Source organism: Xenopus tropicalis, chromosome 5 (assembly GCF_000004195.4).
Source record: "Xenopus tropicalis strain Nigerian chromosome 5, UCB_Xtro_10.0, whole genome shotgun sequence".
In the NCBI taxonomy this organism is placed as follows: Eukaryota; Metazoa; Chordata; class Amphibia; order Anura; family Pipidae; genus Xenopus; species Xenopus tropicalis.
Genome location: NC_030681.2, coordinates 125,029,404 through 125,101,492, shown reverse-complemented (window position 1 = coordinate 125,101,492; position 72,089 = coordinate 125,029,404). Strand labels below are relative to the sequence as shown.

Here is a 72,089-nt window from a genome sequence, read left to right as displayed (position 1 = left end):
ATTATATTTTCACCTTTTGGTCTCATTATTACCCATAATAACTGATTTTTGCTGTGTTTAATACTCATTAAACCCCCATATACTGTTTAACACTTTAGTGGTGGTTGTACTATATATAACATTTGTATTATGCAGTTCCATATACTTTATTACCCATGGGTTGCAGTGCTATCCTTAATAGCTGATTCATGCTTTCCTTGTACTGCATCACCACAGGATGTCTGGCATATGCAGTTCCATGTATTTTATCTCCTTAGGGTACTGGGATTACTCGTAACATCTGTCTGACATTATTGTTCCTTATACTACATCACCACAGGATGGCAGTATTACCCATAAGATCTGACTCGTGCTCCTCCACATGCTGTATTGCCTCTGTGGTTGTATCAGCCAAAGTATTTCAAATATTGTGTGATTTAAGGGGTGGATGTCTTACCAGTAACATTGTACTAATGCTATTTCATACACTGTACGAGCTCTGGGCGGCAGCATTATACAATACATAAAATGTGACTAGTACTATTATAATTCTTCTATAACTTATTTTGCTACACTTTACAGTGGTCCCCATCACATTCGTACACTATGGTTAGTTTTTGTAAAAGCCATTAAATGAGCCTTTATATTTTTGGGAACGTGGTAGTAAAATGGAGTAACCAGTGGAGAACATAGAACGTCTCTGGCTAGAATAATATACAGACCCCCTAGGCAGCAAAGTTAACCTCTGTGCCACTATATTCAGTTTACGGTTTCTCTTGTGACCCCACACTTTCTTCATTTAATGTATCATTGGTACAGTGCTGCAATGCAGGGCCACATTTAGGTATCAGCGGGCCCAAGGCAGGCCCCCAATGCCCCAAGAAATTTGTGATAGAATAACCCTCAGGCATGTGAAGTTCAATATATCAAGGCAGGCAAAGAAGAAATGGTTTGTGCTTACTGAAGCAGACATGATGCCAAAGTGTGCCACCCTACACCAACAGACCTGGGAGCAGAATGAAATGAAAAAATGGTGATGCCACAAGAAAAAAAGGCAACAAATGTTAAATAACCATGCTGCAGGGCTCCTTAATTTGATCCCGCCATCTCTACAGGATGCTTCTGCCAAAAGTTGTAGCAGATGAAATGTGTGCTAATGGGCACCTGGGAAATGACCATCTAGGAGAATAATTTCTCTTTATTATATATTAGGAGAGCTTAGATTTTTGTTTAGGGGCATCCTTAAAGGAATAGTGTCATAGGAAAACATGATTTTTTGAGTTTTTTTTTTCTCCAAAAAGCGTCAGTTAAAAAAGCTTCTCCAGCAGAAACCTGTATCGAAATTTGTTTTTCAAAATACAAACCGCTTTATTTATATTAAATTTTGAAATTTCACATGGGGATAGCTATGTGTTCTTCATTTCCCAGGGTGCCACAGCCATTTGACTTGTGCTCTGATAAACTTTAGTCGCACCTTACTGCTGCGCTGCAAGTTGGAGTGATATCCCCCCCCCTCTCTATCAGCCGATCAGCAGAACAATGGGAAGGGAGCAAGATAGCAGCTCCCAGTAGGTATCAGAATAGAACTCTGTAGTAAGAAATCCAAGTCCGGCTTGGGACTCCTCCAGTTACATGGGAGTAGGAGAAACAATAGGTTACCTGAAAGCAGTTCTAATGTGTAGTGCTGGCTCCTTCTGAAAGCTCAGACTCGGGTACAATGCACTGAGATGGCGCCTACAGACCAATATTACAACTATAAAAAATTAAATACATTTGTTTGTTTAAGAATAAAACTTTAACTAGTAAAGTGAATTATTTGCTATGTAAACAGTGCAACTTAGAAATAAAAAGTATACCATTAAAATAATGACATAATCCCTTTAATGTTTGAAGCGAGTTTTGCATAAGAATTAAGCCAGTAGCTAAGCACAGCCAGCCCTGGACTGGGATTCCAAATAGGCCCTGACTACACAGAGGCCCAAACAGCTCCCCACAAGCTCACTATATATAATGACTATGGCATCTTACAGCAGCCCTCCTGGCATTTGCCGGAATCCAAAGGTTGCCAGTCTGGCCAGAGCACATCCCATAGGTAGCAACTGCACCCAGCTGGGACTTTTTTCCCTAAAACAGCCTTGTGTGCCATTGAATGGCAGCATTGATAGATTGAAGGTTGAGGATAAAACTGTCTGTGTGCGGCCATCATTAAGAACGCTAGCCTTTGTAAATATGAGTGCAATATTATTAGCTAAACTACACCTACCCATTCATTAACTCATTTATTTAGCCATAATTAAAACTCATAACAAATAAGTAGCTTTTCATGTAAAGCAATTAAAAAGTCATCATAATTTATTATAATGTTCATGCAAATACTACAGAATTAACATGTGATCTAGTTATTATGTCTCGAGTGTTAATTAATCCTAGTTCTCCATCACCAAGCTGGTTCATTTAGAATAGTGCCACAAGTTCTCACTTGTCCTTTTCACAAAAAACAAGTTCCCCCAAATCGGAAAATGGCTGTTTCCCATTCCTGGACCTAAGAAAGTGTCAAGAAAGCTACACTTTTCTCTGTATCTAACTCGATATTTTGTTCATAAGGATAGTAATATTTGGTACCTTTTTTACTTACACAGTATACTTAAGGTGGCCATACATGAGCTGGTCATATATGTGCTCCAACTAATGGGCCCATATGGTATGTCTACCTTTCTATTGGTATTGAAATAGTGGAAAGTTTAGAGAATCTATGACTCCCTTTTACTTCCTCATCTGCCAGTGCCCCATGCACCAGCCAACATGGTATGTATTTATGTATGTATATTTTTATTTATATAGTGCTACTTATATATGCAGCAATGTACAGCAGAACAATAAAATAATAAACAAATGGGTCATTACAATAAATAAAAAGTACAAAAATGAATACAAATAAAAAATTACAGTTGCATTAAGCATTCCACAGAGCTAAGTGACAAATAGACAAGAGGATGGAGGTCCCTGCCCTGTAGAGCTTACAGTCTGAATGGGAGGGTAACTTACAGACACAAATATGAGGATAATAGTGCTGCGGGTGGATGACACTGCAATATAAGTGCCAGTTCAGGTGCTATGTGAGTGTTCCAAGAGGTAGTCATTGAGTTTATTTCTAAAGAGACTGAGGGTGGATTCTTTCCTGAGGAATTGTAATTGCATATATAAGGAGCAGCAAGGCAGAAGGGTTTAAGACTGGAAACGGCAGTAGTAGTGAGGGCTGCAAACAAGTGCTTGCTCTTAGAGGAGTGGAGGAGTCAGCCAGGAATGGGCTACATCTGTGGATGAAATTTTCAAACCTTACTGAACTGACCAATATCCATAGTACATGGATATTGGTCAGGAACAACAAGCTAGTTTGTTGTTCCTGACCAATATCCACATACTATGGATATTGGTCAGTTCAGTAAGATTTGAAAAATGGTGCAGAACTTTGTTTCATATGATATTATTGCATGTCTCTCTTCTTCAGTGGAAAATGCTTGACTTGCCAAATACTTGAGACTTTCTGTCCAAAGAACACCAGTTAAACAATTTTGGAGCTGAAAAGCACCATGCTATAGATATGGAACATGGAAGTATCATTTTATTTTAAAGGACAAGAAAAAAAAGATTGGCTCTGTTTACTAGCAGAGAACTTTATACTACAAACTGAATGGGGATCTGTTGAGTCTAAGTGACATGTAGCTGTATCTCTGCAAGTACTTTTCTGCCCCCCAGCATGACCAGAGGAGCCAAAGATTTTGAACAATATTGTTTGATCCAGTACATGTGGTAGGTTGGATAATGTGTGCAATTCTGGCGTAAATGCTGCCCTAGGTAAATACATACAGTATTTATGCCAAATAAAAATGTATGTATAATATATATTTATATACATATACAGTTGTGAGTATACATAGAGCAGTGTGTATGAGCACTATAATGCAGGCTAGTTAAGTGCAGAGTTGCTGCTAGAGCAGATAAAGGGAACTGAAATCTCCGCTGCCCGGACATTGAAGGAGCACACAAGATAGGGAATGTTTGATGCTTGACAATGTACAGATGGCGCATGGCTCTCTCGCGTCTGGTCCTAATTTCTTCCCTTGCATATAAAAGGACAGAGTCTGCAGCTCATTTTGCCTTGCACTTGATCTTGATTGTCTACCCTTTACGCCATTTTCCTATTATCTTCATCTTTCTCTTTATTGTGCTATCTGATCGCTCCTTTTGTTTCTCCTTGTCTCAGTTTGTCTGCTTCCCACTGGCGCAAGCGTTTATACTTTCCTTATATCGGCATGTCACTCGCTTGCCTCGGTTAACTCCTCTGTGTGGGTACAATGAATCTGTACAGTTCATAGACATTAGCCAGTAACCTTATATACATTGCACTATTAATACCAAAGTAAGCATTTAGCTTATACACTAGGCTATGAACGTGGATAGTCCTAATGAAAAAATGTATAGTATGTCTTATGCACGGCCGCTTACACATACCAGTAGGGTAAAGGAATGATCAATGAATATTATTACTAAATGGTTCCTTCACAGCAGGTATAATATTAGGTAGGCCCACCTCAGCTGCAGTTCTGTGAATATCTGGGGCAAAAATAGGTATTCACTGCAAATTTGACCATCATTAACCTTTACTGGTACACCTCCTGACCGATTGGCCTGCAAGCCAAAAGAAAGGACAACAGGCAGATGTCCATAGCAGGTATGGCCTCTCCTGCACTCTCTAATTGTTTGAGCTGTAGATAGAAAGTAAGGATGTGCAACTGCTCCTTTTTACTTCATCTGCCATTGAGCAATGAGCTGGCAAATCATGGATATTGTAAATCAGCAGATGAAATTGTCAAACCTGTCTGATCTCCAAACCAACAAATATCCATAGTACATGCATATTTATTGGGTTTGGTGGGCCTTCATACATGCACAGAAAACAAAACCTGTGTATCTGTATGGCCAGCTTTAGTAGGGGAGCAAATTATCAATCTACTTGTATTTTACCAGCATGAACTGACCTCCTATCTGCCCCCCCCCCCCAGTGCTTTAAGCTTCCCTAGGGGCACCCCCACATGTTAAGAACCTATGATTCTCCCCCCCCCCCCTCATATTTTCACTTTCCTAAAAACAAAATGATGCAAACAATAAGGTGCTTGGACAAACGGGAGATGCAGCCACATAGAATATAAAGAATAAAGGGAGGGAAAGGGACTGCTCACATCTTTGACTCCACTAATTAATTTTATTATGTGGCCCATTAAATAAAGAAATATAGCAGAACAGGGAGGTCCTATGGAAAAATGTACAGAGTGAGTAAATCCCATAGTAGTTTCTTGCCGTTTTCCACATCAGACCCATAATGGATTGCAAGGTGTACAGTGCAATGGATCAATCCATCTGAAAAGGATACGGGCATATGTAATACATTATTATATATAATGAAATATATATCACAGTTGCTTGACAGTGTATAATCAGAATGATGGCAAAATGATTAGTAAGCCATTAGTAACATTCATTCTTTGTTTCATTTAAGATGTGGGTGCCAGAAATTATCGACATCTGTGTGCAGTTTACTACAACAAGTACCCTGGATTTGAGGTGATACATGGCCTCCTGGACCGAACCATGCAACTGCTGGCACTGTGCCCGGGGGAGACAGGGTACCAGATCAAAGCAGCACAAGGTGAGCATCTCACTGACTGGGTAGGAAAACAGAGTTACCTTTCATTTTGGCCTTATTGGACCCTATATTCACTGCATTGTTCCAAACAAGAACTTTGCTTGTGTATGAATTAAATTAGTTTTTTTAATGTTCTGTGTCCCTGCAGATTTGTACATAGTGTAACATTTGTTTATTCCTTGGGGCTTGGGTACTGCCATAGCTTAACTTAGATTTCTGGATTGAGGCTAGGGAACAATTACTTTGGGGCTGTAGATAGGTGGCCCATAACTGGTATTGGGTATGTTACCATTGGCTTACAGTGAGGTTCACAGACAGGAAACGGGGCTTAAACATGGGTGTTTCCATTGCTTCAGCATGGGAGCCCCATTGTTTTGGAAAGAATCTATTTATTATGTTTAAAATATTGGGGTTTTCCTGAATGTAGAATTGTGTTAGCATTTCCTAAAAATCTACATTTTATGTCTAACTAATAATATTAAAGTTTTGAGATTATGATATGCATGTATTTTTCTGTTTAACAATACCTTTGCAAATAGGTTTATGAAACATCTTGCATCAATACACTTTATTTATCTGTATTTGTACTGGCTATGCACAGTATCCTTTTAGTTAGAAGAGCCTCCCAATACAGCCTTGAAATATCCCACTATAGACCTGTAAAAGCATATGTATAATCTGCAATTATTCATGCACCTTCTGTTCATAAAATACTTTAGGATTGTGCCCCCGACCTCTTTGCTGACCTGTCATGCCCTCTGGGGGAAGAAGCTGTGAAAAATTATCACGGTGAAATTGTGATGTTTTGGTACTTATAGGGGTAGTAATTGTACCCAATCTGTGAGTTACCTACAGTCTTGAAAATTCCATTTCATCTTTAATTTTGAGCTGGTGGGGGTGGTATGAACTGCCCTATAATCAGAGTATATCAATTAGCTTATATGCTAAGGCTGATGACCCACAGAGTGTATTCCCCTCTACCGTTCTACAGAGAAGCCCCCTAATCTGCCACCGCCCTTTCCTAAGCATTTGAATGGAAAGCATGTGGCAGAACTGACAACTGGTGTTTTTAAAACTGAAAACTGTCAGGTCCCAGTCTTCACATGCATTAAAGTCAATGGGAAGTGACTATGGCAGATTCGTGCTATATACTATGCTGCCATGGAGCTTTCATTCAAGTTTCAATAGGGCCCATATTTGCATAGCAAGCAGGAAACAAACTTAGAATAACAAAGGTGTTGTCAGTGGTCAGGGGGCTTTGGGTGAAATGCAATTCATGGCTCTCTACGCTACACTAGAAGGTTTATTGACTTCTAATAAGACTGACCATATTGTGTTGTAAGATATTATTGGGGCTTAAATTGTAAGCTCCACTGGGACAGGGATTGATGTAAACAATCAGTGTAAATGTTCCAGTATTCAGGTTCAGACTGGGATATCCGGTATATAGAGGCCTAAACAGCCCCTCGCAGGCCCAGTAAATAGTGACTGACTGTGGCATCTTACAGCACCCCTCTGGCATTTGCCAGAATACACAGATTGCCAGTTTGGGCCTGCCGTCTTTTGTATAAGTAAACATAAACCAGGGATGCTGCTATCAAGAAATCTGCAGGCTCTGGACAAATAGATATTGCATTTAAATGTAAATAGACCATTAATTCACTGTATGCTGTTTCTGGCCCCCTTTACCCATCAGGCCAGTGTCTCCATTGAAATTGCATTAGCATCTTGTACCTTATAACCAATTAGAAGTATCTATACCACATTCCCTCATGCCCTGCTCATGTTTAGTGTGTAGACAAGTGAACTAGTGAGCAAACACAATAGCTGCTGGATACTAGTTCAGTGGAAAAATCCCACAATATCTACTGTGTTAAAGACACAAGCAACCATTTAAGTACTTCTTCACAAGGGACTAAAGTCCTGATAAATGCCTGCCTCTTATTGAAGTGCTCCCCATGTAGAGCTGGTACTTGCTTCTGACTAGCTCTGTGCAGTGTGAGTTTTTTTTATTGTGCACACAACCTTCTGTTCCTTTCCCTCTCTGCGCCACAACTGTGGGAAAATGCATATTCACTGTAATATCACTTCAGGTCAGAGAAGAAGATATACAACTGGAATTGTAGATGCAGAGTTATGCAAGGTGTACTGTAGTTTTCTGGGTTGTTGCAATTTAACCTTAATACCAGTTTCCTGCCAGAGCTCACGTTTTATTGACCTGAGTGGAGAGCTGTAAACTTAGACCTGAGCTGCAACTATGGGTGATGACCAGGTCTGGAGTTGGATTCAAAACAGGCCATGGTGTTTTAAATACACAGAAGCCCAAACAACCGCCCCCCCCCCCCCCCCCCCCCCCCATCAGCCCACTAAATACTGGGGCTCATTTATAAACACTGGGCTAATTTGCCCCTGGCATCCAGAATCCACAAATTGCCAGTTCAGGCCTGGTAATAACCACCCAAAATAGTGTAACTCATTGTTTCCCACCAGTAGCACCGGAAAGTAAACTATGATGCAGTATCTCAAACCTAGCTGTTGGGCTAAAGTCTTATCTCTCACACTGTGGTTTCTCTACCGCCATACAAAATGCAGTGCCAGTGGGAATGCATGTGTATGTCACACCTGGCAGTTTCTATACCAGCTGGTGTAGAAATTTCCAAAACTTGTGGCCTGTCATTCAGCTGCCATAAGTGATACAGGCAGATTTTGAACCACAAATGCCAAAAATTCTCAGTACAGCAGGTAGGTAACAGGTGGTTTCCTTTTAAACTCAGTCAAAGGCAGTTTGAGGTGTTTCCATCTGGTGTGAAATTAGCCTTAAGCTGCCCATTGCATGGTGCATCAGCAGAAATGGAAGTGAAGAGGCGCCACATCTTCCCTTTCTGCTGTTCTGATTGTTTGTGCTCTTTGCACAAATGGTTGAAAAAAATAGAAAGGCAGCCACACCATATGCAGCCCCTTGTACACTGTTTATGCATTCAGCCTGTGGGCTGATCAGTCTGGTATGACCGCCTTTAGAAACTCAATGGAGATACAGTAAGAGGAAAAATAATTGAACAATGAACCCTGGCAACACATAATATGATATATGCCTTTAAATATTAACATTAACTATTGTCCAGTAGCGCTGTGCCAGCTGTTTGCCTTGTAGGGTGTGCCACTTACAGATAATGCTTTATTACTGCATTTATAAAGTAGTTATGATACTTACAGTACAAATTCCCACCACTTCTTGCTAACTGTCATTCCACCCCCAGCACCTCCAGTTCTGATTTTTTGCTACAAGTGAAATTATTTTGTTTGAAACGACTGAAATAGATTTACTGAATGAAGCATCTATTTCCTTAAAAGGATGAAAACCGCAGCTTGTGAATTTCCCTCTGTACGCAGGCATCACTAAGCTCAGTCATTGCATGGGCAGGTAAACCCCAGCCACCAGGTGCAGATATATGTATATTAACAAACCTAAACCCCACTTTTCCCTAGATACCCCTGTAGACCAATTAGTGGTGATGCATATTTGTAATTGTTGTTCATGGCCCAGCAGGAGTGACCTGGGCAGCAGCAAAGTGTACGATGAGGTGTAATAGCAGCATTATTCCCAGTAATCAGGTCTTTATGGCAGCCCGTGTAATCTGCAGCTTTGTTCCGCACTATATGGAAAGCCCACTTGAGTGTTATTTAACCTCCACCCATCCACCTGCTGTGACTTGGAAAAGTGTGAAAACTGCCAGACAATGCACCTGCCATTACTTTCCTTAGGTAATTCAGTAATTGTTAGTGTCCTCCTAATAAGATACATTTTTGGGGGAGTGATATTTTTTCCCCTCCTAAACGCCTCTGGTATGTAACATTCTCTGTTCCATAATCTGCATGACAAATAATCTTCTTAATTAACTTTGCCAGAATGAAAGCTACATAATGAGATTTTCTGCCTTAGGACTTTACAGCAAGCATGGGGGGCATTTTTATTCACATAATTGTATGCGTACAGGTGCTTTAATTTTAAAGCTCCCACCATGTCGGGTAATAGAGAGCACAGAGCCTTCTGTAGGCTGCCAGTCCACATAGGGGCTACCAAATAGCCAATTATAGCCCTTATTTGGCACCCCCAGGAAATGTTTTCATTCTTGTGTTGCTCCCTAACTCCTTTTACGTTTGAATGTGGTTCAGGGGTTAAAAAGGTTGGGGACCTCTACTATAACTGAACCAAGGTTTTCACAATCAGTAGGTTATTGGTATATAAGAGACTGCACGCTGCATATTTATTAAGATTTGGCTCGTTTCCAGACCATAATATGCCTTTTCTACCTGACTGGCCACTAGTAATGCCATATTTCCAGTGTGGCCCATGGTCGACCCGAACGCAATTAGAATTCTGTCTTTGACTTAAACACAAATGCTGTGAGCTGTTCCATGAGTGTTTCCTCCAACTTTGCACCTGTATATATTTCTCTGTAAGCAGACCCCTAAATAAAATTCCTTTCTCTTGCTTAAAGCTGATAGGAATTCTGTCTCTGTGGTTGCAATACTAAATTTAAGTAAATTGAAATTTCTACATCTCGAGTCTTTGCAGCCTATTGCTTCCTCGGTGACAGAAAAATTGACATCCCTATTGGCATGTTCTGCTTTCTGTAAGGATTGTATGGTTTAATCTGTTCATCCCTGGTAAGACCCTGGTTAGCAAAGGATGCTGGAATTTGCAGTTGAATAGCATATCAACCATAGGCCCCTCAGTAATTCTGGCACTGGCTGGTTTCCAGATATGCCATCAAAAGTTGTAAAAAATCGTTGGATCTTTATGTCCTGTTCATAACACAATTGTCCAAAGAATGCAGTTATTATGGTGGAGTTCAATATGTGGCTGGTAACATTCACACCTGGATATTTTATGATCAGTGTTTATCCTTGAGCAGTAGAGGTATCCTACTTCTTCTATTAGCTAAAGAGGTGCATTTCATCTATGGCAGGGATCCCCAACCTTTCTTACTCTGAGTCACAGTCAAATGTAAAAAGACTTGGAGAGCAACACAAGCACCATGAAAGTTCATGGAGGTGCCAAATAAGGGCTAAGATTGGCTATTAGGCAGCCTCTATGCACACTAAGGGGCTGATTTACTAACCCACAAATCCGACCCGAATTGGAAAAGTTCCGACTTGAAAACGAACATTTTGCGACTTTTTCGTATGTTTTGCGATTTTTTCGGATTCTGTACGAATTTTTCGTTACCAATACGATTTTTGCGTAAAAACGCGAGTTTTTCGTATCCATTACGAAAGTTGCGTAAAAAGTTGCGCGTTTTTCGTAGCGTTAAAACTTACGCGAAAAATGCGCAACTTTTCGCGTAAGTTTTAACGCTACGCAAAATGCGCAACTTTTTACGCAACTTTCGTAATGGATAGGAAAACTCGCGTTTTTACGCAAAAATCGTATTGGTAACGAAAAATTCGTAAAGAATCCGAAAAAATCGCAAAACATACGAAAAAATCGCAAAGTACCGATCATTACGAAAAAAACGCAATCGGACTCCATTCGACCCGTTCGTGGGTAAGTAAATCAGCCCCTATATCTTATTTTTATTTAACAAAAACTTGCCACCAAGTCAGGATTTCAAAAATAACTACCTCGTTTGGGGGCACTGAGAACAACATCAAGGTGGTTTGGGGATCACTGATCTATGGTGACCAGGCCTGGACTGGCGATCTGTGAGGTTTCTGGCAAATGCCAGAGGGGCTGCTATACAATGCTATTGATAGTCACTATTTATTGGGCCTGTTGAGACTGTTTGGGCCTCTGTGCACTTGAAATTCCAGGGCCAATTTTGAATCCCAGTCCAGACCTGATGGTTGCCACATATATCAGCATTGCTGACTATATTCCTTAAATTTGGACACTTTGGCCCATGCTTGTAACTCTACATGGTAGTGCTCTATGGTTAACTTGAAATTCACACTGCTTAGAATTTTCAGTCTTCATTTCAAGTTGATTTTTATGTTGCAGGTATAGAAGAATTTAGAATAAGACTAAACACATTGTTATGTACTTGAGATGTCCTTGTCATTGCTATTACAGTGGAACACTGCACAATTGAGGGGAGTAAGCTGCTGGTTAGTTTTGTAAATCTCCTTGTTATGTAACTTGTATAAGATGCTATAGAAACTCAGCAGCCAGGCTTAGGCAGTATTGGTCCAAAGGCCTAGGTGTGGGTACAGCAAAACTATCCTCTGCTAAGCCACTTAGAGTCACTTTTTCTTCCCTAATAAGATGAAGTGCCTAATTAGTGGTGTGAATTCCCATTACAAGGGCCACACAACTAAAGAAGTGCTATTAGCCTAAACCTATTAATTATGGAGGACTGTAAGCCCAATTCTAAATCCAGACTTTTGGATGCTGTAGACTGCAACATCTAGGGGACAGCAAGCTTGATTCATCAGTGACAGCAACACTTACATCCTTATTCTAGGGCAGAGGTCTCCAGACTTGTTTTTTGTCTTAGGACGCCCTTTTATAAACCAATATTTTGTTGGGTCTCAGCACGGCTGAGGCCTGTGGCTGTATAACGTACCTTGCCTGATCTCACAGGCTTCACGATGGATCATATATACCAATTCATCTTCATATGGATATAGGGAAACTGCACACCAATTGATTTCCATATGACCAGTTGGATCCAGTCCTGGATTGGGGTTCAAAATAGGCCCTGGCAGAGGCCCAAATAGCTCCCAGCAGCCCAATAAATAGTGACTGTCTATGGCATCTTACAGCAGCCCCTCTGGCATTTGAATCTACAGATTGCCAATCCAGGCCTGGTTAGATCTGATTCTGCACTGAAAATGTTCACATCCTATTGATTTACATAAAAATTGCACATAATATTACACATTCTTATTTAGTGCAGAGTAATTTGGGGTTTTGGCTCTATTCTGTCAGCAGAGAATAAGCATGTGTGCCTTCAGCCTTAATGCCAAGTTACTGTAAAGCTTTAGACTACTATTATGTGTGTGCAAATTAGGGTTTAGACCTGTTTCATACTTTGGTGGAGGATTTGGTATTTAAACAGAATCAGAGATTATGGATTTGGTGTTGTGCAAAAGAAATTCTGAGCAGTAAAGTTCCCAGTATCCTCTGCAAGCTTCAACCTCTAGAAGTTCACAGGTTTACATGAACGTTGGTGATTTAAATGACCCTTATGAGCCAAGTAATGTGCCCACAAGTTTGTGCAGCAGCAGCAGCAGCAGGTTTGTTTCTTGGGGTGGGCAGTCATCAAACACAAAGAGGTGCTTTTCAGATGTTGCCACTTGTGTTCAGCCGAAGATGAAAGGGGTTGGAGTCATCTGAAGAGAGGATTTGAACCTAGAAAGTGCTTCTCAGTTGCCACATGTAAGCTTTCACTTCCGAACATACTATCAAATTATCGCACTGCTAAGCCTATAATGTTACCTTAAATTTAATGTAGGGAGGTTTTTCACTTTAAAGCACAGAGAAAAAGAAACTTAAGTGGTTTAGAAGAAAGTTAGTTCTTTTTGATATTTAATTGCCCATAAAATGCGATAAAGATTAGTCAGTCCAAACAATTAACCCCACAGATGTTAACCTTTTTTTTTGTAGGGGGAGCCATGGCTTTGCAATATGTTGCCATCCCTCTGGCATTAAATAGGTTAAAAAAAAAAAAAAAAAAAGCTGTCTCGCCAATTAAATTTGTCTTGGGAGAGGCTAGAGAATCTGTAATTAAGTGGTTATTCACACCTCACTAGGCCTGGAAAGTAGGGGAACAAATATGGCTTTAGGGAGCAGTGTATATATTCATTTCAGTGAAAAGGCTGCAGAAAATAGGTGTGCATTAAACAACCTGTAGTCTGCATTTAGGCGCCAGAGGCCATTTATCTTGGGTCTGGCCTGCGATTATCAGTGTTTCCTTGTTTAGCCTTTTAAAGAAGTTTGAGTAAGTTTTTGTTTTTGAAATACTATGAGAGGGTTGCACTGTATGCAGCAATGCCCTAGTTCTTTTCCTGCCCACCAGTTCCTGTAGCAGTGGTTATTATATAACAGACCCAGACTGACAACCTGTTGGTTCTGGCAACTGCCAGAGGGGCTGCTGTAAGATGCCATAGACAGTCACTGTTTATTTTGAAACCCAGTCCATGGCCGTTATATACATTACCTTACTTAAATAAATGCTGTCATGGAAAAACATGTTTTTTGTTTTTTTTTTTTGCAAAATGCATCAGTTAATAGAGCTTCTCCAGCAGAATCCTGCATTGGAATCCATTTTTCAAAAGTGCAAATGGATTTAATATTGAAATTTCACATGGGGCTAGCCATATTCTTAATTTCCCAGGGTGCCACAACCATGTGACCTTTGCTCTGATAAACTTCAGTCACACTTAATTGCAAGTTGGAGTGATATCAACCCCCCCCCCCCCCCCCCCCAGAAGCTGATCAGCAGAACAATGGGAAGGGAGCAAGATAGCAGCTCCCAGTAGGTATCAGAATAGCACTCAATAGTAAGAAATCCAAGTCCGGCTTGGGACCCCTCCAGTTACATGGGTGTAGGATAAACTACAGGTTACCTGAAAGCAGTTCTAATGTGTGTGTAGGCAGCCATCACAGTGCACTGTGCCTGATTCTGAGCTTTCAGAAAGAGCCAGCGCTACACAAGATAGTGCCTACACACCAATATTACAACTAAAAAAAAAATACATTTGTTGGTGCAAGAGTAAAATTTTAAATGGTAGAATGAATTATTTGCTATGTAAACAGTGTCATTTTAAAAATAAAATGTACACCATAAAAATCATGACAGAATCCCTTTAAGAATTGGATTTAAGAAAAAGATTGTAGCTGGACCCTCTTTAAATCAGCAAGATCATGTAACTTTTGTTATCCAGTGGGCTCTATTTTGGATGAGTGCTAGTTGTATATTATGTGTATGCCACACACAATTCTCTGTTTGCCATTACCCTAAGGGATATCTCACTGCAGGAATTTTGACCACTGCACTGTAACTTATGCCGGTGAATCAAATGGTGTCACCCTTCTGAGACAATGTTTTACCTGTGGTACTTTCTAAATAAAATGCTGCATATCCCTGAAGCCCCAGTGGGCTGTGTGTGTTGAGTGTTTTACTCCTGGACCCAAAAATCAATGGCTCTACTTTTAAATAACTGCATGGTCAGCCATGATAAACCAAAGGCCCTCTCAATTACTCTGGTGCTGGCCAGATACACCAGCTAAAGCCGTAAAGGGGTAAGATCTATGAATTCTGTATATAACACAGTGTTTGTCCTTGGGCAGTAGAGGTATCCTACTTTTATGAGGTAAAGAGGTGTAATTGATCTGTTGTGTTCAGGCCTGGACTGGCGATCTGTGAATTCTGGCAAATGCCAGGGGACTGCTGTAAGATACCATAGGCCAGTGATCCCCAACCAGTGGCTCGTGAGCAACATGTTGCTCCCAGTGGCCTCAAAGTAGGTGCCAATTTTCAAATCTCTGGCTTGGAGACAAGTTTTAGAAGCCCAGAAACACAGTTTTACTCCAAGCAGAGCTCCTGCAGGCCAGCAGTCCTCATGGGGCTACCAAATAGCCAATCACAGTCATTATTTGGCATCCCCAAGTAACCTTTTCATGCTTGTGTTGAATCACAATCCAGACCTGATGGTGACCACATATATCAGCATCAGCAAGTTTGGACTGATTAAACCAGGGATACTTTTGGCTTTTGCTTAGAACTCTACATGGTAGGGCTCTCCGGTTAACTTGAAACTCATACTGCTCAGAATTTTTAGTCTTTATTTCAAGTTTATTTTGTAGGTATGGAAGAATTTAGAATAAGACTAAACACATTGTTATGTACTTCATATGTCCTTGCCATTGCTATTACAGTGGAACACTGCACATTTTGTGGGGAGTAAGAGGCCAGCTGATTAGTTTTGTGAATCTCCTTGTTATCTAACTTGTATAAGATGCTATAGAAACTCCGCAGCCAGGCTTAGGCAGTATTGGTCTAAAGGCCTAGGTGTGGGTACAGCAAAACTGGGACTGTCCTCTGCTAAGCCGCTTAGTGTCACTTTTTCTTCCCTAATAAGATGAAGTGCCTAATTAGTGGTGTGAATTCCCATTGCAAGGGCCCCTCAACTAAAGAAGCGCTATTAGCCTAAACCTGTTAATGAGAGAGGACTGTAAGCCCATTTCAAAGTCATTTCTATATCCGAACCTTTAGTGATGTAATTGCAGATTGAATCTGAGGATGATGTAAGTGAGATGGGATGGTCGCAATGATTGTGTTATCCATATGTATAATCCATATATGGTTTTTCTGTGGTTGTGTAGTCAGTTGGTATTGTTGTTACCCTAACATCAGTAAGGCTTTATGCACACTTGGATTTATTGCTGTCATACTTGGCACTAAGCAATCCCAGATTCTCAGGCTTTCTGCTTGTATTGCTTTCTAAAAAACCCCATTTCCAGTAGAACCTTAATTTTACATATAACTTTACACTTTTTATTTTTAGGTCTCACATACCCAAACCCTGTTTTACATTTCCCTATATTAGAAATTAACAGTGCTTAGCATTGTTCCCTGAGGAAGGCAATGTTCTTCAGTTTATCTGAGCAACTTTGAAACTGACAGTTTTGTAGGTGTCTTCACATTTGAACAGGGATGATGCTTTCTATCCCCTACTGCATAGCTATAGTTTTGGGCATGGTATTATAATCATGGCTGATCAACTCCAGTGAGACTAAATGTACAGATATTCTAGTTGAATACAAGATTTTGTGTGATTTCCAGGACAGTTATGTCAAACCAATGTGAACACATCCATTCTGTTCATATATAGTCACTCTGACAATAGTGAGAGAACAATAGTTGCAAAACATGATGGTCCTGACTATTCCCAACTGGCATCCTTACTTGCCTGGCCAGTCTATTGACCACCATTCTTATAGGCAGTTGTATGTTCATAATAGAATTATTCTAGTTTTGTTGGTTGTATACTATTTTGGCATGTACGGTCACCTTTTTAACTTATCGTACAGCTGAAATGATTACTTCAAGAGTTTTAATATCTGGTGATGCATTGCAGGGCAGAGACATTGTTAAAGATGGATAAAAATATCCCACCTGAACTGCTTTGTTTCTAGCTGTATAGATTTAATCCAACTATTCTCCAGGATGTAGTGTGCAGATACACCTTGCTTATTGGTAGGATTTTACTTACTATTTAATGTATGTTACACAGTTTACATAATGGGATGTCTGTCATTTTCCTTGCAGATCCAGCCTTTTTTCCTGGTCGCTGTGCCGAGATCTTGGTTAATGAGCAGATTATAGGCAAACTGGGTGTCCTGCATCCTGATGTCGTCACTAAATTCGACCTGACCTTACCGTGCTCTGCGCTTGAGATCAACGTGGAGCCTTTCCTGTGATGTCTCTTTTGTACTACCCTGCTTTATCTGCACAACCACTCCTCTGGCAAGATACTTTTTAAATAGAGCAGCCTCATGTAATTTATTAGGAGCAACATATTTCCAGGCATCATTCTAAATACTATTGACATGATGTGAGCTTACTGAGTTCTTGACAGTAATCTGTTTGGTTTAATAATGCCACTTTGGCCCTTGATTGACTGAAGTGTAAGAGCCAGTACATTTGCCTGTGATCAAACAGTAGTTACCTACTCAGCACCACATCACAGGCACAACTTTGGCTATAGCTTAGCTTGGTTATGATAAAATTGAGAACCGTTTATTGTAACTGAGCTTCTCTTTGTGACTTCAATGTGACTACTCACAGCAGTCAAATCATTGTCAAAAGGCTTTGATAAATATTCCAATTAGTTAAACTTTCCTGACTCCGTCTGGATTCCTCAGTTTAAAGTTCCAAACTATAATGCCCCTTATATATAAGTTATATCCTTTGTGGTCACTTCCACCAGAATAAGAAAGTCAACATGGGTCCCAGCTGTATTGTAGAATCAATATCCCTAGCTGCCCTGAGGCACTGCTGCTTATTGGCTGAGGGAACAATACTCTCTTTCACAGCTTTAGTTTAGTTCTCACCTAAATGCAGTCATATTAATCTTTAGAGAAGTCATTATAAGAGGTCCACCTGTGCTAATGATAAAAACAAGCACCCCTGGTGGTCCTTGAAGCCTGGGATTTGAGCCATTGATCTTTTGCTTTACAGAAGAAGCAGCTGAAAGTGGTGGTTATAGGTTGCTCAACTGTTCAGACAACTATAAACCCATTAATGGGAAAGTTAGAAGGCATTTATCTCAGTGGGAAACCGCAGATGAGGTGCTTTGTTATGGCACTGATTACCAGGAAGATTTTGCATGTAGGCTGTACCATCTGTACCTGTTTCAGAACAAGACTGCACATCAGACTATTATTTACAAGGATTTACAGACAGTCAAGGTTTTTGGTGACTGATTTATGATGGACTTGGCTGTTCTTAATGACAGTCAGAAACAATATCTGGCAAATGATGGCACTGGAGCTATGTGCTCTTGGCCTTATCCTGATTGCTGTAGCCATCAAGAGGCCTGGTCAGTCTATGCTGTTGCACATATTAATAAAAGACTATGGCCTGGGCCTTTTTTCTATTTAAAAATGTACCTTGTCTAAAACGCAAATGCTATACCAGTGAAATCACTTGAAAATGATGCTCTTCAGTCACATCATATTTTTTTTTTTAACTGCATAACCACAACATTTAGTGTGAATGAGGTCCAGGATGTTGCAAACCTGAAATCTTATACTTCTGTATTTATTCTTACATCATGAGGTGCAAAATAAACAAAGTTGTTTAATTGTGTTTTTTTTTTTGGGGGGGGGGGTGGGTTTGGGGAGAGATACTGGGTGTATATATAATATATTGTTTTGCGGTAGTAATGGCTGAATCTGTCCCATTGAAATCATTTTTACCTATGGGTATTTTTTGCGGTGAAACCTGGCAAAAAACTTAACTCGCTACTATTTGGGGACCTCTGAAATAGGCTGCCATTAAGGGCTTGTACTGACGAGCATTTGCACCTGAGCCCGCCTGCGTTGCACCACGGAAACACTTCCTATTGTTGTGTATGGGCTGTACTCACACAGGCGCATGTTGTGTTACACCGGAGTTTGGTGCTTACATGTGCCTTTGTTAGTACATTCCTATATGGAAGAATAGGATGCATTTTTTCCCGTACAGTGGCACACAGGAGAACACCACCGCAGGAACAAATGCTCATTAGTATGAGACCTAAAGGAAGTAAGGTGTAAGTAGCTGTGTCACATGAGGACATGTGACTTTGTAGGCATTGTTTTCCTTGTAGAACAGGGATCCCCAACCTTTTTTTTTTTTTTTTAACCTGTGAGCCACATTCAAATGAAAAGAAAGCAACACAAGCACAAAGAATGTTTCTGGGCTTGCCAAATACGAACTGTGATTGGCTATTAGGGAGCCGCTATGAGGCTCTGGTTAGGGTACACCTGGTTTTTATGCAATCAACACTTGCCTCAATTTAAGCACCTGCTTTGAGGCCACTGAGGGCGGCATCCAAGGGGTTGGTGAGCATGAGCCACTGCTTGGGGATCACTGTTGCAGACAGTTTGAAATATTGTGCTAAATGTCATTTTCATACTAAATAGTTGTAGTGAGTTTTACCATTGTGGTCATAAGGGGTCATTAAAGGGGCAGTTCACCTTTATTTTTGATTAGTTTTTGAATTATTTGCCCTAACTCTTCTGCCCCTTTACAGCTTTCGAATGGAGGTCAGCCAAAAACTATTGCTCTGTGAGGCTACAATTTTATTGTTAATTGCTATTTTTCATTCCTTATATTTTTATGCAAACCTTCTCCTATTTACACTCCTGTCACTTGTTCAAACCAATACTTGGTTGCTAGGGTAAATAAGGCCCTAGCAAACAGCTGCTTAAAAAAAAAAAAAAAAAAACAATTTCCCGTTGCCTCAATGTCTATATACAAAAAGTGCCAGTGCTTAGAGAGCTAAGGGGCACACAATTGCAGACCTGTCCTTTTGCACTCCCAAACGTAGGGGACAGGTAGAAGGGACACCTACATGCCTCCCCCTCATGAATACATCACAGTTAACTGCATGCAGCATTGTATTCATGGGGGAAGTGAAGGCCCTTGTGCTCTGACCTGTGCTGACAGTGGGGCAGGGTGCAATGTATAAAATATGTTGGCTTGCCCTTTTTTATTGCATTTTTAACCCCAGTCAGTCATCAGTAAGTAAACTCTATAGATGCCTTTTATTTCCAATACAAAATACCAAATACCAAGTGAAAAACAAAGACCAGTAAGCACATACACATTTTAATGTAATGAAATGCTGCTTTCATTATTTCTAGGAATGATCTGTGCATTGCATGTACAGGATAACCAGATTTGTTCAGTGTAAATGTACAGAATTCAGGGGAGGCAGCAGTGCAAGCAGATATTTGTTAAATATAAAAACTGGGCATTTATGCCTAAACACAACATTCAGAACCTCATGGCCCCTCATTTGCAGATATACACCATCTCATCTCATTACATGAACCATTTGTATTTCTCTAGGAGCTCCGTTCCTGCTTCCCTAGTCCAGTCCACACACCACCTTTTTTTTTTAACACTGATTATTATAACCTATTTGGGGATTCATTCAGTTATTTATTTGAAGCCCATGACATTGCTGCAAAGACCCCAGACAAAAAGGCTCTGAGGTTTGCTCTCTTGGGAGCCAACTGCCTGCTACAGTCAGAACCGGACCTAAAGGAGTCTTTAAAAGGCCATACACACCCAGAATGGGGCAATTTCAACCATATTGCATTGAAACAGATTTGTCCAATCAGCTTGTCAATGGGTGCATTGTGCTTCAACAGATGAAGAGCTGCAGTTTATTTTCTTGGCCAGCAGATCTAATTATTTAAGCCATTGTCCCAAACTACCAGAATACTATTTTCCCATAACTGTGTATGTCAGTTATAAAGCATTTGTTTGTTTGGGCCACAGACTGATAAGTTAGATACCGTTTGGGTTGGACATTGCATGTATATAGTAGGACCATACAATTAATACTGGCTTGGCAAACACAACCCTTTCAACCAAGAAAAATTCATAATTTTTCTTGCTTCATGTTTAAGGGTTTTTTTGTTTAATGTGTATACACTCTATATAATTAAAGATTAGAAATAACAGCTTCTAAGAAGGGGTCAATTTTTTTTCTTTAAATGTAGGATTTTTTACAGTCAGACATTCAGACTTGATGGGTTTATTGTGATTTCTTTATATGTGTGTATATATAATATATATACAATATATAATATATATATACAATAACCCGCAGTCTTCATTTTAGCCTACTCCTTTAATATAGGAGAATTGAAAATACTAACTAAACTAACTGGATGATACAGAAGACACCATGAAAATATTTGTCAGTGCTGTAGAACAGGAATCATTGTTCCTAGTGATCAAGCTAAGGCCACAACATCACTGGATGTCCAACTTGTGGCACCTCACAACCTAGGTGTGACCTCGAACACCTGGCCATTCCTTTTGCTGGATGTTGGGTAAATGAATTAGTTCACCCATGGGAGGAGCAGCTTTGGTTGGTTGTTGCCCACTTGAGAACTTTATTATCCTGTAAGACGATTCTTGAAAAGCTTTCCTAACTTGTGAAAATATTAGTGTTGATAGCCGGACTTTGTGTGGCACAACAAACTGTTCTAAAATGACTATAATCATTTGTTAGAAAGTGTTAGGTTTCTTCCTAGTGGTTGTTCTCTCTCTCTCTCTTAACCCAGTAAGTAGTGCAAGTGCAAAAACACTAAAGTGTAATTAGTTCTAATCACTAGTCACACCACCAGGGTATTCTGTGCAATCACAAAGAAAGCCTTGTGCAATAGTTTAGTAGGTGGCTGGATATTTTTGTTTTCCCAAATTAACATCAGGATAGTACTGAGCCTTGGACTTGAAGAAGTGGCTTGTTTGTAAAACGTTCAGTACAATCATTGTGGTAAACACTCATGTCTGTGATGGTTACTTTTAAAGTAGTAGCTCAGATATGCTGTTAACTCTTAATTGTGCTCCTTATATTCCTAGAAACTCACAGAGCTGAGGAACCACGCCAGTAGCAACAAGGCCTATTGAGGTGTAGGTCACAAACTTGTAGGGCACTTCAATTTCCAGTCTTTGCCTAACAAGATGGTCCTGAGTGCAAACATTGTGCCATTTACCAAGAGTTTGCAGTGAGAGTGTTTTTGCAACAAATCGTGTTATGAGCAGAAGAAGGACCCCGAGAAGAAACCGCTCTGTTTGTAGTACCACACTGTGCAAACTGATGGGAGGAATGGGCAGAGGAAAATGGCTTGAAGGTATAGAATTCAGTTGAAGCTTGCTGACTGAGACACCCACACAAGTGCCAACTGCAACTCCAATTATAGTAGTAGTGTCAGCTCGGGTGGTACTATAATGATCCATTTTAGGGTAGTTGTAGCTTGAGAGAAAGCCCACAGTGACTGTAAATATTGGAGAGAGAGGGTGGGCAAGAAGCACTTCATCCATCTTGTCCCATACTGGGTAAGTTAATGCCAAAAATAACAGGGCGATCAAAGCTCCGCAGATGACATCCTGCAAACAAAAAACAAGATACAGCTGTTAGACAAGATCTAGATCCTAAAAAAGTACATAATGTACAATAATCTGTTAAAAGACAGTTACATATTTGAATTGTAGTATTGTTTCCCCATACGTTTTAATGGCAGCATGTTGCTCTCCAACCTACACAATGGAAGAGCTACTGACACTTTTTAGACTGTGTGATTATGGCAGTGGGGTATATATTACACATTTATATATTACACAGGTACAGTTGGCATGAGTTTGCTCAATCTGGGGCAGGTAACACCTTAGGACAGAGGTTCCAAACCTCCTTTCAATGCTAAACATTTAATTTCTACTCCTCATCTTCACTCTCCCTCTTCCCATCTGCTCCCAGTTTTTCTCCCTTCTACATTTTCTTTCCGCTCCACCTTCCTCTTGCCTTTTTTTCTAATTCTCTAACTTCTGATTTTCCATTATTTCCCCTGTTTTCTCATTTTTTGTTCTTTTCTCAGGCCCACAACTGGTACAATAACCATACCACCTGACACCAGTCCTTTCCCTCCAGTAAGGCTTAAAACTTGCAACCATCACCCCCCAGAAAAGGGGTGGGTTGCTGGCTGGTGCATATAAAATGCATGCTTTAAAGCTGGACCATTTCAGTAGAATAACTAATCAAACATAGGACATAGAATAACCTGACCAACACTTAAAGCATGCAAAAACACCAGTCTCATTATAATACCAATCTAAACATGAAAAATCTCAATAGCAACCCATTACTCTTGCACATTCTCATTCCTTGTGTTAGAACCTCATGACTGAAAGGGGTGGTTTACCTTTAAGTTAAATTTTAGTATGTTATAGAATGGTGAGTTCTAAGCAACTTTTTGATTGGGTCTTCATGTCAAGGAAGACCACCCTGAAGCTTCCCAGCTGTTGTACATATATCATTTTCATTATTCAAGTATTACTGCCCCACCCAGAGGCCCCCAAAAAAGTACTGTTCTAGGGAAGCTCCATCTGCTTCCTCTATCATTGCTTGTAAATACCTGCTCCCCATCAGTTTTTAGATAGGAGCATGGGTGGCTAGCGGGAATTTTTAAGCAATGCAGCGATACAATGCAGTGGACACAACATTGTGGGTGGGGGAAAGGGGGCCGGGGGCTGCTAGAGTTTGCTAGTCTGGGCCGGGCCCATATGAAAATTTTTTTGCAGGGGGGGGGGCGGCTCAGAGTAGTTATGCCACTGGTGGCAACAGTAAATAACTAGAAGGCCAGAGGTTGGACATCCAATAGAAGTGTTTTAACTTTTTATACGTAGTGGGTCCATTTGGAAAGCCCTGGCAGGCCTAGACTGGGATTCACATAGGTCCTGGCATTTCAAGTACACAGGGGCCCAAACAGCCCCCCACCAGCCCAATAAATAGTGACTGTCTGTGGCATCTTACAGCAGCCTCTATACAGACTGCCAGTCCGGGCCTGAGCCCTGGTGTATGGGAATAGGAATCAATTGCTAAATTTATTTGGATTTTCCACAAAACACCACACACCCTTTTCCATTATAAACCTTTCCAGCCCTGTGTTTTCTGTTTCAACCCCACAGAAATGAATAATCTCTCCTTTAATTGGATTCCATCTCTACAAGAATTCCTTTGACTCACCTTCAAAATACTTTTGAGGCTTTAAATATTCAGAATTTCCTTTGCTTTAGAGCAACATAAAATGTGCTAATTCCTGTGAACTCCTCTGAACTCTAATCCATTCTCTGCTGGAAGGGACAGGGAATCACTGACCTGCACTGCATTTCCCACCTCTCCTGCTGTGAGGCAGCCAATAGATGCTATTGTTCCTCTGTGGGTAGAAATACTCCTCACATAGCCACCATGTACTAATTAACTGCTTCTCACCCCACATCTTTGAATGGGCGAGAATGAGAATAGTCTGACTCCAATTCTTGATTTTGACAAAAATTAACATTTAGTATTTAGATAGGAGTCTTTGTAAATTGTGTGGGTGCAGATTATGTGGCATTGCATTTTTTTAATTAAATTAATACTAAACACAGGGGAAAGTTGTACTCACCACTAAATTTTAAACCAATAGGCGGGGGGGGGGCAACGAGGCTGTGACCACAAAATTCATGCAGACAGCAACAAGAGGTCCTCTGCACTCACCCATTACCAGCTACAGTCAGGTGATCCAAGTGGAGCCAATAAAAAGGGCAACCATTTGCGGGGGGGGGGGGTTTGGTTTAATCTTGAAAGCAAGCAAGTTGCAGGTAAAACTCAGTCCCATTGTTTTTAAATGTATAATGAAGCAGTAGAATTCATAGTGAATCAGATAAAAGTGAGTGTAGGGCTGGCCAGACTGGAGATGATTTTGATATAGTTGGCCAGCTTGAATTATATTGCAATAAATGGATAAACAATCCCTATTTTGCTTAAAGGGGAGGGCATTGCTTGGTAGCTTCATGCACAAAATGTCTTATTGTTGTATTTATATTGATAATAGGTAAATGCAGAAGACCTCTTGTTGCGGTCTGTATGAATACTAATACTTAGCAATTAGATAATAGCTTGGATGCTAGAAAGGGTGTAATTCCTTCCCTCTAAAGCAGGGGTCGGGAACCTTTTTGGCTGAGAGAGCCATAAACACCACATATTTTAAAATGTAATTCCGTGAGAGCCAAACAATATGTTTGGCCGCGGATGCTGCGGGGCAAGGTAGGGTGGGTCCCAAGGATGCGATGCAGCGGAGGGCGTGGCCTGCGCTCGGCGTATAGAAGGTGTGTTCTAAGGCTTATAATATGTCTTCTATCTGCCGAGCGCAGGCCACGCCCCTATTATTTTTTTTATTAAAGATTTGGCAGCGAGCCAGCCATCAAAAGAGCCACATCTGGCTCCCGAGCCATAGGTTCCCTACCCCTGCTCTAAAGCAGGGGAATATGTTGGCACTGTATATATGACTAATACATGTACTTAAACAGGGTTTTTCACCTTTAAATTAATTTTAAGTATGATGTATAGAGTGCTATTTTAAAACAATTTGTGGATGGTCTTCAATTTTTAATATTTGCAGATTTTGAATTTCTTAGCTTTTTGGTCAGCAGCGCTCCAGTTTGGAGTTTCAGCATTTATCTGGTTGCTAGGGTCCAATTTAACATACCAACCAAGTAGTGGTTTGAAAGAGAGACATACATATGAATAGAGAAGGGCATTAATAGAAAGAAAAGTAATGAAAAGTAACAAAAACAATAAAACTGTAGCCACATAGAGCAACAGATTTTTGGATGCTGGGGTCAGTGACCTTCATTTGAAAGCTGGAAAGAATCAGAAGAGGAAGGGAAATAATTTAAAACCTTTCACTGAAAACTTGCTAAGAAGGTCATTCTATAACTTACGGAAAGTTAATCTAAAGGTGAAAAAGCCCTTTAAGGGAGAATGAACCCGGCCACCCTTGAGATTCCCCCAAGAGCAAATCTTCCAGTAGCTGCTCATGTGCCATACTCCATAGGGAACCAATGCTTACATTTTGGATGGTTTAGAAAATTGAATATATATATAAACGCTCAGCCTTACTGCTCACACGGCACGATGCGTCAATCCCCAATAGCCCACCGCCTGGCTTTTTGGACTATCACAGAAAAAGAGGAGAGCACCTTCACGCACAACAGCACACTGTGGTATGAATAAAGGCTGAAGCAGTTCATCTGCGTGAAGGTGCTCTCCTCTTTTTCTGTGATTTTGGATGGTCTCCCTGTTTACCACTTGTAAGAAGTTGCCCATTGATTTGCAGAGTGAAGTTGGAGTTACTTGGGGTTGTTATGAAAGGGCCTGCAGACAGGCGCGGATAGCCTTCAGGTTCAGATTGGTAAAATTGTAATATATTGTTAAAATGCAAAATATCACAAAGGGTTATCCTGCATCAGTGTGCGTCAGGGTGTGAGCCGTTAGGCCAGCTAGGTGTACAGTGGAGTGTTGCAAGCCATGGTTCCCTTAGTACTTGGCTCAATATGGCTATTAGTCAGTAATGGGTTACACAAGAAATGGGCAACATGCAAGAGGGAATCACAAATAGACCCTGGCTACTAAAAAAGGGTTGTACATATATTTTGTGTTGGTGATAGCCCAGTTATGTTTTGTGTACCTTTTTACATATGGTGTGTAATGTGCAGTACTCCAGGTTGTCTGAGAATTTACTAAAGAAAAGCATCATGTACTTTCTATTATATATGGCAGTGTGAATTATTTTATGATATGTGTATGCAAGTGAACACTTCAGAGACCTCCATAAAGTCTGTGCAGGCAACAAAGGCTTCCTGATGAGTTCCCTAGCATGGGGGCCACTGCTAAGCATAAAGGGGCCCTGCATGTGGCCCCCGGGCCACTTGTTGGGCAACACTGGGTTACAGCATGGGCTATTGTCTTTCACGCACCATACAACAGCCACTAACAAATGGTTTTAAGCTACCTTTAGAATTTAGAGCATCTTCTTGGCTGCTCACAGCAGGACAGAAATAAATACAAGATTAGTTAACAGACTTTCCTTTCACAGGGCTCCAAGGAATGTACCATTTGAGATATCATAAAAAGGGCAGATTAAATGTAATGAAGTCTACAAGATCGTAAAGTTGCCTATGAACAGTGCCATTGTTGGTGGATATGTAGGATTCGACCTTTCACCTTAGTGTTGGCAGGATTGATATGTGAAGGCAGATGTGGGTACACTCCCGTGCAAATGCCACAAGATAACCTTGTGAACTTGTCACTAATTGTGCTTCATAGCAGATGGTTTTAGTATATTGTATGATATTTTCTCTTGGCTAGCCAACAGATAAATGCGTGAAGGCTAGGACGAAATGGATGGATGGTGACCTAAAATCTGATCAGTGCAGGAGCTGGTTGACAAGCCTCAACAAGACTCCAACACATGGTGAGTATGGGTGTGGTACAACTATGCCTCTTGAAAGTACACCCGCCTAGGGGTAGTGTTCCTTACAGTAAAGCTGCATATAAAACTAATGTGCTGTGTGGGTTTTTCTGTGAGGTGTGGTTAGAAAGGTTCTGCTGATGTAGATTTTATATGCACATGCTTAGGGTAGTCTCCTGTGACAGCAAGGATCAGTGGCTCCCAGGAGCATATACACCAGGAGTCAGTTTAATATTTTTGGTGAAGCAACCACTAGGGCTTGTTATCTTGTATAAGGTTTATATCTTGTGAGTGGTGAAGAAAAATAAGAACATTCCACTTTAGTGTGTAAGTAGGAATAGTACTGACCCACCAGTAAAGGGAGCATGAGTGGCACCAGTGACTGCAGTATTGTTAGTACTGAATGCAGTGCACCCAGGTTTGTGTGTTATTTGTTTAATAAAAGTGTGAATATATTTAAGCACCTTAGGCATCCAACAATTTTTTTTTTTTAGAATATATGCACCACTAAAGAAATACATATTCACTGAACAACAAAGAGGTTCAACTTCAGACATAATACAGAAATAGTCAGAAGGGTCAAGGGAGCCACCAGTCATGTTATAAGGATTTAAAGCAGGAGTATCCAGCCCTTTGTCTCAAGCTGCTTTTCACTACAGCCTCCAAAACCTGTGAACAGTAGAAAGCAGTCAAAAAATTCTGAAAAATGTAGTTCAATAATATTTGGAAGGTTACGGGTTGACTATCACTACTCTGGGAAATATAAAAGGTTGATATCAATATACAAAAATGTTATGCAAAGATACAAGCAGATAAAAATACAAATGCATCCCTACAAATCTTTACCGTGCAGCCCACAATCTGTTAAACTAGCAGGCAGTACAGACAGAGCATGCTGGAGATGCCCTGGCAGCCATTCCTCGAGATGTATGTATGTATGAATGTATAACTTTATTTATAAAGTGCTACAAGGGTATGCAGCGCTGTACAATCTTACAATATACACAATTACACACAGGGAGGACAAGTGTTATAATAAATAAATACAATAAATATATATAAATACACAGGGAATAAGTGCCATGTGGTGTGAGACACAGTAGGAAGGAGGTCCCTACCCCATAGAACTTACAGTCTAAGTGCTAAGAGATGCTAATGCTGGCATCCTGGTCTCTCAGACCCAATTGCTTATGTATCAGTCTGAAAAGTTCACCCATCTAACCCGATATTAATATTTATTAAATTAGATATCACAACGAAATACTGGTGGAACCCATGTAACTGCAGAACAAGCGATGATTGACTGGCAAGTGGAGGCACACAAAATACATGCACTAAATCGTGTAACATTTATAATACTGACGTATAAATAGCAGGACTCACCAACACAGTATGCATCCCTGTATACAGCCTGCTAAGGGACACAAGAGTGGATAAGAAGAGTGCAGCCAAAAATCCAAGCCAAAATGGGTACTGCAGAAAAAATATGAGAGAAGGATGAGACTGGGCATTGCAGGCACCAAAATTTTACAGTAAAATGGGTTCTTATTTGGATCATTAAAGTTTTTTCAAATACAGTACAGAATTATGGTACAAGAATATGTAAGCGTTATGGTTGCCACCTGGCCAGTATTTGACTGGCCTAACTAGTAAAACACCGGCTAGAGCCAGGGCCAGTATTCCAAATTTACCGGCAATGTACTTGCTGGTAAATTTGTAACACCTTATAAATACCTCCCTTTTCTCACCTTCTTAACTTCTCTGCTGCCCAATTCCCCTAATACGAACAGCGCCACTTCTGCTCTGCCCATTTCCCCAACTGCCCATTTACTCGCCCCACTAACCCATTTTCCTGCCCCATCTGCCCATTTCCCTACCCCATGCCATCATATCCCCACCTGTCATTGCCATCCAAAAGCCTGGATAATGTGAGCCAAAAAACCCTAATTCGTGTTTGTTTAAGAGGAACCATTCCTCATGCTATAGTAAAATTCTGGACATATTTTAGTAGCCATTGTCATTTGTGGTTCTGGCCACAGACACTTTACAGGGAATTTATTAAAAGTTGCAAGGTTTGCACCAGTTTCCCATAGCAGCTATACAGATGTTTACTTTTAAGCAGATGACCAGTAAATGAAGCCTGCTGCTGGGTTGGTATAAGTTAATATGACTTTTGTTACATCCAGGCCCGGATTTGTGGGAAGGACACAAAGGCCCAGGCCAGTGGCATAACTTTCTTCATTGTGCATGAGTATCTCTGCTTCACGATGGCTTCTAGGTAGTAGAGTGGGCGAAGCTGGGAATTATAGGCGAGTGGGCTGGGGGCAGGGGGACTCATCGGAGCAGAGGGAGGACGTGTCAGGGTGGGGGGCTGGGTACATTTGCGACTCTGCACTGGGCCCCTCTGAAGATATTTTTGCGGGGGGGCCTGGCGCTGAGTAGTTACGCCCCTGGCCCAGGACAGAACAATTTTAGGGGGTAACATGCCACTCAGCACTTACAGCACTTGGGATTTGACATTTGTTTAAATCTCCTGTGCCAAATCCCTTGTACTCCAGCAACAAATCAAATCTCAAGCATTATTTTAATAAGTGGAAAAAAACTTCCTACCTGATATCGCCCCACTGTTGCCAAGAGGAACGTGAATGAAATTGCAGTAGCAGCAATAGCATGTGTGGATGGCATTCCATATTCAGCATCTACTCTGGTTTCCAGCTTTACCACAGGGGGAGATGAAGGACGTGGCCATTTTAAAAGGTCCTTAGAAGCTTGGCCCAAATACATGACAATCTGCAGAGGCAAAGAAGGTGGAAATATGAAAGCAGCTGGAAAAACGTTAGCTTGCCTTGATATGATACTACAGATCAGTGCTACAGATCACATCTTCATGGAGAACATTTTCAGTTATTATCTCCTGTGCTTCTGTGCTGAGCACCAATAACTTTATTACTTTTTTCAAAGGCAAAACATATGATGTATAGGCTAGCATTCAAATGCCCCACAGCTCACTCTAATGAGCAAATGAGCATTTTTTTACTGAAAAAGTGCCAATACAATGCTGTCAGATGTTTCCCAGGCATCAGGGGAACAAATATGGACATTTTATGGTGAACAGGGTTAGACTTGTCTGACAGAGTACCAGAAGCTCTCCCAGTGAGCCACAACCAAGGATAATTGCAAGGGACCCTTTATTTCCAATATAGGCCCATATAAAATAATCTGTACAATTTATTGTCCCACCTAGGATTTGTCATGCTTTCTTGCACTAGCGCTTGCTAATCACATCCCAAGCATCCTGGGAATCTCAAGGCCTGTGGTGTTTGCCCTACTGAAAAATAGCAGTCTAGTCATGTTTTATTAGAGCTAGCAGACATATTTTACAACACAGGCCATCTCTCTGTCACTGTAATCACTCCAGGTTACTGGTAGCAGAATTAACTTGGCTTTCATCGTCAGAGCTCTGGGGACAACGTAGGCACCTTGCGTCACTTGGGTCATTGGCTCACTCTCTGTGTTCATTTTTTGAGTCCATTTACCCACAGAGCATGAGTGGGAGGGTACATCCCTTTCGAGCTGATGTAGAAAGACACCTCCAGCTGTGACTTGGGCACCTCAAACAGCCGTTTCTATGGTAACAAAGGCAGAAAAGACTTTTGGCTGACGGAATTGCTAAAAATAAGCCTGTGCTGAAGTGGAGGGAATGAGCGTATGGCTGAGAGATAACAAAGAGCAATGCTGTATATATTATATATGTATAAATACATGATGTACACATAGACTGTTACACTTATAAATAATGAAGACCTTCACTGATCAGGAGACACTGATACAGTAAATATCAAGACCAAATGATATGAAATCAGTGTTTCTGTCATCAGATGTTAACAGGTACAAGTAGCATTCCTCCCTATGGATATTATTTAGAAATGGCTGTGTGCTACATATGGAAGGAATATATGCTCTCTATGGGAAATACCTGTGAAGCCACTGAAAACATTGCAGGTGCCAGAGGGGATTGCTGGAGTAAATAAGGTCATTTGAGAAGGTATAGGGAATTCTGTTGAATGCAATGCTCAGAGATTATAAATAACTCAGGAGGGGGCCCAGCACATTACAGAAATTACAAGGCTCTTGCTTGTGAGTAAAATCTATGTAAATGCATGATATTTAAACAGCAGGCCTCCATCTATTGAACTACCATTCCCAAGATCCTCTAACAGCCAGATATAAAGTTATACAGTCGGTCATATGGTAGGCACGCTTATGTTCCAACAATCATATAATGAAATAATATACAATTTATGCATTCACCATGAACATTTTCTAGACAAGGCTCCCCTCACAGACTGGGGGGGGGATGTGGAAAATCTCCCTCTCTGCCTTGAAGAGTGGTATTGCTGCTTACAGGCTAAAGTAAAGATCGGCAAGAGCATGTCTATCAGTGATAACAATGAGTAACTGTATTGTGTTATGGTAACCAGAAACCCTACATACACAGAGATAGCTAAACATTCCCCCCAGGGTCTGCTGCCAAAACTCCCCAGTGAATCTTGTATCGTATCACTTCCAATACCAACTTGCTCAACTAGTTTGATTGAGCTGCGAATATTAGCCAACAGGAGATTGGATTTCGGAAGGTTTTTCATTTTAAATATTTTTATTGCTAACATAGGCCACAATTCACCTTATTGTAGTAAATTGTTTAAGGACATTAGAATTTATTTTTTTTTCAGCAATTAACATGGGTAAAACTAAAAATTGCATCTTTAATAGCTCGTCCCTATCAAGGCCAATCTGTTTGCAAGGATCACTTCTATGTAAAAGGGTAGTTCACCTTTAAAATGAACTTTTGGTATGATGTAGACATTGATATTCTGAAACAATTTGCATTTGGTCTAAACTTGTTATTGTTTTAGGATTTCTCAGTTATTTTGCTTTTCGTTCAGCAGCTCTTCAGTTTGGTATTTTAGCAGCTATCTGGTTGCTAGGGTCTTAAGCCAGACATATATGCACCGATATTAGTTTTCAATAGACAAGTTTTGGATTTAGTTTGGCCAAATCAAATGGTTCGGAATCCGCTGAGTCAATGAACCGAATCTGGGATTCGGTGCATCCCTACTTATTTACCCTAGCAACCAGCCGACAATAAGGAATAAAATATAAAGAGGCAGAAAATAAAGACAAATAATCCAAAAACTATAAAAAATAAATAATTGTGCTTCATACATAGAGTATAGGAAGAACATTAAAAGCAACAGTGGCATTTATAGAAGATCCCTGTCTACACAACAGGTCTAAAAAAATATCAGTAGATTGAGTATGCCGTACAATAACTCTGGGAAGGTACATTTTTGCGAAAAAAGGCTTTCATATGATGCAAAATAGTCAAAAAGAGCATGTACATGTAAGTGAAGAAGATTTCAGTAGAACAATAGGAATCACGGCAAACTTATAGACCAGCAGATTTTGGGAAGGGCAATTTCCAGCACTCTCAACCATTGAGTCAATAGATTTGATATGGCGCACAGACCCTTTACTAATTAAACTATTTACATTTTTTTATGAAAATGGATGAAAACAAACATTCTAAACAGAAAAGTACCTTCATATACTGTCATTTCTTTGTATAAACAACATATGGCTCTGGGCAATACAGTGAGGGTTAATGGTGTCAGAGATAAAGTGCAGTAAATTTTCTAATGCTGAACTGATCACACTGCATCAGACAATGAAAACCCTTTCTACAGAGAGAAAATATATTGCTTATAGTCTCCAGTGGGGTCTTGCCTAAGGGCTAAACTGGTAAAGCAGAGTGAGCTAAACAAGAGGATAAGTTATATAAAGGGTTCTTCTGAGTCTGTGCTGCATGGGAGTCTTGTAAGCCTGGGTTGCTGGGTTTACACTCAAGATTGCTTATTCTTTCAGCACAGTTCTGAAAATGTTATACAGTAGATCTTCATTAAAGCACAATCATATATTTGCAATTGGGCAGTTTGCCCTTTGATAATGATAGTATCAGCACTGAACAAAGGGTTTAATCCAGCTGAATAGGAAAAAACATTTCATCTTTCAACTCCAGACTTCCAGATAAACTAGAATGATAGATCTATCAGACCTTGGTGGGTTATTTCAGAACTTAAACTCAGATTCTGGCACTAAATGATTGCACACTAACTCTGTCTATTCAAGTGAGGCACTTAGGATTTCATTTGCATTGCATGTGCAGTGATCTTTAATTGCCACTCATATACACAAAAACAAATGGATTTGCACATAATATGCCATATATTCCTGCTCAATGTGCAACAAAAGAATGATATAAGGACAACAAAGTCAGAAAAAAAAAAAACTAATTAGGAATACAATAGGTTAAGATGATAAAATCTGTAGTCTCCAGCTTTCTCCATGTAGTGATCCAGTTACCAATTATAATTATAATTTAATGACGATGTCATTTATAGTAATAGATGGAGCCCTTGAGCAGGCTGGGAGCTATAACATTTTCTTGGGAAGGCAGCGTCTGGCTTTTTGCCACAGCAGCTCTAAGCCGATATACAGTCGCCAGAAGGTTAAATGAACCTGGCAGTGTTTTTGGATGCTGTACTCTGTACAGCTCTCTCCCTCTCTCTTATAGCTTTTAAAACTGCCTTAAAGGGGCAATTCACCTTTAAATGACCAGGAAGATCAAAAAGTGAAAGTGTTTTTTTTTCCTGTGCTATGTAACCTGTGCCTTTTGCCCTATTTGGCTTTAATGGCTACCCCCATGGCAACACAGAAGCTTATTTAAATAAACTACTGCAGTGATTCTAAAGCAAACATGCTATTTTTACCAGTGCAGGGTAACAGCACATTATATTTAAATCCATATAAATCATTTTTGGTGTTACTGGTCCTTTAAATGATATTCAGAGATATTGTAAGTCTATATGCATTTTGTTGTCATTTGCATTTTTTTGTAGTTTCTGAATTATTTAGCTTTTTATACAGCAGCTCTCCAGCTTAGAATTTCAGCTGATTGCAATCGGGTTGCTTAGGTCATGTTTGCCCTAGCAACCAGGCAGTGGTTTGAATGAGAGGCATGAAAGTGAAAACGAGAGGGCCTGAATAGAAACATAAGCAATAAAAAGTAACAATAACAATAAAATTGTAGCTTCAAAGAGCAATTGCCTGGGTCAATGACCCCCATTTAAAAGATAGAAAGAGATAACATAGGAAGGGAATATTTCAAAAACTATTAAAAGTGCAATAGAAAAGTTTTTAATAATAGGACATTCTACAACATAGAAAAGATGAACTGAAAAGTATGCTACACCTTTAAAATCTAAATAAGGAAGAGGGAACTGTACAGTGTAGCATTGTATCAGTCATCTTAGCCTATGGTGCCTGGCAGGCAGTATAACATCTCACAGAGATGCCATGGGAAAAGCATGGTTTTAGCATTTTAATAAAACATTTGCAGTTTTATTATCTCAATATTCTTTTGAATTTTAGTAAGATATTTATCTTACTAAATTTAAAAAGAATATAGAGATAATAAAACTGCAAAAGTGCTCCGGAGAGCACTCTGAGCAATTTGGGAGGGAAATACTCTAACAAGTATTATAAAGTGGCAACATATACCACAATGCTGGGCTTATGTGCCTTGTTTTACTGGAAGGCAGTGTGGCACCAGCTGGAGTGCCAGTACATACTATATTGATATGTTACACATCCATGTATGGTCCATGCAATTAAAGAAGCATAGTTATTAATAGCCAATAGCAATAATAATACATGTTAAGCAAAGAGAAGACTTGACAGATTTCTACTTACAGCCCAGACAACAACCAGACGATGCCCTATGAAAGGATCAAGATTCCAGTAGGTGAAAGGTAAGAAAGTGATGTAAAACACTTCTTGTCCCAGAGCAGCAGCAAATCTGAAGAGGTAGTACAGAAAATAGTTCTGCACCCGGTATTTCTTGGTATTGCCCTAGAACAAAATAAGAAAGCACAGTATGAAGCAGCCATTCCCATAGCAGAACCACCCAAGTGCTATTTCTAATTCCATAACTTTAAGAGCACATATAATACAAAGAATCGGTACAACTGTATCTTCCATGCGGCATAACAGCTCCTGTTATTGTCGCCATTCCACTGTTGAGGATTCTGGGATTTGTAGTTTAAATCAAAGCTCAGTAAATATCTGTTTAACCATGCATCAAAACCAGCCAATGGCTCTTTAAGGGTGCTGCAAGGAGCAATTGGGCACTGCAGCAAGAGAATTGCTCAGAAGCAGTTATAAAGTGATTACCTACAATTCGTTTTCACATCACATCATATAGTCTAAGTAGACTCTACATGACATTTTAAATTGTTATATACACCCCCATAATGGTATGTACAGCATAGAAGCAAATCACAAACAGCTATTAAATTCTAACTACTGGATTGGTTGGTATGGGTGACCAGACCTGTGGCAAACTTTGCACCTCTAATTACATCACACTGTAGAAGGGAGCAATACTGGGCTAATTGTAACAATCTTTATTTAATTGATTGTTTTAGAGGTTTTTTTTCATTGGAAAGTCCACAAAAATTTGTGTACAATTTTGAAAAACTAAAAATCAGTGGGTTTTTTTGGATCTTGGAGCAGGAGACTTAAAAAAGGAGCAGTTGGCTGCACTGGAATTCTTATATTATCAACTTACTCCTGTCAGCCACTCAGAATGCCCAGCTTCCATGAGTACGAGCATGAGTTGCTTGCACAAATATCACAAATATAGAAAGAAAAAATTATCAAAACCTGTCTGTGAAGCAGATGGACATTTTTGCAGGTATAATTGTTCCCCTTTAACCAGTTCTTTTGGATGACAGGTCTATTTTACATGGCAGGATGAGCAAAAAACAACAAAGCTGCCTAAAACTCTTAAAATATATGAATCCCTGAGGAAAAGCAGTGGTTAAAAGCATTCCCTAACAGTATGAATTAAGGAACAAGGGCCTTTTCATCAGGCCATCATGGAAACTATTCAAGTTTTTATTGAAGGCTGCAACACTGGGCATGGTTTGAGCACCAAGCAGCATGTGATGCTTTGGGATTACTATGCATTTTTAATGCTTTAAAGCAGCTCAAATTATCCCAGGAAACACAGTGTCAGCTGGTGATGCTCTTAAACCATCCATTTCTAGAGCAGACAGCGTTCAAATAAATGCGGCAGGGAGCGTGTCATTTAGCTTTTAACGTGAAAGAGAGAGGGAACGAAATGCAAATAGCTGGTGGGGGCCAGGAGAATAGCTAAAGTTAGCATGACTGCTATAAAAATGGAGCAGGACCATACCAGCAGCTAAAACAAAGTTACAATTGTGCGACTGGAGAGGAAGGCAGGCAAGCCCTTTCACTGGCAAGGGGAAATTCATGGTAAGAAACAAGGATTACTCACACATAGGGACCATTTAATTTGGTGACCACGTCACTCACCCCACATGCACACACACCCCATACTATGAGGAAACATGAAAAATCATCAAAGGTTTTACCCACAGAGTTTGATAACAAGGAAAATGATCCATATAGTAAGGTCAATGGTGCTTAAAGGCACAAAGATTTCCAGTTGATGGAGTGCTAACCTACCTTAAAGGTAGTGACTATTTCCAGACAGGATCTGCCACTGTGTGCGGTGGCACTATGTGATACTAAAATGCAGGCCACACTGGCAATCTGTAGATTCTGGCAAATGCCAGAGGGGCGGCTGTAAGATGCCATAGACAGTTAGTATTTATTGGGCTGCTGGGGGGCTGTTTGGGCCTCTATGTACAGGTATAGGATCCCTTATCCGGAAACCCATTATCCAGAAAGTCCCGAATTATGGAAAGGCGGTCTCCCATAGACTCCATTATAAGCAAATAATTCTAATTTTTAAAAATTTCCCTTTCTCTGTAGATTCCCTTTTTCTCTGTAGAAATTAAACAGTACCTTGTACTTGATCCCAACTAAGATATACATAATCCTTATTGGATGCAAAACAATCCTATTGGGTTTAATTAATGTTATATTGATTTTTTAGTAGACTAGACAAGGTATGGAGATCCAAATTACGGAAAGACCCCTTATCTGGAATACCCTTGGTCCCAAGCATTCTGGATAACGGGTCCTGTACTTGATAAGCAAAGACCTATTTTGTATCTCAGTCCGGACCTACTAAAATAAAAGCAGTTATACCCCCCACCTGATCAATGGGATCTGCCTGTAAAGCTGGCCATACACACACCGATAATATTGTACGAAACCTCGTTTCGTACGATATTCGGTGCGTATATGGTAAGTCGGCGAGTCGACCGATATTGCAGGAGGCTGCTGATATCAGTCGACTCGCTGATCGGCCAGGTTAAAAGATTTTGATCGGGCGCCATAGAAGGCACCTGAGCAAAATCTGCCGTCAGGGCTGAATCGGCAGAAGGAGGTAGAAATCCGATGGTCGCACGAAAGATTGCAAATTGCCACGTGTGTGGCCACCTTTAGGCCTAATCACTGACCAAGTACATGGCCTGCCATTGCATGGCCTGTGCCAGAGCAATTTTTAGTCCTGTTGTTTGACTCGGCTAAAGAAAAGCTACTGTATATATTTACATATAGCTTCTATTTATGACCACAAAGGGCAATGTTCCTATTGACATTTAGGAATTTTAAAATTACATAAACCAATGCAAAATGCAAGCAAGATTCTACTAATAACTACAGGTATGGGACCGGTTATCCTGAATCCTCAGGACCTGGGGTTTTCCGGATAAGGGATCTTTCCATAATTTGGATCCCAATAACTTAAGTCTGCTTAAAGTCATTTAAGTATTGAATAAACCCAATAGGCTTGTTTTACCTCCAATAAGGATAAATTATATCCTTGGGATCAAATACAAGGTACTGTTTTATTATTACAGAGAAAAAGGGAATCATTTTTAAAAACTAGAATTTTTTTCTTATAATGGAGTCTATGGGAGATGGCCTGTCCGTAATTCAGAACTTTCTGGATAACGAGTTTCCGGATAAGGGATCCCATACCTGTACTGTGTACAGACATGGACTGTGGCAAAATGGGGCCTTAGGCATGGTAAGTAATTAGGGACCAATAGACCCAACACTACACTGGTTCTCTCTGCAAGGTCTTAAGAAGTGTTACAGGCTTAATTAACTTTGTAAATAACACCAAAACATTATATATATAATATATATTATATATAACTTTATTGATATAGCACAACTAGGAGGACAAACGACAAACATTATAACAGATTAGTATAAAAAACAGAGATCAAGTGCCATGTGGTAAGAGACATAGTAGGAGTAAAACATGCACAATTTTCTATACATTTTAGCCCTTTGCATTTGCCTAATTAAATGAGCTCATCATTGTAATGTCTCTCCCACAGAGACATAGAGAGCAGTCCTTAGCGGAATTAAATAGGTGGACTGGTTTGGGCACATAGTGGTTGCCTTGGTGGGCAGCAACTGGAGGCTGACGACAGCACCACACTCCGAAAGTTGCTACAATGTAGCTGCCCCTGTGCACGGAATACCAAATAGATACCAAATCAAACAACCAGCACCAAGGGTCTTGTGGTTCAAACAAATATTAGTGTATTATAATTGCATGTACAACCGACGTTTCAGTCCCTTTTGGGACCTTTTTCAAGGTATATATTATATACAGTGGTGTGAAAAACTATTTGCCCCCTTCCTGATTTCTTATTCTTTTGCATGTTTGTCATACAAAATGTTTCTGATCATCAAACACATTTAACTATTAGTCAAAGATAACACAAGTAAACACAAAATGCAGTTTTTAAATGAGGGTTTGTATTATTTAGGGAGAAAACAAATCCAAACCTACATGGCCCTGTGTGAAAAAGTAATTGCCCCCTGAACCTAATAACTGGTTGGGCCACCCTTAGCAGCAATAACTGCAATCAAGCGTTTGCGATAACTTGCAATGAGTCTTTTACAGCGCTCTGGAGGAATTTTGGCCCACTCATCTTTGCAGAATTGTTGTAATTCAGCTTTATTTGAGGGTTTTCTAGCATGAACCGCCTTTTTAAGGTCATGCCACAACATCTCAATAGGATTCAGGTCAGGACTTTGACTAGGCCACTCCAGTGTCTTCATTTTGTTTTTCTTCAGCCATTCAGAGGTGGATTTGCTGGTGTGTTTTGGGTCATTGTCCTGCTGCAGCACCCAAGATCGCTTCAGCTTGAGTTGACGAACAGATGGCCGGACATTCTCCTTCAGGATTTTTTGGTAGACAGTAGAATTCATGGTTCCATCTATCACAGCAAGCCTTCCAGGTCCTGAAGCAGCAAAACAACCCCAGACCATCACACTACCACCACCATATTTTACTGTTGGTATGATGTTCTTTTTCTGAAATGCTGTGTTACTTTTATGCCAGATGTAATGGGACACGCACCTTCCAAAAAGTTCAACTTTTGTCTCGTCGGTCCACAAGGTATTTTCCCAAAAGTCTTGGCAATCATTGAGATGTTTTTTAGCAAAATTGAGACGAGCCTTAATGTTCTTTTTGCTTAAAAGTGGTTTGCGCCTTGGAAATCTGCCATGCAGGCCGTTTTTGCTCAGTCTCTTTCTTATGGTGGAGTCGTGAACACTGACCTTAATTGAGGCAAGTGAGGCCTGCAGTTCTTTAGATGTTGTCCTGGGGTCTTTTGTGGCCTCTCGGATGAGTTGTCTCTGCGCTCTTGGGGTAATTTTGGTCGGCCGGCCACTCCTGGGAAGGTTCACCACTGTTCCATGTTTTTGCCATTTGTGGATAATCACTGTGGTTCGCTGGAGTCCCAAAGCTTTAGAAATGGCTTTATAACCTTTACCAGACTGATAGATCTCAATTACTTTTGTTCTCATTTGTTCCTGAATTTCTTTGGATCTTGGCATGATGTCTAGCTTTTGAGGTGCTTTTGGTCTACTTCTCTGTGTCAGGTAGCTCCTATTTAAGTGATTTCTTGATTGAAACAGGTGTGGCAGTAATCAGGCCTGGGGGTGACTACAGAAATTGAACTCAGGTGTGATAAACCACAGTTAAGTTATTTTTTAACAAGGGGGGCAATCACTTTTTCACACAGGGCCATGTAGATTTGGAGTTTTTTTTCTCCCTTAATAACGTAAACCTTCATTTAAAAACTGCATTTTGTGTTCAATTATGTTATCTTTGACTAATAGTTAACGGTTTTTGATGAGCAGAAACATTTAAGTGTGACAAACATGCAAAAGAATAAGAAATCAGGAAGGGGGCAGATAGTTTTTCACACCACTGTATATATATGGGCAAGATGACGACAGTAGGCCTTTACTGTATATCATTGCTGCCTAATCTGTGGACCGTCAGGAGGTTTTGAAGTACGACGACCAGGCCTGATCAATTATGGGACAAATGTATAATTTGGCTCCGATTATATTTATGCAAATGAGCAACTAAGGAGGAAAATAAGGCTTAACTGAACTATGGTAGGTATTACATTAAAGTAATATAGGAAATTATGACTTGGCTGGTGCTTTGCATTAGAAGATTGTTGGGTCAATTATTTGCATTTAAATTGCGCATTGAACATTTATAAAACTCTGGTGGAGAAGTACGCCATAAAAATGTTTGTAATTTAATTTGTATGTGTGGTATTTACATTGTAAATTCAATTCATAGATTCCATTCTCCATCTTATAAAACCCACTTTTTTAACTTTGACTTGCAGCCAGACCCAGACTGGCAATTTGTGGATTCTGGCAAATGCCGGAGAGACTGCTGTAAGATGCAATAGACAGGCACTATTTGTTGGGCATGTGGGGGCTGTTTGGGCCTCTGTGTACTTGAAATTCAAGGACCTGTTTTAAATCCCAGTCCAAACCTGCTTATGGTCCAGATTAAATAAATCCAAACAATGAGTAAGCCAAATGCATCCTAAGGGATCTGGCACACAGGGAGATTAGTTGCCCGCGACAAATCTCCCTGTTCGCGGGCGACTAATCTCCCTGAATTGCCATCCCACCGGCGAGGCAATTTCAGCGATTTGCCAAAATCGCCTGTGCAGCGTGTGCCATCCCACCGGCGACTTACATTTTCGCCGGTGGGATGGCAGTTCGGGGAGATTAGTCACCCTCCACCAGGAAGATTTGGCGCGGGCAACTAATCTCCCCGTGTGCCAGAGCCCTAAGAACTAAGAACAAATACAGTTCTTGCTGGTAAAGATTAATTCTGTATTGTTTTGCCCTTCATCTGCATAGATACAGGAGAAAGACAGGCAGGAAGGTGGTAAAGGTATTAGGGGTGGCTGCTGGGTGCCCATTAGTATTGATTCATGTCTGGGGTTACTCAAACCAAATCAACATGGTAAATCTGGAACAATATTCTAGCAGAAAATCCATACTGTGTAAGATGCTTGTGTATTACATTCTATAGTTGTGTATCAAAAGTGCTGTCCTTGGTTCCCATACTTTGAGAGGCTCGCCAGTATATACAGTATCTGCCAGACCTGCTACCTAATCATTCATCTACTGGCTTTGTGAGCCAGAGCTGTGTGCGTAGTTAAGGCAATCGATATACAGTATAATTGTTGCAATATGAATGTGGCACAATTACTACAAAAGGATTCACATTCTTAGTCAGCAAATTATCAACCAGTTTTCATCTATAGCAGAAAGCTTTTTAAACACATATGAAGAGGTTGTAAAAAAGCATATATTATAACCAATAAACTAATTACACACATTGTCATGGTTTAAGCAAGCAAACATGATGCAATAGTAATCTTGTTTCTTAAGAAATTATTTGGCTTCTGACCTGGAGAAACGCAGTCAGTACAATATACTGCTTCTCAGGTGGACATAAACTGAAGAAATAAGGCAAAGAGCAAATCGGTATACAGAAGTTGCTAGAAAGCACTAACACTTTAGGCATAAAGGAATGCTGACTCCATTTCAAACGTTTATGAAAAATGTTACTGTAAGAGAACAGAGTAACAAAGTATGTTTATACTGGGGTACCATGGCAGAGAGGGCCAGCTGTCATTCTGAGGCTCTGTCCAGTTACTCAGATCAATGGGGTCGGGATCTCCTCCCTCTTGGCTCTTAATGTAACTGTATTTTATGCATGTATATATATTGACCCATTTTCTCTATTAATGTATTGTTCTACTGTACTGTATGGGATCCATTATCCAGAAAGCTACAAATTACAGGAAGGCTATCTCCCATAGACTCCATTTTAATCAAATAATTCAGATTTTAAAAATTGGCTTCTTTTTTCCCTGTAATAATAAAGTGGTACCTAGTACTTGATCCCAACTAAGATTTAATTCATCCTTACTGAAAGCAAAACAGTCCTATTGGGTTTAATTAATACCTTAATAAATGGATTTGTAGCAGACTTAAAATTATGGGATCCAAATTATAAAAAAGATTCCTTATCCAGAGCATTCTGGATAATGGGTCCCATACCCATACATAAAAATAGAAAAAAAATCCATACTCATAGGACTTAGCCAGCAACATTTATTGAGAGACACTAGTTTCCACTCAGTAAATTCTGCTGTGTTGCTGGTTAAGTTATGCGAGTGTGGCTCTTTTTCTGATTTCATTTAGAGCAGAATCCCCATTTTAAGTTTTTCAAGGGACCAGAAAAAATGGTGCAAAATGTAAAATCAGGGAATTTATTGTGTGTTATATATTAGTGTGACCCCAAAAAAATGGTGCAAAATGCAGGAAAACTTAAAATCAGGGGATGTAAAATTGAGGTTTCATTATATATCATCATGTTGCTGTATCTACACCCAGGCATTGTGGATTTTTAAACCTGCGTGCCAGCTATATATGTTAAAATAGCTCTGGGCCACATACGGTTGTACAGGTATAGGACCCGTTATCCAGAATGCTCGGGACCAAGGCTATTCCGGATAAGGGGTCTTTCCGTAATTTGGATCTCCATTCCTTAAGTCTACTAAATAATCAATAAAACATCAATTAAACCCAATAAGATTGTTTTGCACCCAATAAGGATTAATTATATCTTAGTTGGAATCAATTACAAGGTTCTGTTTTATTTCTACAGAGAAAAAGGAAATCAGTTTTAAAATTCTGAATTATTTGATTAAAATGGAGTCTATGGGAGACAGGCATTCCGTAATTCTGAGCTTTCTGGATAACGGGTTTCCGGATAAGGGATCCCATACCTGTACTACACTTTGTACCCCACTGCAGCCAGCCAGTAGTTTGAATGAGAGACCAAAACATGAATAGAATAAAGTGATTAAATGTAACAATAACAAATAAACTGTGTATCCTCACAGAACAATAAAGACTAATTGAAAAGTTGCTAAGAAAAGTACATTCTTTAAATTACTAATAGTTAACTTTGAGCTCGACTACACCTTTAACAGTGTTCCTTTTTTAAAGGAGAACTAAACCCTAAAAATGAATATGGCTAAAAATGCCATATTTTATATACTAATGGTTCATTCCTTTAAATATACCATAGGAACTTCACTCTAGGATTCTGTTAGGAGTGTCAGTGACACTGCACTTGCTCAGTGTGCTCTGGACAGCTACTGAGAAGCTAAGCTTAGGGGTTGTCACAAATCCTCAGAAAATTAGGTTTGCCACAGGGCTGATTATTAAATTCTGATGCTAATTGGTTTCTGTGCTACCATGTACCAATCTGATTAATTTTCTAATAAAAAAAAGTATGTATTTAAAAAAGTCCAACGTTTTGAGCAAAGGTGGTGCTTTTCCTCAGGAACAAACCAGCTCATAGAAGACTAAAACATTGGAATAACATACATTTTATTATATTATATACAGTATATTTTGAGTCAGTGTAAGTGGCAGGCATGTGCAGTGAATCAGCAGTAAGGAAAATGGGGAGTTACTGGGGCACCTTTGGGGGCACAGAGGCTGGTACAGAATCCCAAACCATAATGTACAACATTTCTGCCCTACTTTTGTAATTAAGCTTGTGTTCGCCTTTAAAGCTTTGCGAGAGATTTGCATTATGGGACACGCCCCACCAACTATGCAGTGCCACACTGATTCATGGCCAAACCTGAAAGTTTTGTTTTCTTATTTGTGCTCCGCATTCCACTGAAGCCTGGGAGTGGGGTTAAAGACGTGAATGAAATCACACTGCTGCTTTGGTTTCCTACAACTAACAAAGTGAAAGAGCAATTACATGTAAGAAATTGAGGATATGAGAGATGCTGCATACTCAATGGCACCTCTCGTTTGTTCTTAGTTTTGGTAAGCCATTGACATTATTAGAATAACTGCTGTCTGCACAATAAAGAGGTGTATATGTGGGGAACAAATTAGCTTCCCATATAACTTCAGTAGCTCCTGTGCCTGTCTGAATTTCTCTGTTCTGGCATCATAGGCACACATATTAAAGGTGGTTTGTAGTGTAAAGGGGCAAACATTCTATTTTGCAGAAGAGCAGGTCTGGACTGAGATTCAAAATATGCCCTGGCCTTTCAAATACACAGAGGCTCAAACAACCCTCCACATGTCCAATAAATAGAGACTGTCTATGGCATCTTAAAGTAGTACCTCTGGCATCTGTGAGAATCTACAGTTGCTGACTTTGCCCCTGCAGACTGAATCGGTAGCTGGTTAGCTTGTGACAGCCTGCCGAAGTGATATCTGCAGCACTTCTGAAGTTACCAGGGGCTGCTCCTATTAACTTAAAGAGCCAAAATTCTGATTTTTAAATACAAAATGTGGCACTTCTAGTGCAAAGAGCACTCTCTGCACTAGTTTTTATGTATGTAAAACTCTATGGTGTCATATGGGGCAAGCAACTGCCCAAAAGGGCCCAATGAAAGATACTTTGTAATCCCTTTAAAACCCTGTAGGAAAGTAGGTTGTTTGGCCGAAACAGGAGGCAAGGAACTTTTAGGCTTCGGTCATACTAAGCACAAGCCGAGAAACAGCCCCATCCACTTGCATCTGTGATCTCATATGTCTGTACCCTGGCGTATGCAGTGCCTCTGGCAACAGGCACTTGGAACAGATTTCAGAATACACAAGTTTCAGCATTGAAATGTGCACCGTGTGTCAATACTCACATGGAGCTACTAGTAACAGCAACTTGTCGTGGCTACTAAAATAGACAATGCTGATCTTTTACTGATAATTGCCTCTGTGTGTGTTTTACCAGAGGCAATTCCAAGGGGCCGATTCATTAAAACACGAGTTTGAATCCCGAATGGGAAAAATTCGGATTGGATATGGTAATTTCTGAAGATCGCAAATATCACGAAAATGCTTACGAAAAAATCGTATTAGTCACGATAATATCATATTGGCGATCTGAAAGTCACTAAATTTTCGTACCGAACGATTGTAAACAGCAGCAGAACCTTTTCCGAATTTTTTTGTACGAAAGTCACGCGGGTGTACGAAAAAGTCGTGCAAGCGCAAAAAAATTGGCGAAGATACGCTCCGAGTGTTCGTGTCTTAATAAATCTCCCCCTAAGTACTATGGATGGGTATTTTCTGGAGTTTAGTAGCCATAATAAAAGTAGCTTCTACTAGTAGCTCTGTGTGTCTTCACCCTTAGCCAACTGTGCAGGAAATAAAAATGACAAATTTTTATGTTCCACCACAAGGCAGCACAAGTGCAGGGGCGCTGCTCCCCTGAGGGATATTGCTTTCCTGGTAACTTTAATAACTAAAATACAAATTTTAAAATTGGAATTCTGGCTCTTGTAATGCAAAGAGTGCAATTTCTGCAAAGCTTCTGAAGGTAAGTTTGGAGGGCAGCATGGAAAAGGCTGCAAATGACTTTGCAAATGTATTACTAGATTTCAGTAGACCCTGTGGGTCTGTACCAATAGGAATGGATATCAATTCTGAACATAAAAATAAAACTGGTCCTGATGTTACTGCCCTGGGTACAGACCCAAAAGGCAGAGTAAAATGAACTTGTGTTGCCATGTGGTGTAACATACAAAACTGCACTTCAGAGCATATATGCTTGTGGCTAAATACTGCTAGCGTTATTACAACTGTAGTGGGCAAGGATCACATTCAAGATTATGTGGACAATGCCATTATATATACAGGTATAGGACCCGTTTTCTAGAATGCTAAGGACCAAGTGTATTCCGGATAAGGGGTCTTTCCATAATTCGGATCTCCATACTTCCATACTTTAAAAATATCAATAAAATATTAATTAAACCCAATAGGATTGTTTTGCATCCAATAAGGATTATTTATGTCTTAGTTGGGATCAATTACAAGGTACTGTTTTATTACTACAGAGAAAAAGGAAATTCCAAATTATTTGATTAACAAAAAAAAAAAAAGGGCCAGTTATAAAGCTGCTTAGATTATTAAAATAGGCATCTTTCAGTTACATTGAGGGATTCATTTTTCTTTTTCTTAATTCACAAGCATAATATGGCTGTTCAGATGGCACTTCTGGTAGAAGTTCACTGCCTGGGGTGTATGGAAAGCTAACATATGACACTTTTGCATTTTAAAAAAGGGCCCATTAAGAAATACATAGCAACAGCCTTCCTGTTGCTCCAGGCCACACCTTAATGCATGATCAATTTTCTTACAGGGATGGGCAGCACAACACATGTTGCTAAACTACTACTCACAGAATGCCAATCTAATGAAACTGACCAGAGACGGGCCACCCCCCCCCCCCGCGTGCAGTGGAGGTACACACGTGCGCAGGGACGCCACAGAGGGGGGTGTGCAGTAAAAAGCAACACTGGGCATATATGATCCCAGACTAGGAGAAGGCAGAAGAGGTACCTGCTTAGCACCCCCCCTCATTGTGCCATAGGCAGTTTTGAAACTGACCATAGTGTGGGTAAATAGCAGGGACCTTACACTGTAAGCTCCACTGGGGTAGGGAGTGATGTAAATAAGGAGAAAATCCTGTGCTGCAGGTGCTATATAAAGGATAACAATAATTATAGTGAACCCAGTGCAGTATGTAGCATTCACCTTAATTAATGACCAATTAGCCAAGCAGTGTATGTCTAGTTTAATGGAGGGGTGGCAACAATACTCACAATTTAAGCACAGTAAGTCTCTGCCCATACATTTACATCCCTATTGGATAATGAGTACTAAAGCCTAAATTCTGATTCTGTTAAACAAAATGGTGGATTAATCACCTTAATTAAAGAGCATTTCAAAGGATTTTTATTTTACCTGTTTGAGTGCTCCATTTGCATATGATCCATTGCTGTGGTTGGTGTTACCATTTTGCTGGGGAATTCCATTGCCCCCTGTGGTCTTGCATCTTGCTCCTTGATTGGTCTCTAAAGGATAATTCCCTAGAGAAATCCCATTAGCCTCACCCTTTGGCTGCAGGGTCAGCCCACAGTACCTCTGGAATTGGGCCACCAGCTGTGGGTCCTGCAGACTTTTCAGCAGCTGGGCCATATTCTATATGACTAAACCCAGGGGAGAGGCACGGTGAATAACCCAGCCTTTCTGCACTTTGATCTGCACTCATACAACAGGCTGCACACAGGAGAGAACGTGGAAAAGAGGTGTACAAGGCGGTCCTAGTGCCTGCGCACACCTTACTCATCCTTTACCTGTTTCTGCAGGTTGGAGAACAGCATTTTCCTCACCATTGCATTCACCTGACAAGTATGTAGATGAGCTGAGACAGGTCCAACCAGTTTCTGTCAGCCATCCATCTTGCACAGTACCAGACTGACTACATAACTTGTATATAATGCAGGGTACTAAGTATAATTAATAAACTATAATATAAAAATACTATATACAGGCATGGAATCCCTTATCCGGAATACCATAATCCAGAAAACTCTGAATTATGGGTAGGCCATCTCCCATAGCTTCCATTTTAACTTAATAATTTACAATATTAAAAATGATTTCTTCTTCTCTGTAATAATAAAAAAGTGCCTTGCACCTGATGCCAACTAAGATGTAATTAGTCCTAACTAGAGGCAAAGCAAAGTTTGTTTAAAGGAAAACTATACCCTCTAACAATATAGGTCTCTATAAAAAAATATTTAATAAACAAGCTAAAACCCCACTTCATCTAAATAAACCATTTTCATAAAAATATACTTTTTTTAGTAGTATGTGCCATTGGGTAATCCTAAATAGAAAATTGCCATTTTAAGCCTTGAGAGGAAACTTCGGGCGACTTCGGGAAATCGTAGCAATGCATATGCCATCCCAACAGCGATTTACATTCTTGCCGGTGGGATGGCATTGTGGGGAGATTAGTCACCAGCGGTAACGAAGATTTGTTGTGGGGCAACTAATCTCCCGTCTGCCACTGCCCTTAAGGGCCTTCTTCTGGAATGATAGGATTCACAGTGCACACAAACATGCTAGGCCACATCAGCCAATGAATGTACTCCCACACTACTTCCTGTTACAGTCAGAGCGGCATTATTTCTGGTCATGTGTTCTCTGAGTGAGCACACAGCCCATCACTAAGGGGCTGATTTACTAATCCACGATTTCGAATCCGAATGGGAAAAATTTGAATTGGAAACGAACATTTTGCGACTTTTTCGTATTTTTTGCAATTTTTTCATCGCCGTGACGACTTTATCGTAAATTGTTACGACTTGCGCGAAAAGACGCGACTTTTTCGTAGCCGTTACGAATTGCTTGTATATTGTCGCGACTTTTTCGTATTGAGTGCTCGTAAACGGCGGGCAAAACTTTCAGGCTTTGCATGATTTTGGAAGCCTCCCATAGGATTCAATGGCACTCTGCAGCTCCAACCTGGCCCAAGGAAAGTCTCCCATAGGGCTCAATGGCACTCTGCAGCTCCAACCTGGCCCAAGGAAAGTCTCCCATAGGGCTCAATGGCACTCTGCAGCTCCAACCCGGCCCAAGGAAAGTCTCCCTTAGGGCTCAATGGCACTCTGCAGCTCCAACCCGGCCCAAGGAAAGTCTCCCTTAGGGCTCAATGGCACTCTACAGCTCCAGCCTGGCCCAAGGAAAGTCTCCCATAGGACTCAATGGCACTCTGCAGCTCCAACCCGGCCCAAGGAAAGTCTCCCTTAGGGCTCAATGGCACTCTACAGCTCCAGCCTGGCCCAAGGAAAGTCTCCCATAGGGCTCAATGGCACTCTGCAGCTCCAACCTGGCCCAAGGAAAGTCTCCCATAGGGCTCAATGGCACTCTGCAGCTCCAACCCGGCCCAAGGAAAGTCTCCCATAGGGCTCAATGGCACTCTGCAGCTCCAACCCGGCCCAAGGAAAGTCTCCCATAGGGCTCAATGGCACTCTGCAGCTCCAACCTGGCCCAAGGAAAGTCTCCCATAGGGCTCAATGGCACTCTGCAGCTCCAACCTGGCCCAAGGAAAGTCTCCCATAGGGCTCAATGGCACTCTGCAGCTCCAACCTGGCCCAAGGAAAGTCTCCCATAGGGCTCAATGGCACTCTGCAGCTCCAACCTGGCCCAAGGAAAGCCTCCCATAGGGCTCAATGGCACTCTGCAGCTCCAACCTGGCCCAAGGAAAGTCTCCCATAGGGCTCAATGGCACTCTGCAGCTCCAACCTGGCCCAAGGAAAGTCTCCCATAGGGCTCAATGGCACTCTGCAGCTCCAAACTGGCCCAAGGTAAGTCTCCCATAGGGCTCAATGGCACTCTGCAGCTCCAACCCGGCCCAAGGAAAGTCTCCCATAGGGCTCAATGGCACTCTGCAGCTCCAACCCGGCCCAAGGAAAGTCTCCCATGGGGCTCAATGGCACTCTGCAGCTCCAACCCGGCCCAAGGAAAGTCTCCCATGGGGCTCAATGGCACTCTGCAGCTCCAACCCGGCCCAAGGAAAGTCTCCCATAGGGCTCAATGGCACTCTGCAGCTCCAACCCGGCCCAAGGAAAGTCTCCCATAGGGCTCAATGGCACTCTGCAGCTCCAACCCGGCCCAAGAAAAGTCACGATACTGAAGCTTGAATGAATCCGAAACTTTCGTACTCGGCGCGAAGGCTATGAAAAAGTCGCGACAATTTGCGCAAGTCGTAACGCTACGAAAAAGTCACGACAATTTGCGAAATCAGTCGTAACCGCTACGAAAAAGTCGCGACAATTTACGAAAAAAACGCAAAATACCGATCATTACGAAAAAAACGCATTCGGACGCCTTCGGACCGTTCGTGGATTTGTAAATCAGCCCCTAAATGGTGGCTCAAGGGAAAGGATGTAAAAGGAGGCTACAATGTTATTGTTACTTTTTATCACTTATTTTTTTATTAAAGTCCTCTCCTATGCATATGTCAGTCTCTCATTCAACAACTCACTGGTTGCTAAGGTAATATGAACCATAGCAACCAGATAACTGATGAAATGCCAAACTGGACAGTTGCTGAAACACTAATAATAAATAATGAAGACCAATTATACATTTACTCAGAATATAAGTCTTAACAACATAATAAAATTAAACAACCCCTTTAAGGTATGGAGCTTAAAATTATGGAAAAAACCCTTATCTGTAAACCCCAGGTTCCAGGCATTCTAGAAATAGGACCCATACGTGTACTATACTATATAAACTGTATGGCTGCCTCTGACTGAAGCACAGAACATTGTTTTTGTGCAAATTTGCACTGAAACATTCCAGGCATATATAATCTTCTAAAACGCCAATAGTATATGCACCTTCTCCATTACATGTTTGTTTGCTGGAAGCCTTTATTGAAGTTAAAGAAAACTGGCCAGTTCAAGCAATATGGTAGCTCTTGCTAATTTCAAATATAAATATGCAAAGGTGTTATTTTTTACATATTCAGTTAGCTTTCCCATGTATACATACCCTTCAATATACGCTATATTACTGAAAGTTTTCAGGCATACTATGCAGCTGCAAGTGTTTGGACACCTCCTTCTAAAATCAGATAATTTGTTGGAACAGTCATTGCTGAGTTCAAAACTGTCTCTTGAAGCAATGTTAGCAAAGAACTAATTGGGTTCTTTTGGGCTTTTTTATGGGTGACCACACACACAAGCCTAACATAACCATGCTCAATTCCAAGTGTCTGCTAGACTGGTGTAAAGGTTGCTGCCATTGGGCTCTTAATAAATTATATTTCACTGTTTGACAGATGAAGTCTGGGTATGGCAAACACCAGAACACTACCTGCCTGGATGCATAATTGCAGCAGTCAAGCTTGGTGAAGGGGGAATAATGGTTTGGGCTGCTTTTGGGAATGGCTCTTTCCTGTTTTAGTACAACAATGCCCCCATGCACAAAGCAATGTCCATACAGAATGGGTTTGAAGAGATGGCAGTGGAAGAACTTTCAAAGCAGTAACCTCAACCCAACTAAACATCTGTGGGATGTATTTTAACACAGACTGATGCTCTTGGGGAAGCAAATCCCATTAGATAATGTACCAACATCTAGTGAAAAGCCTTTCCAGAAGAGCAGATATTGTTAGAGTGGCAAAGAGAGAACCATTTTCATATTATAACTCTGGACACCTGGCCATGTAACATCTCATTCCATACACAAGAGTTTGTAGAACCAAATGTTGCACAACCAGGTATCCTGTGTATGTCTTTAAAGAGGTACAATTCTAAAAGATGCACCCTGTATGTTGGCCAGTGCATGGTGCATCATCACATGCTTTTCCAATTATAAAGGCTGTCAGCCCAAAGGAAGGGAACAGTAGAAATATGGCCATATGGTGTATGGCCCCTAGCTCTGTATCCACTAGTTTGGCTTCAGGTTGATTGGTTGGCTACTGTACTGGATTGGCCTTTGTATGGCCTCACAACTTACAACTGGACAAACAGAAATATAATGGTAGCTTTGCCTTTGTTAACCTTGTAATGCCTTCAAGATGCTCCCCTTCACTTGACCATCCTGTTTCTTACAACTTTATTTGGGACAAATATAGTAATGAACAGAACACAGCATCAACATGCACGGGTTGGGGTGACTAACAATACCCAGAAATGTAGTTTGGCTTGTGTAGTGGCTCAGTGATGTTTCCCTGTATCATCAATAAAACATTTAGATGTAATTTAGAGAGTGTGCAAAGCGGGTATAGACCTAACCTAAAATGACTTGCAGCTTGCAGTGGAGCCAATGCTCTGTGCACCCTCATCATAAATCCCGCAAACCGTGGTTCTACCAAGTACTCAGGGGTGGTATATTTATACAATCAACAAATACTGACAAATGTCTGCAATTTTAATTCAGTAACATTTATGCCATAATAAAAAAGTATTTTGTATTGTTGTGTATTTTGTAAATCAAACCCAAATTAACCTGATTTTAAGTCCAGGTTGTAAAACTAGAAAATTCTTACTTGCAAATTGATGCAGGTTAAAACTCCTGAATGCCGCCACACTCTTTGGGCTAAACTCCATGGGAGATTTTGATCAGATTTTGTGGATCAGATTTTATCTGATCTTGCCATGCGACACCACACCACAGGATCCTACAAAATCGGATCAGATAAAGTCAAATGGTGTGTGTTTTGTACCTGCATCTACATCTGACAATCTGTTAATATCAGATTTTTCTTTCAATGAAAGAAAAAATGTCTTTCAGGCACCATCAGAATTTATCGCATTGGATGCAGCATGTGGTGACGGCAGTTCTTTCATGTAGTTTGTACATCAAGGAAGTTAGGAATTACGTGAATTCCTGTTTAAAGAAATAACAAAATGGATAATTGCGCAGTAAGGTGCTATAAACCTATGACCAACATCATCAAAACATAACAAAACATGTAATTTGCATAAATAATCTCATCCAAGCAGTCATCCAGCCAATCACAAATTTTTCTAAAATTTCCCCTCGAAAATAACTCCCATGATTCGTGATTGATTAATATTTAGTTAACTTTTTTGTGTGGAAAAAAAAATTGGCAGGTTTGATCAGTCGAGTACCATTGAGTCCTATGGAGGCTTTGAATAGTAGAGGAATAGAATACATTTTCAAGGAGAAGTAAATCCTCACATTGTTTTCTATTCCACCCAGTTTCAAGTGAAACTTAAACATATTATTGTTTTTCAAGAATGACGGAGCAAATCCTGTTTGGGAAAAATAAAGAGGATTCATGGAAACAAACATCCCTTTACAGTCAGATTTTTTGAGCTTAAATTATACTTTCAACTCTAAAAATTCTGGATTTTCGAATGTAAACTCTAAACTTTCAGAAGATTGATTCAAGCATTATCGTGACATTTTATAAATACAACAATGATCAAATTTAATTTGAATTTATACCATGTCAAATTTTTACGACTTTCAAGGCAAGAAAAAAATGGGTTTTAGTAAATGTGCCCTTATTGCCAGGCCCCCTAGCCTCAGCGCTACAGGCAGAGTGCAACGTTTGGAAATGTGCTTTAAATTAATCCCACTCTTAATTTCACCCTGCACCTGACCACTGTGCCTAACCATAGTTCCAGGCCAGATAATTATTATGGGTGTATATTTGCTGATTAAGACAACATTTTAAAGTGGATCATAGGATGGAAAGATATGGTGCCCATTGCTTATTATTAGCTGCCATATCTGGCAAACCAGTACAACCTAATCTATAGATTTCAGTAAACTATGTCCTCTAGTGGACAAATTGTGATTAAATAACCACTCTTGAACATCACACATCACAGATGACCCAAAGGCATTTGATTTATTCAGCTAGAAAAGCAAACAAAATATTTGTTTTACATTAAAGCTAGTTTTGTGTACAGTCCAGGGGAAGGCATTCTAACTTGTACCCCTTGATAACAAGGCAGAAAAGCAGCAATGCAGTTAGTACTGCAGTTAGACAAGCATGTAATGCTGCCTTTCCCACCCTGAAATTAAAAAAAAAAATCTTATCTAATGATCAAGGTAGGGCAATGTTATCATATATGTCAGTGAATTTTACAACACCCTGTTGCATTTGACTTAAATAGTACATTTCCAGTAATATGGAGGAAGTTCTTGCTGGGTGTGTATCTGTCTCGTGTGCTCTGAGGCTGTCAGTTGATAATATGTAAATATGCACTTTGCACCACTTACATGAAACGATGGTACCACTTTGCGTCACTCTGATAAGATCACAATGATGTAAACAAAAAGACTTGGAAATCAATGTGGCTCAACCTGCCTCTCGTGCTCTGGGCCATAGGAAGTATATTGCTGGGTAACTCTGCTGTTATGTGACGGCCAATAGGCTGGAACTAATGAGGGTGCAACATTCAGGGCCCTATTTATTATGCTGTGTAAAACCAAATTTGCAACAATGTACAAAGCTGTGTTAAATAAATGGCAATTTCACCATCTGAAAACCCGATTTTATTTTGTTATTTTTTTTAAAGTTACGACTGAAGGAAAAAATGCATATAAAATTTTGCCCTTTTTATGTGGCAAAGCCGATGTACAGACTTAAAAGGGATTCTGTCATGATTTTTATGGTGTACTTTATATTTTGTAAATTACACTGTTTACATAGCAAATAATTATCTCTGCCATTTAAAATGTTATTCTTGAACCAACAAATGTATTTTTTAGCTGTAATATTGGTGTGTAGGCGCCATCTCAGTGCATTGTGCCTGAGTCTGAGCTTTCAGAAGGAGCCAACGCTACACATTAGAACTGCTTTCAGGTAACCTATTGTTTCTCCTACTCCCATGTAACTGGGGGAGTCCCAAGCCGGACTTGGATTTCTTACTATTCAGTGCTATTCTGATATCTACCACAGCTACTAACATAGACCATGCTGAAAATGTACTCATAATTGTCTCTGCATGTGTTTTAGCAGAGGCAATTCTCAGTATTGTCTATGGCAGAGTATTTTCTAGAGTTTAGTAGCCATAAAAAAGTAGCTGCTACTAGTAGCTCTGTGTGTCTTCACCATTATAAATACAGGTGTCAGGGAGCTGCTCTCTTGCTACCTTCCCTTTATTCTGCTGATCGCCTACTGGTGGCAAAGAGAGCCACTCCAACTTGCAGCACAGTGACTGAAGTTTATCAGAGCACAGGTCACATGGCTGTTGCACCCTGGGAAATTAAGAATATGGCTAGCCTCAAGGCATGAGAAAGGGTTGGAGCCTCTTTTGTTGGCACAATGAACACTTTTACACATGTTTCAGTGTTCTGCAGCATGTTGGATTTTACTGTTCCAAACCATATTATTATATTAAAAATCATGAAAAGGCTGTATATTTTTAATTGATGTATATTGCAAAGTTGCTTGAAATTGTGATTACTTTTCAAAAAGCTCAAGGTGTGTTTGGGTGGAGTTCCCCTTTAAGAATTCAACTCTGATGTTGCTGGATACAGCTCCCAGCCTACCTTATTCTAGATATTATTTGACATTATTCTGGGACTTTGGGAGTCATACAACCCTTTTACTGGGGTCGCCTAAGACCATCGGACAACACATATTTCCGATGGTCTTAGGAATAATTTTATGGTTGGGGGTCACCACAGCAGGGGAACTGTATTAAAGGGTCGCAGCATTAGGAAGGTTGAGAACCACTGCTGTAGAGGAAGTACTGCGTGGGGGTGCTGGGAGTATAGGAGCCCAGTGGTGCACTGACTGATAAGCAAATTCAATATGTTTACTAAAAATATCAGTTTTGGGGGGCTCTACAATAATTTTTCCAATGGCTTAAAAAAGTGTGGCTAATGGGAACTAAAGGGTAGAAAAGATCCCCTCTACACATTATAAAAAGAGAGAGGTCCCTAAAACAGGAAAGTATTTGTATATTAACATTTGCTTCAAAATAGCTTTTCCGCCACAAAACCAAAAGCAGAGCATTAAACGTGGGTTTCTGCAGCTGGGAGTTGTGGGTAGCGGTAGGCAAATATTGGTCCTCTGGGACTAATCATGTTATTCCAAGTGAACCAGTTATTACACTATACTAGACTAATGTGCAATGAATTCAGGGAAATAAAGTATGCACCCTTTCTATTTGAAGTCGTGTTTCCCTAATGGCTGCTAATAATGCTACTAATAAAAAAAAACTACATTTATATTTGGGTATACTTTAATTTAAAAAAATAACTTCCTTCTGAAAAAAAGATAGTGTCAATTTGCAGGCCCTTGAAACACGTGCCAAGTATTAAGTTGCCATAGAAAAGACTGTTGTCCTCCTTGTTGCCCTCTAGGAGCTGGCTGCCTTCATTGTAGGTTTATTAGTAGCAGACCCAGACTGGAAATCTGTGGGTTCTGGCTGTATAGAGGCTGCTTTAAGATGCCATAGACAGTCACTATTTATTGGCCCTGTGGGGGATCTTTGGGCCTCTGTTTACTTGAAATGCCAGGACCTATTTTGAATCCCAGTCCAGATCTGATTTGTACATAGTTACATAGGGTTGAAAAAAGACCAGAGTCCATCAAGTTCAACCCTTCCAAGTAAACCCAGCACACACAACCTATACCTACCAATCTATATTATCACATACATAAACTGTATATACAAACATTAATACTAACTGTAGATATTAGTATCACAATAGCCTTGGATACTACGCTTGTTCATGAACTCATCCAGGCCCCTCTTATAGGCATTAACAGAATCTGCCATTACTACATCTAACATCACTAGGAAGGGCATTCCACAACCTCACTGCCCTCACCGTGAAAAACCCCCTACGCTGCTTCAAATGGAAGCTCTGTTCCTCTAATCTAAAGGAGTGGCCTCTGGTGCGTTAATCGCTTTTATGGGAAAAAAGAACACCACCTATCTGCCTATGATCCCCTCTAGTAGGGGACTCAGTTCTTTCCTTCAACTCTTTTGGTTTTGAGTCTTTCTAAATGCAGATCTTCATTTCAGTGCTAGTTTGGATGCAGTGGATGCCGACGTTGTTTACATACAAGACGAAATATTATTAGTGGAAAACATTTTCACTGAATGCTTTGAATTATAAGCAGGCAGACTATTAGTAATATTTTCATACAACCCTGTTTCAGCTTCAGTGCTTTTTAATATATGCTAACAAACAACTAGGCCATATGCTAGCTCAAAGCAAGGACAGGGGCTCAGGCAGCAAAATTTTAGAGGAATTTTCCAATGAGATACTATAACAAGTGAATAAAATGAATAGTGAATAAAGTACTCCCTATATAAGGGTATTACAATTTACTGAGGCGTTCCATGACCATATAAAAGCATGAGGCCGAGGGCTGAGTAATGGAACTCCAGGGTGACTGCTAATATTCTCATATTTCATAACAGGAGGTACTTTATTTATTATAATATGCAAATTTAAGTGAATCATGTGACAGAAATGACATAACTAAGCAACATTTATAAGACTATAATTTACAGGCTATTCATGTGTATTATATGCATATAAGACAAGGAAAGAACTTGCGTTAGCTGGAAATCACTGACACATCTCGGGCTGCTGCTGCCTGAGGCTGCACCCCTAAATCTCAGATTCGCTGATGTAGAGAGCAGTTAAACAATTTGGCTCTGAAGGTTTCCAGTGGCAGTTTTTTGCCACCCCCTGGAAGAGTGACAGCGGAGGCAGTGTTCTCACCTCTTCTCGTAGTTGCAAGGCAGTGTTTGGCAGTCTCTCTCACAGTTGAGTTTATTAGCAAATGGTGCGGTTACAATGCTTTTATGGTGCTGATAATTCCTGTATTATCTTTGTATGTTATTGACACTTCCTTCATTTTATGGTGAATGAGATAATGATGGTGAATCATTAAATTTCTAGAAAATCATGGCTTAATAACATTTTCCCCCATGTATTCTAGTTTGAAGGAATGATATTATCGCGTTTGTGGCATACAGTTTTTGATTCTTGCTACTTGTACCGACAATTAAAGCGCTTGCTACCCACTTTGACATTAATGGGAAACCTCATGTTTGCCCTAAACTGGTGGCTATCACCTGGAAACTGCGCACAATTCCATTTTTGATAGTCCTATATTATTCTTGGAAGTACCAAAGCACATTGAAATTGCCACATTGCATGATGTCAGTGAACATTAAATGAATATTTTATAGTTGTGTGGTTTTTTGCATCAAGTTGCCTTTGGCAGGCCCAGACTGGCAATATGTGGGTTCTGGCAAATGCCAGAGGGGCTGCTGTAAGATGTCATAGACATAGACTAGTGGGCTGGTGGGGGGCTGTTTGGGCCTCTGTGTACTTGAAATGCCAGGGCCTATTTTCAGTCCCAGGCCTGACGTTTGAAACTTCAACTGTGGCTAAACAGTGTAGGAGTTCTTCCACAATTTCATTTGAGGGGAGGCTTAGAAATCAGGTAGTAATGTGGGAAGTCATGCTATTTATACAAGATTAGAGATACTGCAGTGTGGGACTTTACTTATCTGTGAGGTCCTATTTGAAAAAAACAGCCACAGGATGGACATTACTGACCTCAAGTGTTTTGATATTGCCTAGAAAGAAGTCAAGAGCTAGAGACACCCCATCAGGGAGTGTGATCTTACCATTCCATTGCTACACGGAGTGTCATTTATCAACAATGGGCAAACTTATGGCAACCAATCAAATTTCTGCATTCATTGTTCTACCTGCAGCTGGCTGAAAAAAGCCAATCACTGATTGGTTGCTATGGGTTACTTCCTCGGGGCAAATTAATAAGCCCCTACGTACTAATGACTAATGTACTAAGACCAATTACTAGAAAAAAAATCCTCTTACAATAAATCCCGCCACAATAGAAACATTTTGAGTGGTTTTGATTATGTTGCCTGGTGTGGCCTCTCTGTGGTAGGCTGCTCTTCTGAGCTAATCTTCCTACCACTAGTGTAATTCGGAGCAAGACTGCTCACGTACGCAGTTTCGGTAAATCCGCTCAGTGTGCCTGCACCTAGGCTGTCACAATGGCTCCAGGTGCAGGCACAAGAATAAGCTTTTTTAAGCATTGGGGTGGATTCTCGGCCTGCATTTATCTGCAGGCTGAAAATCCACCCCGTATGGCAGGGGCATTAGGCTCACAGTGTAAGGCTACTGCCACACCAGGCTGATCCTTGGCCTGTGGATACATGCAGGCCGAGAATCAGCCCCAACACTTGCCTAGAGTACTGTTGTGACTGCACTTGGATGCAGAAACACTGAGCACACTGATTACTTTCCCAGGTCTGTATTCTTTACCCAACCTCCTTTCCAGTGTTGTAGAGCAATTACAGTGTAGGTGTCTGCTAATCATCACTCCAAGCACGCACTTTACATCACTGGCAGATCAACTGGAACATAAGCAACAGAGTAGCAAAACTCCTATGGCTGCCCTGAAAAGGAGATAGTACAGCAGCCCAATTCACCTGCCAAGGGTTTTTAGTAAAAAACAAGTTTCAACTTTTTGATTGCCATTCTATAATATATACATAGCTAGCCATTTAGGTAAAAACATTGTTAGTTCCTGAGGTATATATTTAGGAACAGATACAAATCTACAATAATCTGCAGTTATTGTACATGTACAGTTTCTGCAAACTGATTACTCCATTTGCATTTTACTTTTCAAACATGTCATTTTACTATTTTGTTCCTCCTCTTGTTATTATTGCACTATGAAACAAATAGATTTTTTAACTTTTAACTGATTTTGTAGTTTTAACACAGTAATCCTTAAAAAGTCTACATTACAGCTTGATAACATGGCGACAACCAGTGTGATTGTTATAAATGATGTTAGAATAATACTGTTATATTGAGATTTTGTGAAAAGAATTAGATTAAAATATAAGATGATCTGCCCTGTCTAGCACCCTAGGTTGGTGATTTGGAATCTCTATCCTATTGCTCCTTTCATTCTGTGTGAGCCATTTTATTAGCCAATGAGGAGGGCAGGATGCATTGTATTTACTGTAGACAGCAGTCACAGCCTATACTCTGTTATAAAACAAGGCAGCGTCGCCCTTGAACAGAAATGAAATCAGATATGAACAAGGAGAAAAAAAGGTGAGAGATGCCGCTGTTTGTTTCTTCTCCAGACCAGTATGATCCTGCACATTAGCAAGCCAAATCGTGCAAAACAAAAGCCTTGGCATTACATCACATTACTGGAGAGCAGGCAGGCAGCACAGAAAAAGACAGACTTGAGGAGCAGCAGCTGCTGCCTTTGTTACATATAGAAAGGCACTGGCAGCATGAAGTACTACGAGGAGGTGTTTGCAATCAAATCCCCTCTCCCTTCACATATCTGCCTGCCCAACAAAGGGCTGAAACAGTAACAAAATTAAAAAAAAAAAAACAAACGGATCCAGCTGGGAGAAGGAAAAATCACATTCATCTTTCCCAATAAGCATCCAAAGGAGGAGACAAAGGGAGGAAGAGGAGCAGCAAGGAGAATACAGTTGTCAAGTCGAAGGGATGCTGAGATCCTGGCTTTCTGGATATATTTACTCCATGTCAGACTGTCTTCTTCAAATGTGATCATCTATTTGGGTTCGGGAGATGATGAAGCTGCCAATACTTTTTCATAAATAGCACGGCCTTGTTTGCTCACTCAAGGTGAGTACATCTACTTGTCGGTGAACTTCGCTTCAGGGCATCTGCCTGTTTAATTATATGTAGGCGACCCGTCCCAGGCCAGGGATACTATATCTTACATTTTGAAAGAACACTCTACATGTCAACTGCTTTAAATTTGCATCCTTGGTTTGTTTGGATTGCTAATAAATGGCCGGTGGAATAGTGATTTGATTTGGCCTTTGTCAGATTACTAGCCAGCCATCTGGCAGGGGACTAGTATATGTATGGCTATATATCCAGAACACAAGGGCCATGGCTCTCACTGAAGGGAAGATTCTCTGCATGGAACCACCTGCTAAACAAAAGGGCTGATATCTCTTGGCTCCAGCTCACTGCCAACCTTCAGAACCGAACTACCCATGGTAACTGGGTCAGTGCCTGCTCACTCAGTGAGGTGAATGCTCTATAGCAAATCAGTGGGAGCCCTTCAGACGGAGAGACTGTTTGGCTTTAGGACTGAAATATAAAATGGCAGTGAATCAGGCCAGCGGCATGGGCTCTGACATTACTCTTTCCTATGATGAATATGAGTGCAAAATCTGCTATAACTATTTCGATTTGGACAGGAGGGCCCCCAAGCTGCTAGAGTGCCTGCACACCTTCTGCCAGGAGTGTCTGAACACTTTGCACCGCCGGGAAGACAGGCCTTGGCGCCTCTCCTGCCCTGTCTGTCGGCATCGCACCGTAGTACCAGACTCTCGGGTGGACGCTCTGCCAATCAACACCAAGGTAGCGGAGGCTTTCCCTCTGTACGTGCGGCCAGACGACCCTTTCCCCCAAGACATCCTACCTCCCATAACCTATCATCAACAGCGCGGCCTGCAGTACCACCAGAGGCCGGCAGGTGGCGCACTGTTCCACGGCTCTGCGGACTTGCGCTACAGCTTCCACCCAGGACAAGATGCAGCGGCAGCCGTCACGCAAGGCCGGGGTCCCTTTCCGGCTCTAAATGAGGCACCGGCCCCAAGCGCACCATCAGCCAGAAGAGGCTATGAACGGTGCCAGAGCTGCAAGAGGGCTGTGTTAACTGCGGGCTGTGTGTGCGTGGTGTTTTCCTTCCTGGCCATGGTAGTTCTGCTCTTTGCCGGCCTTGTTTTTGTAAACAGGTACAGTGGGGCCCCTGCCCCCTCGCCCGCAGGGCCCATCTGCCTGTCAGTAGCTAGCGTTTTAGCTCTTTTCTCGGTAGTGGTGACGTGGGTTATTTGTTGGCTGAAGTATAGGCCTGAGCCAGGAGAGGGGAGCAGGGGCCAGACGGGCCGGAGAGACACCTGATAATAGTAGGTGCCTGTCTGGCGTCATAGAAAGGAGAGTGACATCAGGGACTTAAGCCCCGCCCCCTTTCTGACAGTGACTTTATTACTGGCACTTGTGCAGCTATAACTTGCAGCATTCAATCACCTCCAGAGCAACTGCTGATAGGGAAAGTGCCAGAATGCTGGGAGCTGTAGCAGCTGGAGGGCCACCTGTTGGGTATCTTTGCCTATGGGGAGTGCCAGCTGGAAGGGGTTTGCATTGGGAGCTGAAGCTTATGATGCAAGGTGTGAGTCAGGGATGGTTTTGGGCTGAACAGAGAGGGTGTTTACCCCCGTCCAACTAATCAGAGGGGCCTGTGGGAATAACAAAGCTTCACTATAAGCTTCAAACATTCCCAACCTGCAGCTCTCCAGATATGGAGACCTTGCAACGTCCAACAACTAAGTGAGGGGCAGACAAGGGCTGATGTCCCGATGAGGCTGGGAGTTGCAGGTTAGGAATCCCTGATTTATCTAATACCCCACCACATCGAGGGCTTCAGCCATCCTGCATTGCATCTGCCCCTCTTCTCTAATGCCAGCCCTGTACCCAGTCAGATCTTTGTTTTAATAAACAATCATCTTTCTCTGTATGCTTACCTGAGAGGATTAGTCTGTCCTAAATTGTCCATACTCTCCATTCCCATACCATCACAGTTTGCCTGTCAATCTGTGAGCAGTGCCACACTCAAAATGTTTTTTCTTCATCTGCTATGGTTGTAAACTTCTTAAACTACAACTCCTATAATCCAATAGGTATCATTACACTTAATTTATGTTTTATAGTCTAATCTGCTGCCCGTTCTAATCATAACTCTAAGCAGGGAGGATGCAGGTTGGATAGTTCTTGATTAATGAGTTACAGCAAAGGCACATTCTGGGCATTTTGTTATCCTGGTAATTAATAGCTCTGTGGGCAGGTGACCAGAAGGCTGTGAATTGCACCCCGTTTATTTAATCAGTAATTGTCTGGAATAGCAGTGGGGAGCGCCTGTAATTTCTACATGTGCCATTGCTGTACAAAGTATGTGCTAACTTTGTCCGCGCTCCAAATTTTAATATGACTTTTATAAAGAAGAAAAAAAAAAAAAACACCCTGTGACACGTGATTAATGAGCAGCCTTCCTCAGCCTAATCCACTTCCCAATCAAAAATTAATTAGCAATGAGTTGCTGTACAAAGTGACATTCACAATTGTGTTCTCATCAAGGTAAATGCTTCTGTGCCATGAGTCAGTTTAATAGACATGTGACAATAGTATTTCCTTGAGACAAATATCCTAAGCATGGGGAACATTTAAAAATAGTAGTTTAGCAAAAGAACAAGAAGTGGGAAAACCCTGCCTTAAAGTGTTAACAACACCTTTAATTTAATGATAATATTCCTGTCATAAAATTCTTTTTTTTGTCTTTTTAAATTATTCAGACTGTGGTGGCTGAAAAATTGGGTTTTTGTAATAGAACACATTTTATTTTATATCATGTTTTCGCTGGCAGAAATGTATTGCTGCAACTCAAGTTACAGCAATGAAATAGACACATTCCCTAAAAGATGTAGGGTGCATATTATATATATATATATATATATATATATACACACAGTAATACAAGTGGGAGCATTACCATAGAGACTGCAGACCCAATATCTATTGTGGAGGTCCTAGGAGTATATAGACTGTAGTGGGGGACAATAACCTGTGCATTGTTAAATATATGAGTTAATAAAATCTCTTCTAAGGTTGACACCCTGGCTAGCATAGGAAATATAAATTGTTGCATGTTTATCCCTTGTGATATCCCAGTATCAGCACTGCAGTTTGTTTAGGAGGACCTCTTTGATACAGGACAACATAAATAAAAGCTACTGTTAGGGCAATAACACATGGGGATATTGGTCTCTTGTGGCAAATATGCGCTACTGTGGCCAACAAATCTTCTGAAAATGCCATACCCTTAACATTTAAATCATCGGAAGTAAATTACATAACTCATGGCTATTCAGCTTAATCACAAAGATTTTTCACAAGTGTTATGCTGGGTTTCTTTTTCTACATAAAGCACTAGATGGGCCCCATCATAGGGTATTGGCAAACTATGTCAAGCGCTTCAGCAGCCGACATTATTAATAGCTCATAAGGCGGAACTGCATGACCCCATTAAATTGTCAGCAGTGGCAGTTGCCTCAAAGCAATACTGAAATCAGGTGATTGTCTATTAGGTATGTGTCAGGCCTAACCAGTAGTGATGAGCGGGTTGAACTGAAACCTGTAAGTTGGGTGGGTTAGGGCCAAAAAGGTGAGCCCCAGGTGTATGTTTAGATGGGTGGTGGATCAAACTTCAAGCACTTTGGTGATTCTAAAAGTGCTGTCTCTTGCCCTATGGTGTCTGATCCCACTAATGTATTGGTCATCAGAGGGGAGTCAGGTCAAATGCGAGGCATAAAGTAGAAGATGACTTCGGACTAGGTTGGGAAGTAATGGGTTAGGATCAGGTTTGGGTTTTTGGCCCACTCACTACCAGCCAGATTTTGTAATGGTTTAAATGTTGTTTTGTCATTTTTTATACTTGTATTACTGTGTGTAATTCAGTATAGTGTTTTGGATTGCTTGAACTACAGGTCCTGGCACTTTCTAGTATTCATAAATACCCCGTGTATTATTCAATCAAGTTCATTATATAAAGGAATCCATACAATCTCTCTTTTTCGAACGAAAGGCGAGCAGCCATACCCCTGACTTTGATTGCGTTGCTCAGCTCCAGCTCTGATGCCAAGCACTTCTATGTGGACAAGCTGACTTTTATATGAAAGCTTGAAAAGCACAGTAGGTGCTGGACACCTAATTGCTGGAACATGTTGTTGGACCAGACATTCTGTTGCTGCTTATCCTTAGCATTCTCACACTGCCGATTGGTTTCCAATGTGCCTCATCAAAGTTAGTGATTGGACCAAAATCACATGAAATAGTTGGTTACACCTTGGATGGGGTTCTAGAGTGGTATTTTGGTGGAACTGGGCTGAAACATGGAAAATATCAATATTATATCCCCAGTGCATTGGGCTTATTTATATTAGGACTGTAAGCAAACCTCAGGTGACCTCACAATGAAAGGAGTAAAATCAGGCTCTAGTCCTGCAAGTGTTTATTACTACTACCCTGAATTTGACACTACCAGTATTTTAGTACCAGGAAAAGTTTGCCTTTGGGCATAACGTGGTCACAACTGCTAGAGATTTGGGAGTGAGTAAAAAGGAGTGGTAGCATTTAGCAATTCTTTTGCATGCTGCAAAACTACAGCTACCCACATATGGGATGAAATGATTGGCGTGTTGTTTTTTCTGTCACCCACCTTCTTTTACTATCAACCAACAGTGGGTATAACATTAATTTTTAGCCTAAACGAAAAAGGTCTTTAGAGCTGGGGTTAGAGAAGAGGGACACAAAAAAAAGCAATATGACTGGCACCTTTAAAGGGGTGGTTCATCTTTAGGTTAACGTTAACTATATGATAAAATGTCCTATTCCTAGTAATTTTGCAGCTGTTTTTCACTTTTTTTTAATAGTTTTTGAATTATTTGCCTTCCTCATATCACTTTTTCTGGCTTTCTAATACAGGTCACTGACCACGGCAGCCAAAAAACTCTTGAGGCTACAATTTTATTGCTATTGTTACATTTTATTACTTATCTTTCTGTTCAGGCTCTCTCCTATTTATATTCCCATCTCTTGTTAAAACCACAGCTTTGTTGCTACAGTAAATGACCCTAGCAATCAGATTGCTGCTACAATACAAAATTGGAAAGCTTACATAGTTACATAGTTACATAGGGTTGAAAAAAGACCAGTGTCCATCAAGTTCAAACCATCCAAGTAAACCCAGCACACTTAACCCACACCTACCAATCTATACACTCACATACATACACTATATATACAACCACTAGTACTAACTGTAGATATTAGTATCACAATAGCCTTGGATATTCTGATTGATCAAGAACTCATCCAGGCCCCTCTTAAAGGCATTAACAGAATCTGCCATTACCACATCACTAGGAAGGGCATTCCATAACCTCACTGCCCTCACCGTGAAAAACCACCTACGCTGCTTCAAATGGAAGCTCCGTTCCTCTAATCTATAGGGGTGACCTCTGGTGCGCTGATTGTTTTTATGGGAAAAAAGAACATCCCCCAACTGCCTATAATCCCCTCTAATGTACTTGTACAGAGTAATCAAGAGAAACCAGAGAAAACAACCCCAACCTCGACAGTCTCACCTCATAGTTTAAATCTTCCATCCCCTTTACCAGTTTAGTTGCACGTCTCTGCACTCTCTCCAGCTCATTAATATCCTTCTTAAGGACTGGAGCCCAAAACTGCACTGCATACTCAAGGTGAGGCCTTACCAGGGACCTATAAAGGGGCAAAATTATGTTCTCATCCCTTGAGTCAATGCCCTTTTTTATACAAGACAGCACTTTATTTGCTTTAGTAGCCACAGAATGACACTGCCTGTCATTAGACAACTTGTTATCAACAAAAACCCCTAGATCCTTCTCCATTAAGGAAACCCCCAACACACTCCCATTCAGTAGATAGTTTGCGTTTATATTATTTCTACCAAAGTGCATAACTTTTGTCAAATCGCTCTGCAAAGCGGCAGCATCCTGCATGGAACTTATAGTTTTGCACAATTTTGTGTCATCAGCAAAAATAGAAACAGTACTGTCTATGCCCACCTCCAGGTCATTAATAAACAAGTTAAAAAGCAAAGGCCCAAGGACTGACCCCTGCAGTACTCCACTAACCACACTGGTCCAATTAGAAAATGTTCCATTTACAACCACTCTTTGTACTCTATCCTTCAGCCAGTTCTCTATCCAATTACAAATATTATGTTCTAAAGCTGCTGAACAAAAAGCTATATAACTAGCAAATAAAACTTGAAGATCAATTGCAAATGATCTGATAATATAAATCTCTACATGATATGAAAAGTCACTTTAAAGGTGAACAACCCCTTTAAACTGAAAAGATTTATTTATTTATATTTTTTAATATCTCAATAGTCTATCCAAAGGGGCTCCCGTAGCCAATAAAATGCCCATTGGGCCAGCCCTGCCTTATGTGTATGAGTACAGAAGGGGATTATTTTATCATACTGCCTAGATTCTGCTTTTATACAAAAAGAGCCAGTACCACATGTTGGCTGCTATGGCCCATTAGTTATCAGGGTATCTAACAGGAGCACAATACACAAGCAATACATTGTTGCTTTATACAAAAAAAGGCACCAAGTATGCAGCAAAGCACAATAGTGTGGGTTTACGTTCAATGCACCTCTGATTATTTAGTACAGAAAATCCAAATAGGGGCATGTAACCTTGTTTTTTTTTTTTTTTTTACAGAAGGTGACAGTATGACCATAAGTAGTGTGTTACACAGAATAGGATGATAGAAGGTATGTCAGAGAGTGATGGGTAAGGTAAACTAACAGGGCTGTAAGTGGGGCTGGCTGTAATCAGGCAGCTGAACACATACAGTGTTACTCGCACAGGTACCCAAACCCTTTGTGTATGTACCCACCTATTAGCTTACAGTTACTTCTGTGTGGGGTTCCACATCTGTTCTTAATTTTAAAACAATAAATACATTCTGTGGGTTAACCTTCAAAGTCTGAGTTTCATTTTTATTGTATCCATAAACAAGATATACAAACTTTATACAATAGCGTCCAGCAATGGCATTCTCCAAAACTAACACCAAACCAATGTGGAAAAGTTGCGTGATGCCAGTTTGTAACATGACCATGCCCATTACTGAGTTCAAAGGGGATAATTAATGTAATTTATTATTATCGCATTTATTGATAACATAGAATGAAAAGAGAACTGATATTACTTTATTGCCCATAATTTGATAATACCTAGATAAAAGGGAAATAATGACTTTCTTAATACAGTGTATTAATAGTTCCCATAAACTGCTCATTAGTGTTGTCTTTTACAGTAATTTTGGCGGCGACATTTATTATAGCAGAAAATGGAGCTGACCTAAACTGGCGCCACAAAATAATTTGCAACTTGCCAAAATGAATGCTGACATTAGCTCTTATATTTACATAAGTAACGATAGCTATCGAACGCCAAATTAGGCACTTCACACTTTACTAAATCTTTATTTTGCTGATAAAAAAGATTTCAGCACTAATGGGAGATGAGTTATAGACAATTTTAATGTACGCTGACTGCCATTGATTATCTCTGCTGATGCAAATGATACTGATAAGTAAAGACTCCAGGGGGTATAAACTGGTATTTAAGGGACAGATTTTTTTAAAAAAATGTGAGATTAGGGCTTACCATGTAAAAACTTAGAATACTTATCAAATGGTGAGCTTTTAATGTTTGCTAAATACACTTCTAAATATCTCGTAGGGATAATGAGCTCTAATCTCACATTTTGATAAATTTTCCACTTAGTGTTGATTAGTTTTTAGCAATTTGGAGGAAAGTCACCCTCTCCTCAAATGGGACATGTTTGCGTTGCAAGGCCCCTGCTTCTGCAGCTAACTGCCCAAGGTAGATGTAAGTCAGATACTAGGACTAGCTGGTTGCTGACAGGCATGAGTTATATTGTGCCCTCCCAGTGTGAGAGGGTTACTGCTTATAAATGAGTGACGCTTCTGGAAATTCTGTGTGCCCTGAGCTCACCAACAAACACCAGTCTGCTCTGCTTGGACCCAGTCTTCATTTTGCAGTTTCATGTTTATCACAAATGTGAGCAAGAAATTCCGATTTTTTGTGGATGATGTGTATTTATGAATATTTGTATTCAAAACAGCATAATGAATCCATAAACCCTTAAAGGGAGTTTTGCTTGCCAGCCGTAAATAAGTCATATTTTTAAATCTTGCAGTAGTAAAACATCACATGCATGCCAGCAGGTCTGGTCTGGGATTTAAAATAGGCCCTGACATTTCAAGTACACAGAGGCCCAGACAGCCCCCCACAGGCCCAATAAATAGTGACTGACTGTGGCATCTTACAGCAGCCCCTGTGGAATTTTCCAGAATCTACAGATTGCCAGACTGGCCTTGCTTGTCAGTTGTCTATATCCCATTTGCTATATGCAGCTTTGATCTACTGGAATACAAGAAGTCTTATCTATAAAATGGAATTATATTTGATTTATTTTCCCTTCAACAGAAAGGGACACAAAGTAAAAGCAAAAGTGTGAATTTTCTAGGCCGTTTCACCTGAAGGTTATTTTAATGTTCTCCTTTAGAAACAACTGCAATACAGAAGTTTCAAAAACATTCAGGAAAATAATCTTTGTATTGCTAAAGAAGTGTTTGAATGAAAAATCAGTAATTGCTCATTTCTACCCAAACTTTGGCTCTGCTGTCCCTACATAGTTACATGGTTAAGTTGGGTTGAAGAAAGCTGTCCATCAAGTTCAACCCCTCCAAATAAACCCCAGTGCACATCCTGTATATAGATTATTCTGGCCTCTCTATATACTCACATATATAAACTATACAGTGGCTTGCAAAAGTATTCGGCCCCCTTGAACTTTTCCACATTTTGTCACATTACAGCCACAAACATGAATCAATTTTATTGGAATTCCACGTGAAAGACCAATACAAAGTGGTGTACACGTGAGAAGTGGGACGAAAATCATACATGATTCCAAACATTTTTTACAAATAAATAACTGCAAAGTGGGTTGTGCGTAATTATTCAGCCCCCTGAGTCAATACTTTGTAGAACCACCTTTTGCTGCAATTACAGCTGCCAGTCTTTTAGGGTATGTCTCTACCAGCTTTGCACATCTACAGACTGAAATCCTTGCCCATTCTTCTTTGCAAAACAGCTCCAGCTCAGTCAGATTAGATGGACAGCGTTTGTGAACAGCAGTTTTCAGATCTTGCCACAGATTCTCCATTGGATTTAGATCTGGACTTTGACTGGGCCATTCTAACACATGGATATGTTTTGTTTTAAACCATTCCATTGTTGCCCTGGCTTTATGTTTAGGGTCGTTGTCCTGCTGGAAGGTGAACCTCCGCCCCAGTCTCAAGTCTTTTGCAGACTCCAAGAGGTTTTCTTCCAAGATTGCCCTGTATTTGGCTCCATCCATCTTCCCATCAACTCTGACCAACTTCCCTGTCCCTGCTGAAGAGAAGCACCCCCAGAGCATGATGCTGCCACCACCATATTTGACAGTGGGGATGGTGTGTTCAGAGTGATGTGCAGTGTTAGTTTTCCGCCACGCATAGCGTTTTGCATTTTGGCCAAAAAGTTCCATTTTGGTCTCATCTGACCAGAGCACCTTCTTCCACATGTTTGCTGTGTCCCCCACATGGCTTGTGGCAAACTGCAAACGGGACTTCTTATGGTTTTCTGTTAACAATGGCTTTCTTCTTGCAACTCTTCCATAAAGGCCAACTTTGTGCAGTGCACGACTAATAGTTGTCCTATGGACAGATTCCCCAACCTGAGCTGTAGATCTCTGCAGCTCCCCCAGAGTCAGCATGGGCCTCTTGGCTTTATTTCTGCTCAGCGCTCTCCTTGTTCGGTCTGTGAGTTTAGGTGGACGGCCTTGTCTTGGTAGGTTTACAGTTGTGCCATACTCCTTCCATTTCTGAATGATCGCTTGAACAGTGCTCCGTGGGATGTTCAAGGCTTTGGAAATCTTTTTGTAGCCTAAGCCTTCTTTAAATTTCTCAATAACTTTATTCCTGACCTGTCTGGTGTGTTCTTTGGACTTCATGGTGTTGTTGCTCCCAATATTCTCTTAGACAACCTCTGAGGCCGTCACAGAGCAGCTGTATTTGTACTGACATTAGATTACACACAGGTGCACTCTATTTAGTCATTAGCACTCATCAGGCAATGTCTACGGGCAACTGACTGCACTCAGACCAAAGGGGGCTGAATAATTACGCCTATGCTGCTTCAAATGAAAATTCTCTTCCTCTAATCTAAAGAGGTGGCCTCTAATATAAAAGATTACCCCTTATCTATCTATAACCCCCTCTAATGTACTTGTACAGAATAATCATGTCCCCATGCAAGGGGCTTTTTTTTCAGAGAAAACAATCCCAACCTTGACGGTCTTACCTCATGGTTGAAATCTTCCATCCCCTTTACCAGTTTAGTTGCAGTCTCTGCATTTTCTCCAGCTCATTAATATCCTTTGTAAGAACTGGAGCCCAAAACTGCAATACATACTCAAGGTGATGCAGCTACTTGTTTAACACAAAAATCCTATTGTTTCCCATGAGAGCATAAAGAACTTCTCTTGGGTAATAGGAACATACTGTAGTTTGAAATAAAATCTTATTGATAACATTGGTAAATTGTAACAATTTAGGCTAAAGGAAGCATTTAGTAATGCCTGAGTTTTCATGTTTTTTGTTGCAGAAAAACTTGATTTTGTTGTGAGGAAAAAATTGCAAATTTGTTGGAGATTTAGGGGCCGATTCACTAAAGGCCGATAACGCTTATTGCATGTTTTTTTGCGTTAAAAAACATGCGATAAATAAGTACCGATTCCTCAAAGTCATTTCACATGCGTTAACACACATATCGCATGTGCTAAATACCGCATTATCGCAAATCGCAATTTTTATTGCATTGAGGTAATTATTGCATAGAAATAGTACTAACACATGATTCACAAACACATATGAAGCATTAAACGCGCAAAATATCGCTTTAATCCGTGTGAATATTAACACCTACTTGGAGTAGGCGGTACTTAAACAACATTGCGGTTCGTGAGCGTTTGGCAACACAACATGGAGTTTGCAGTCAGATTTTTTCAAGTATGTGATCATCCTAGAGTGATGCATCCTCCAGTTTTCAGGGAAATGGTAATTTTCAGAACGGTAGTTTTCAGAAAGTAATCGTTACGTGCGCAATATCGTGCGCTAATATCGCATGTGGCAAAAAATAACGCACACGGCGGAAAATAACGCTTGAAATCGGTCATTGCCAGATAAATAACGCAAACAATATTGCGTTGTGAATTGAGCGTTCAGTCACAAAAAATAAGAAGTGATAACGTTTTTAACGTATGCTATAAATAACGCTCGTTTTATCAACCTTTAGTGAATCGGCCCCTTATTATGCA

General features: G+C 40.5%; 3 protein-coding genes across 4 annotated transcripts in view; 2 read left to right on the top strand and 1 right to left on the bottom strand.

Moving 5' to 3' along the window:
* The window catches only part of farsb (phenylalanyl-tRNA synthetase subunit beta), a 34,925-nt gene extending 16,428 nt beyond the window's left edge, over positions 1-18,497 (top strand). Inside the window, 2 exon segments of one of the 2 annotated variants that reach the window (NM_001015711.2) lie at positions 5,537-5,686; positions 16,960-18,497. In NM_001015711.2, the coding sequence (NP_001015711.1) occupies positions 5,537-5,686; positions 16,960-17,111 (302 nt within the window). In that variant the 3' untranslated portion in view covers positions 17,112-18,497. 2 annotated transcript variants of the gene reach the window in all.
* A 1,427-nt stretch (positions 18,498-19,924) lies between these two features.
* On the bottom strand, positions 19,925-47,861 carry sgpp2 (sphingosine-1-phosphate phosphatase 2). The gene is made up of 5 exons (XM_002936602.5): positions 47,406-47,861; positions 35,019-35,177; positions 29,817-29,996; positions 28,590-28,679; positions 19,925-22,305 (listed from the first exon to the last, which is right to left on the bottom strand). Exons 1-5 carry the CDS (start codon positions 47,637-47,639, stop codon positions 21,766-21,768), a joined length of 1,203 nt encoding a protein of 400 aa, XP_002936648.1. The 5' UTR covers positions 47,640-47,861; the 3' UTR covers positions 19,925-21,765.
* Positions 47,862-61,124: 13,263 nt separating this feature from the next.
* Positions 61,125-62,720, top strand: LOC105948357 (E3 ubiquitin-protein ligase RNF152-like). Its single transcript, XM_012970655.1, has 2 exons — positions 61,125-61,762; positions 62,705-62,720. The coding sequence occupies exons 1-2, from the start codon at positions 61,125-61,127 to the stop codon at positions 62,718-62,720; spliced, it is 654 nt and encodes a 217-aa protein (XP_012826109.1).
* The last annotated feature ends 9,369 nt before the right edge of the window (positions 62,721-72,089 follow it).

Excerpts from the sequence above, each read along its gene's own strand:
- LOC105948357 (XM_012970655.1), top strand. The coding sequence starts at position 61,125 with ATGGCAGTGAATCAGGCCAGCGGCATGGGCTCTGACATTACTCTTTCC.
- sgpp2 (XM_002936602.5), bottom strand. The coding sequence starts at position 47,639 with ATGGCCCAGCTGCTGAAAAGTCTGCAGGACCCACAGCTGGTGGCCCAA. Across the intron at positions 35,178-47,405 it reads CAAATGGAGCACTCAAACAG|GGCAATACCAAGAAATACCG; the intron begins GTAAAATAAAAA and ends ATTTTGTTCTAG. Across the intron at positions 22,306-28,589 it reads CAGGGATGCATACTGTGTTG|GATGTCATCTGCGGAGCTTT; the intron begins GTGAGTCCTGCT and ends TTTTGTTTGCAG.